Source organism: Brachionichthys hirsutus, chromosome 7 (genome assembly GCF_040956055.1).
Source record: "Brachionichthys hirsutus isolate HB-005 chromosome 7, CSIRO-AGI_Bhir_v1, whole genome shotgun sequence".
Taxonomy (NCBI): domain Eukaryota; kingdom Metazoa; phylum Chordata; class Actinopteri; order Lophiiformes; family Brachionichthyidae; genus Brachionichthys; species Brachionichthys hirsutus.
Genome location: NC_090903.1, coordinates 11,523,785 through 11,578,784, shown reverse-complemented (window position 1 = coordinate 11,578,784; position 55,000 = coordinate 11,523,785). Strand labels below are relative to the sequence as shown.

At 46.1% G+C, this 55,000-nt stretch overlaps 3 protein-coding genes across 3 annotated transcripts in view; 2 read left to right on the top strand and 1 right to left on the bottom strand.

The window, feature by feature from the left end:
- sdccag8 (SHH signaling and ciliogenesis regulator sdccag8) overlaps positions 1-3,006 on the top strand; it is a 30,685-nt gene extending 27,679 nt beyond the window's left edge. Inside the window, exons 17-18 of the mRNA XM_068741703.1 lie at positions 2,379-2,503; positions 2,585-3,006. Of these exons, the coding sequence (XP_068597804.1) occupies positions 2,379-2,503; positions 2,585-2,625 (166 nt within the window). The 3' untranslated portion in view covers positions 2,626-3,006. The remainder of the gene's footprint in view (positions 1-2,378; positions 2,504-2,584) is intronic.
- A 3,011-nt stretch (positions 3,007-6,017) lies between these two features.
- On the bottom strand, positions 6,018-33,643 carry akt3a (v-akt murine thymoma viral oncogene homolog 3a). Its single transcript, XM_068741704.1, has 13 exons — positions 33,598-33,643; positions 19,254-19,379; positions 17,308-17,419; positions 14,978-15,122; positions 14,429-14,560; positions 13,855-13,920; positions 12,818-12,886; positions 10,870-10,992; positions 10,075-10,203; positions 6,830-7,044; positions 6,477-6,564; positions 6,176-6,278; positions 6,018-6,103 (listed from the first exon to the last, which is right to left on the bottom strand). Exons 1-13 carry the CDS (start codon positions 33,641-33,643, stop codon positions 6,018-6,020), a joined length of 1,440 nt encoding a protein of 479 aa, XP_068597805.1.
- A 21,074-nt stretch (positions 33,644-54,717) lies between these two features.
- The window catches only part of zbtb18 (zinc finger and BTB domain containing 18), a 1,881-nt gene continuing 1,598 nt past the window's right edge, over positions 54,718-55,000 (top strand). The window contains 1 exon segment of the mRNA XM_068741485.1: positions 54,718-54,936. Within this exon segment, the coding sequence (XP_068597586.1) occupies positions 54,733-54,936 (204 nt within the window). The 5' untranslated portion in view covers positions 54,718-54,732.

Sequence of the window (55,000 nt, the reverse complement as noted above, 5' to 3'; positions counted from 1 at the left end):
CATATGTTGAGATTTTTCTATATCTTTTAGGGCCGGAGTTGACGTTTACAGTTTTTCGTGTGTGTGTGTGTGTGTGTGTGTGTGTGTGCGCGCGCACACACAGGACCCCGTTGCTCCACATCCATCTCCAGACACATTTTCCTCTCTTCGTTTCCCACACGATCCGTGCTGAGTAGTTCTATTTGGAGGAAAGTCATTTTCTTAATGTATGCACTGTCCAATAAATATTTTCTTTACGCGCCACCGACTGACTTGTTCATAAAATAAATAAAAACACACACATTCATATGTAGCTGTTGAACGACAGACCCGCTTCCGGCTCTTTTCTATTAGCGTCTCTCTGCTTCTCCAACATGACGGCAGCGCTTTCCCTTTGGACCGATGCTTCCACCTGTAAATAAATATGCAAACACAGACGAAGACTTCCACGCTAGCTGTGGGCTACGACTGATGTATACCGCAGAGAGGGAACTGTGTCTGCGTGCGTGTTGTAATTAATCTCCTCGGTAGCAGCAGTCAATAGAGTGTGCTGGTTGGAGGAGCAGAGTTTGATTATCTGCCGTCGGGGGAAATTACTGCAAACTGCCTTCGAGCAAACTTCCTTTTATCGTGTCTGAGAGAGAGAGAGAGACTCACGACTGCTCTGGAAGCAGTTTCAAGTGTTTCTTCTTCTTCTTCAGTGGAAAGGTGTGTGTGTGTGTGTGTGTGTGTGTGCGCGTGTGTGTGTGCGTCAGTAAACCGTGGAGTCCAGCAGGTGGTGTTCTTTCACCGGGTCAACATGGAGGCGTTCTGTCACCGCCACACCTCAGTCAGCTGGGTCGGCAGCAGGCAGGTGAAGCCCACCCCGCGCCCCTCCCTTCGCCTGAGAAAACATTTATCTCTCGTGTCGTCCGTCCGTCCGTCCATCCCTGAATGCTTCCGTCTTTCCTCGCCGCTTCCAGGGGCGGAGCTAGAGGTTGGTCCTCAGCATGAAGCCCTAATTAATGAGTTGATACAGGCCGGTTATTGGATTTGCTGCATTAGCTGTTGGAAGGAGCACTCATGCACACGCACACACACGCACACACACACACACACACACACACGCACACACACACACACACAGTGAGGCAGAGTAAAGTGAAGCCGGGGGTGGATTAGAGAGGGTGTTTTTTGGTTTAAGAGGGCCAGAGGTTGGCAGCTCTGTCGCCGGTCAAACTGAGTGTGTGTGTGTGTGTGTGTTTGTGCATGTGTGTGTGTGCGTGCGCGTGCGTGTGTGTGATTCTGTGTGTGCCACAGTTAAAGCTTCGCTAACAGCATTACATCAACCTTCAGCTTACAACCTGCAGCTGCTCTGAACATCTCAGGTCGCGACCCGATTGGTTCACTGGCTTCCTGTTCGCTCAGAGAGGCTGCTGCTGTTTGTGTGTGTGTGTGTGTGTGTGTGTGTGTGTTTGATGGCGATGGCCACATACGTACGAGAGAGGGAGGAGTCAGAGGAGCGGGCTGCTGGTCAGGACAGCTTGGCAGCCAGCTGTAGTTATGACAGGCGGGTGAGGGAGTCTCACCCGCCGCCTCCAGGTCTCGCCCAGCAGGCCTTCGGTGTGTGTGTGTGTGGGGGGGGGACTGATGATGATGAGGAGGGGATCTCCTGAAGAGGGATCCGCAGGAGCAAAATGAAAGCCTGCAGAGGAAAACCCGGCCGCTCGGGGGGGGGGGGGGGGGGGCAGGGAGCAGCTTGCAGAGGAGAGTTTGGATGTTCGCCTCACCCGTCTGTCGCACACAAGCAGCCGCGCTACTGCCAACATGACCAGAAGGACTCACCCCCCACCCCCCACCCCCAAAGCTAAGATGCTCCGTCTTTGCCCCGTGGCAGAACCTCTCATCCTCTCTGCTCCTCTTCTTCATCGCCGGCCTTCCTCCTACCCTACTTGTCTTGTGAATTTGCTACCGCTTCCCGACGTTCCCGCGCTGCGCTTCTCTCAACGGGCCGAAGGCCGCGTTCCAAACCGAACTTTCACAGCCGACCTTTGACACCAGCTCCATCATTCTTGGAGCCGCTACATACTACATACACTGTCGTTCGAGCGGATTTCACTTCAGACCTTTATCACTGTGCAGGTATTTAATCAAATAGCGAATGAACGAATTGATCGGATCACAAGCAGATTAGCTGATCGTGAAAGTCGTCGTTTGTTGGGCTCAGTGTCGCCTGGAACGGGTCCAGAGCGTCTGTTTCTCTGCCGTCGCTCAAACACGGCTGATCGCTCGATAAACACAAAGTCCGGCTCTCGTTCAATATTTACAACATTTGGTTTTATATCGCACAGGAGGGAACGTTGCTCTCACACAGGTTCAGTCAATATCCCGTGTGTGTGTGTGTGTGTGTGTGTGTGTAGACTGCAGCAGTTGGACCGGCACTGTCAGAACAGCGCCCAGCAGGTGTGTGAGCTACTGGCCAAACAGAACCAGCTGATGCTGGAGAGAAACACACTCACTGAGGAGATGCAGAATCTACAGAGAGGTACAACACACACACACACACACACACACCCACACACACCTCCTGTAGTGTGACCTCTTCTAATCCATGATGTGTGTTTGCAGCTCCCAAACATGAGAAGACTGGACACTTTGTCCATGTGAGATTCGTTTCTTCAGATCTGGATCTGGAATCTCCGGCTGTCTCGCACTAAAAAACAGAATCAGGTTTCTTTTTTTCTGGTTTACATTTGGAAATAAATTGTGAGTTTTCCGGATGCTCTAAAATGCAATTTTTAGAGAATAAAAATAATTCTTGTTTGGTTCACACTGATCTCAGAGCTGAAACCATCCTTCCGTTTGGCAAAGCGCTTTATTGAGGCTGTAAGAAGGAAAATAATGTGCATCAATATCTTATAAATTTAATGTGTAAAAATACCAAAGATGTACAAAGTAAAAAACAAAACCAGCTTCATGTCGGTGATCGTTTGTTTGGATCTCCTCGTCGACCAGCAGCGCTGCATCCTGACAGACAAAACGCTGATCTGATCGATTAGTTTCCCGACTCAGCGATGTCCGCTCCCTCTGACGCTGCAGTAGACGGACGTGGAATTAAATGTTCAGGGCATCCCGTTTAGGAACCCCCCCCCCCCCCGACCTTCAGAATCTCAGTCGGATCTGTAGATGGGATGGATGGAGGAAAGTTTGGAGGCTCAACTGAAGTGAGAAGTTCTCCAAACAGAGGAGCAGAAGGAGTCGGAGTTTCAAACATTTTACTTTCTGAAGGCCGACCGATTCATCCACTGAGCACGGCCCACAGCCCACGGACTCGTCTCTGGCACGCAGGACACCATCACCTCCGGGTTCTGCCAACCACAGACATCAGAGCAACAACAAAGCCAGCGCTGCTAGTTTTTTAATTTTTTGGGTGGGGGTTGCTTTAAAATTCTCATTTTCTTAAAAACATTTAAAAAAAAGAAAGGAAGCTAGAACTCTTCCTTTTAAAAGCGCGCCTGAATCCGATTCCTCTGAACCCTATAAAAAGTGGCAGCGCCGTGTCCAGAGCTACAAAGCGGTATTTTATGAACTCTGCTTTCTAATGATTTTTGGCAGGAGGTGAGGACAGACAGAAGTCCTCGGTCTCCCGGAGGACAGACAGAAGTCCTCCGTCTCCCGCAGACCTGGGTCAAATCAAAGCCGCTTTCCTTCCAGCTATACTTGGGAGCTTTTGCCAGCTGGGTTGGGAAGCGGCCGCTTCGGCCGTGCCAGACAAGCTTAATCGATCACAGAGAAATATTTTTTTTCATGAGAGTTCTGAGCGCCGTTTTGACTCTGGCCCATCAGCGCGGAGCGGACAGAGGAGGAAGAGGAGGAGGAGGAGGAGGAGGAGTTACGTCATCCGCTCATAGATGGACCTAAGAGCGGCGGGGAAACGGGTAAACCGTCATGTAAGAGAAATCTGCAAATAAAAAAAGGAGGCATTTATTTTTTTAGAACAAAGTCTGAAGAGTTCAACTAAAGCACGACTACACCCCCCCCCCCCTCCTTACTGCTAAACACCCCAAACAAAGTGGAAACAAATAAATTAAATACAAAATAAACTCAAGTTATCAATAATAAAAACATTCAAATAAATATACTGGAATGTGTTCGACAGAGTGAATCTCGGGCACGCTTTAAGATCCATGGTGCTCAACATGAGTTGATGTTGGAACATGTCTTGAATACCCCCCCCCCCCCCCCCTCGTGTGTCGGTTGATTTTAATCTCAAGACGAACTGAGGGGCCTTTTTCAATCTCCATCAGACTGGAAGACAAAATGCAGACCATAAAAAACGATGGCACACGTTAAAAGATAGAGAGCGCAAAGGATGCTTTTAGCGGTCGGGGGCCCGACTCTGCTCATCCACAGCGAAATGAAAGTGGCGTTAACTCATCTAATCAACACGGACCGACCGTGAAAGCTCAACCGTCCTCGTCTCCATCTCGACACACTTACAGGAACTCACTGCTGAACCGCTTCACACTCACGCTTCTGCGCTGCGCTCGTTTCTTTCTGCTCAACTTTCACGTCCTTCCTCCCTCATCTTCGCCGGCCTCTCGTTTCATGCCTGTGTCAGCATGATGGGGTTATTTAAACAGAGGATAGTTTAAAAATCATCATCCCTAAATCTGCTTTGAGAGTTCCTAGTGAACTGTCTGTCTTTCATGCGTCCCGTCCTCCGTCACGCTTTGGTTTTACGAAGCGACACAAAAGCATCTTTGAATAAACGCCGCAGCAGGAAGGCTTTCCGCTTCCTCTCCGACATTCTGCGGTATCTTGGGGTCTTTTCTTTTCTCTCTCAACCCGATGAAACTTTTATCTCACAATGTAATCCCCATAGAAAAAAATAGTTAAATATAAAACTGATAAGAAGAACAATAAATAGAACATATATATATATATATATATATATTATAGCCGTTGGTGTAAAGTCATAATTGTGGATGCGTACCTCCTGGCAGAAGCCTCTTTAAAAATACGAAATAAAAACCTTCGAGGGAACCTCTGAAGAAACAGGAAGTCAGTGGCCGTCTCGCTCATCAGTACGTCATGAACGATCACATCATCAGTACTTTGTCTCAGTCTCTGGACGGATCTCTTCTTCGCCGCGGGTTTCCCTTTCCTGCACAATCACACAGAAGGGCAGCCGTGCAGCTCCCAGAGCCGCGTCACAGTAAAAGCAGTCCGTCGGTGGGCCACTCCGCCCCCGCCCCCCCTATCGTGGGTCCAGATGTGAAGCTCGTCGTTTGGGAGCTCTATCCTGCAGAGCTGCTGTGCTTTGAGGTGCGTTCACAAACACAAACATGGCGTCCCTCCATCTCAACTTGACAAGAGATGATGCGAGTAAGCAGGAGAAGTAGTAGCGGCACCCGCTCTGCAGCATGAAGCTAGTGATGTAGCACCGGGTTATAGTAGTAGTATTAGTAGTAGTAATACCTGTAATACCTGCAGTAGTTGTGGTAGTCGTTGAAATAGCAGCAACAATAATGGACTGCACTGTGCAAACCTGAGTCAAATCCTGCTTCACAACACGAGGTGCGTCGGATTCTGCTGAACGTCCCACAGTTATTCACCCGACTGAAACCAGAACCGGCCTCTCCGAGGCCCAGAACCCGCGCAAGACACAAACTGCGAACGGCAGTTTGGGCTTGAAGAACCCAACTTAATGGATCAGCTGATTTCTACCGTTTTGGCGTTTGTCCGGACCGACATGTCAAAGCACAGCAGCCGTCTTTCAAGAGGCGCTCCAGAGTGAACGATCGCAGCACAGTCCGGATCGCCTCAGGCTGCAGTGCAGGATGAGATGGTAACGTCGCCGGGGCGGTTTCTCCAAAAAGGGGCGGGGTTCACCCAAAAAAAAATGTAAAGAAAAAAACCAGAGAAGCAGATTTTAAAGCTGAAAAAGAGGAGGAGGGAAAACTCCTTCAAATAATGTCTCTCTGGGTCGATCCGACGTTTGTCCCACACTGATGACCTCAGAGACCAGCTTTGATGACGCTGCGGCGGTGGGCGGTTCATTCCCGCCCGCTGGCCGAGTAGGAAAACTGCGGGAAGTGCGGTCGTCTCTCGTTGTCCAGACAATCCATCCCGTCCTCGTCAACTACAGGGAAACGTGGATTCAGTGATAGTTAATAAACGCGAGGATTATAATCCCCGATGTGTGGACGCTCACATTTCTCTGGTGGGGTGATCGTGATGGTCTGGGCTGTGAACTCCTCGTCGAAGTATCTGGTGTCCGTCTCCGAAGACACCTGAGGCCTGAAGGGAGGGACCATCTGAGGGAGTGAAGCAGGAGGAAACGTTCCAATCTGAATGATGACGCCGGATTACGTCCTCGCGTGCATGAATGTGTTCCAGAAATTAACCCCGAGCCTCCGCGTGAACACAAAATAACTTTTGAGTCCTACTTTACTCAAGACGGTACAAAACAACGCGGCGCACACGCAGGACGAAACCATCCTGTTGCTCCGCACCTTTTTATCGTAGACATCCTGCCAGTCGACTCCAGAGAAAAAGCTGTGTCTCATTATTTCTTTAGCGTCATCTGGACCTCCACCAAGCCTGCAGGAGAGAGAAGAGGAATAAAACTGGACGGAGACCAAACGGAGCACCGTCTGATTTGAGTGAACAGAAAGTGATCACACCTACGATGTAATCAGAGGAAATGAGGAGATATTTATTACTTCCTTCAGCAAAAGGAGGTAATGAATCAAGTTATGTGCTTCAAATACGGACAAATAATCAACGGGAAACGGGAACGAGGTGATTTTAGGCGAATTATTTTGGGATTATTCGTGTTCCCTCGTGGCCACACGCGGACACGCACCGTTTGTTGGGGTCTTTGATGAGCAGGCCAGACAGCAGAGACTTGGCGTCCGACGACAGCGTCCTCGGGAACTTGATCTCCTCCATGAGGATGAGCTCAAACAGCTTCTCGTGGTCCTGGTTGTAGAACGGCAGCCGGCCGCACATCATCTCGTACGTCACCACGCCCAAACCCCACCAGTCCACCGCCCGTCCGTAGTCGTTGTCCTCCAGGACCTGGGAAGAGCAAAGAAGGAGGAGTAAGCAATCCCCGCTGGGTTTGTTTGTTTTGTTTGTTTTTTAAACGGGGACATTTGTTTTATTGGACATCTGTTTTGTTTTTCTGCATTTTTGCGTTTATTTTATTGGACAATACAGACAGCCCAAGGTAATCAATGAAGAGACAGACGAAGGAAGGACCGCAGGAGAGCGAGTCTGCCATTTCCCTTGAGGGAAGGGGGGGGGGGGGGAACTGGGAAAGCGGCTGCAGAGATAACAAGAACCAGGATGTAGACGCCCCCCCCCCCTCAATACACAGACGCAAACATACAGAGGCAGACATCGTGGAATGGCGGGCCTTCAGAGACCCGTTACAGTGAGGAGGTCTGTGTCCTGGCACGGTCCACCCCTCTGGCTCCTGCCAGCTCTCTCTGGCACACGGATGCTCTCCTGGCAAGGACAGACGGGACCGTCCCTGGACGGGAAAAGGCAAAACAGCCCGCGACACGGGTCAGGGCCCGTCCAGCCGCCGAGCTGGCGAGCACAGGTACTGTACAGCGCCGACCGCGAGCACGAGGAGGGGAACGCGACACCGTGGAAAAATGTCTCTCCTCTATCAAAGTCCAGCACCCGGGGTGCCTTCTGACTCCCATCTCCTGCCCGGCTTGTCCCGGCTTGTCCCTGCTTGTCCCGTCTCCTCCGTCTCGTCTCTCCCTGCCTCCCCTCTCCTTTAATCATGTCTTCCCTCGCTTTCTCTTCCATCCGGTGCATTCCTGCGTTCCTCACCTGTGGAAGAACGCAGAGGAGGGTGGGTTGAGGAAGGGATGGATTTCGGGAAACGTCGAGGCCCTCGTCAGCATAATTACTTATCAACGTGACACGTGCGTGTGTAAAAGCGTGCACGTTGCACGTACATGAGTGTGACTGACTGACTGACATCTTGCCAATAATAATGGAGTCTCACTGCTAATAATGGACAAGCCAGGGTGGACGTGCGTGCGTGCTAACAGACAGATCGGGAGAGAGTTGCTGCTGTTGTCCCTCATAATGTCCCGCTACTAAAGTGTCAATGATGCAGGCGGCTCTGGACAAGTCGCCATGAGCGTGGAAGTGAATACGAGTTGTGTGTGTGTGTGTGTGTGTGTGTGTGTAACACTTCATGGTCACCCGTTTGGCAGCAGCAGATCTGAGCTGAGGGAATGAAGCATGCCGACAGCTCCAGATAGACTATTGATTGGTGCTGCTGAAGGGAACACTGGCTAAGACTGCTGGGAGACTGTCAGGAACAAGCACACACACGCACACACACACAAACAGCAGATGGAATATTTATCCGCCCTCATCAAATTCCTAAAGTTTTGAGAGTCAGACAGATGAGGAGATATTTGGTGCATTACCATCCCGGCACCTTAAGGAGGGACACACACACACACACACACGCACTCACACACACACACTCACACACACACACACACACACACACACACACACACACACCGCTGTATATGAAATGCAGAGCAGCCTACAAGACTTTCGGATGCTGAGCTACACAGGTACGACCGATTCTCTGTACAACGGTGGAGAAATACTAGATGGCCAGCCGGCCATGTTTATGTATGTCAGTATAAAGGTGTGTGTGTGAGTGTGTGTGTGAGAGTGTGTGTGTGTGTGTAGGTGGGTGTGTGTGTCCTGGGACCAAAAAAAGTGGTAGCAGCTCGGTTGCAGGCAGGGAGCAGATTAATCCACACAGAGCCAGAATGCTGCACCAAAGCCCTGGGCATGGAGGCGTGTGTGTGTGTGCGTGTGTGTGTGTGTGTGTGTGTGTGTGTGTGTGCGCGCGTGTGTGGGTGCGTGTGTAAGAGAGCGAAACCTGTGTTTATGTATGTTAAATAAAGAGACACAAAAAATAAATAGCACAAGACAGAGGATGTAGGAAAGGAGAGGAGTTCAGAGTTCATGTCGACTAACATCATTCACTCTGATTGGCTCAGAGCCGACTGTGCTGCTCTGTTTATGGCACATTTACAGTAAAAAAAAAAATCACAATGGCCGACATATAAACCATACTGACAAAACAAAAATAAACATACAAACACATGGAAAGGGCCCAGATCCATCCCAGCTGACACCTAAAAAAAACAACCCAAATAGCCACCGTGAAATGTGTCAAATACAAAATATGAGAAAACATAAAAACACTCTCCATGTGTTTCCTCTGATCCTGCTCCATGCCTATTGTCCGTTAATCACGCATCATTCTTCTTTAGTTGTTGACTATCCTCGAAGCAAACGACGACGGCCGACGCTCGGAACGTCGCGTCACTGAGGTGTTTGTGCAGGAGCTCCTTCAGCAGAAACAAAACCCTCTTCTTCGCTCCTCGTCTGCCCTTCTCAGTGACAGCGAACCCGGGAAGTGTCTGAGTGTCCATCCTGTAACCCTGAAATATCCTTTCCCTTCTCATCCTCCCATGTCTTCAACCCCCACCTCCCCCTTTCTCTTTTTAAGCCCGGCTACTTTGCATCTCGGCAACTTGGCTCAGAGCAAACTGAGTTATTTTTACACGCGGGCGGGCGAGCGGAGCGCGCGGGCGGGTGAGCGGCGGCGGCGGTGTAGATTTCCAGGTTTTTTCCGAGCACCTTCCTCCAACCTCGCCCATCTGCCGCCATCTGCCTCGCTTTAGCCCGCACTTTCTACTGCAATCACACACACACATAAATGCGCACAGACGCACATCCTGTGAAAAAATAACCAACAGCCTCCAATCAGCTTTTGGCACACAAAGGAAGGGACTCTTGGAAAAAAAAAAAAAAAAAAAAAAAGGCACAAAACGCTGCGCCAAATTGTCCTCCATACTTTTTTTTCAAGTGGGATCCACACTATGCCTCTCCCCTCCCGCCTTCATCTCCACATCTACATCGCTCGGTCTGCACCCACCCACAGTCCTGCAACACTCGCCAGGAGATCCGCCGGCCTTCGCTTGACTACCCAGAGGCAAAACCGAAAACCAATTAAAAACAAAACACAATGAGAAGAACCCCAAAGGTCACCTCAGGCGCAAGGTACTCCGGGGTTCCACAGAAGGTCTTCATGGTAGCAGCGTCTGTGATGCCCTCTTTGCACAGGCCGAAGTCCGTGATCTTCATGTGGCCGTCTTTATCCAGCATCAGGTTTTCCAACTGGAATGGGAAAAAATACACACAGAAAATCCCCACGAATCAACTTTGGCACACTGGAATCTCGAAATCCACTGCAGCAAGAAGAGAATTCCGAAAACCTTTTTTTTTTTCTTTTATGATTTATGATTTATAATATTTAAATTTCCTTTCTGAAGGAAAGCGCCTATATTACTTCCTCTGTAATGTGAAATCAAACGTTAACTGCGCTGGTAAAATAAAACTATATTGTATAATACTGTAAGAAGCCGCGTCCTGGCGGGACACAACACTCAGACACACAACTCCAAGCAGAGGAGGGAAATAAACTTCCGGCGTCGAGTGAAGCCACTCAACCTTTTAATTTTAATGGCTGAAGTGTTTTCTTGCTCTCAGTCTGCCCCCCCCCCCCCCCCCCCCCCCCGTTTTCTTGGATACTGCGAGCAGGGCTGGGGCCAAGGCTGCCGGGCAGACGCTCCGACAGAGCCATCTACCTACATCTGTGGCATCAGCACCCCCCCCCCCCCTCCCCTCCCCTCCCTCGGCCTCCAAAGCTTCTTCTCTGCTTTACTTCTGTGTGGGTTTGTCCCCACGGTGGGGCGCCTTTTTTAAATAAAAAAAAAGGTTTCTCTCTCAAATATGTGATAACTTTCATCCATGCCCCCCCCCCCCCTCTCTGTTTCTGTTTACCTTGAGGTCCCGGTACACAATCTTGGCCGAATGCAGGTAGTCGAGAGCCGAGACGATCTCGGCGCCGTAGAAGCGAGTGCGCTCCTCTGAGAACACCCGCTCTCTCGATAAATGGAAAAACAGCTGCAGGAGAAGAAGGAAAAAGAAGAGAGAGCGGGTGAGAGAGGAAGAGAAAGACAGCAGGGACGGGCGAGAGAGGAAGAGAAAGACAGCAGGGACGGCGCAGCAATAATTACTGATTTATTGGAGGAAATTAGCACAACACAAACTGGCTGCCCGCACCGTATTGAGATGATAGATAGTGGAGGGGCGGACGAGTAGGGGGTGTGTGTGCGTGGTTGGGGGGTGTGGGCGTCTCGGAGGAGGGTGGGTAGAGGCACTCGGCAGCTGGCGCCTCATCTAGAAGCCCCCCCCCCAACACACACACACACACACACACATACCTACCTCTTTCCATGTCACCCCCTGGGCTCGGTTGGCATGGAGCTGGCGTTGAGTTTGCCGACGGGGCCAAATCAAGGGTTTAATCAATACACCATTCTAGTTAAAGACGGGCCGACCGCCGCCGCCGCCGCCCCCGCCCCCACCTGCACCCCCCTCTCATCCCAGCAGCCTCCAGTGCGGCCCTCATTAGTGGCCTAACTGGCCTTGCCCCCTTAGCTTTCGTCTGCTCCTCTGTTCATCACTCAAGTAGTTGTATTCCAAGGTGTTCTGACCTCCTGCCCCCCCCTCCCCCCATCCACCCCAGTGTGCCATTTTATCGCTCACCAGTCACTCTCTCTCTCTCCCCCTTCCAGGCTGTCAATTGTCAAGTTATCATTGTCTCACATGTGCCACAGAAATGGCTTCAGCCTGCTGCGGCACACAAGTCAAAGTCATACAAATTACCCACAAGGCCAGGGGGCGCACATCTCCCCATTAATTGTTCAGGGAGGTTTGCATATGGCCGCTGGAGTGATGCTCTAAGACCACCTTGCTCAAATGGTGCTGGCATGTGTGTGTGTGTGTGTGTGTGTGTGTGTGTGTTTGATGGTGGTGTGGTGAGATGTGGTAACACGACAGGTGGGCCTTCATCAATGTACTGGCAGCTGTGAATATAGCAGGTTTGTAATGGGTTGTGTGTGTGTGTGTGTGTGTGTGTGTAGCACATTTGGTCACAAATTGTCGGATGAGGTAAAACTTCACCCTGTGTGTGTGTGTGTGTGTGTGTGCGCGCTCGTCCACGTTCGAGTGTGACAGAGTCTGCAGGTGTGTGTTTGCTGGCTGAACTGCCTAACTAACTGGGAGGGGAGCAGGTGACGGTTACACTGAGGGAATGAACCGAGATTGCAAAAAAAAAAAAAAAAAGAAGTGGGGGAATCCAAACTCATTTTGTCTCCGACTGTCATTCTGGCTCTACCTGCCCCATAGGTGTGTTCACAAATGGATGCGGGACAGGAGAGAGGGTGGAATGAAAAAGAAAGATGAGAAGGCGAGTGAGAGGCCAGTTGGCTGGTAAATTAACGGAGTTAGGATGCAATCAAAGAGTAAAAATGTGCCACTTCAACATTCAAACGTATTAACGGTCCCTTGATGAATTACAGTCACAGAATTGTAAACCTCCAATTTCCTATTAGCCGCTACAAGAAATTAGCATTTATCTGAGGGAGACATTTACAAACCAAGAACACCTCTACTGCAACGGAAAACAACACACGATCATAAAAAATAATAATAATACAAAACCTGCAGGAATGCTGCTGAATGAATCATATTTCAGCTAAATATTTACTGAACAAATCTATAGATCAAAGGTTCGTCTATAAGTCCAGTCCTCTGTAGTTTCAGTTAGAGAGTGGGCGGAGTTGGTGTCTGGCGCTGTGGTTAAACCGTTTAAAGCAATACAGGATGCAAATATCCCCGTATACGCAACAACCACTGTGTGTGTGTGTGTGTGTGTGTGTCTTACCTCTCCGCCATTTACATACTCCATGACGAAACACAGGCGGTCTTTAGTCTGGAATGAATACTTCAATGACTGAAATGAGAATCACACACACACACACTGTGTTAATCACCTCCGCCGAGGGGAGGCGGAGGTTATGTAATCGCCGGCTTTGGTCTGTCTGTCTGTCCGTCTGTTAGCAAGATAACTCGAAAAGGTTCTCGATGAAATTTTCAGGAAATATTGGGAATGTTACCAGGAACAGATGATTACATTTGGGCGACGATCCAGAAGAGATCCTGGATCACTTTGAAACGTTTGTTAACATTGCAGTCAATGGAGCTTCAAAATGTGTTCCTCAATATCTCGGTTGAGGGTTAGGGTTGGTTACTTTCCATGGTTGGTGTATAAAGATACCAAGAACAATTTAGAACCTTTTGACGATGATCTAGATCGCCATGTGGGCGGGGTAAGTTCAAATATGAGGGGAATGAGCTGCTCGGCGGAGGCCTGCGCTCTCTGAGTGGACCAGTAGCACCACAGGAAGCAAGATGACTAAATGGTTTATTTTAGAGTGAATCAGTTCCATTCGAGCTAATGCAACCGGAGCAACAAAACATAATTCTATTGACTTGACTGGTGTCTGTTTGCATCATTTAAAGCCAGTAGTTGTGTGTCTTTTCTTTGGGGCAGGAAGCTGCTAAACAAAAGAAGTGTTGGTTGTCGTCTTGTGGCTGCAGGTGTGATGAGGTTAAACTCCATGTAAACTGTATTTGCTTTCACTACTGTGAGTGTTAACAAGCATTTGCGTGTGTATGTGTGTGTGTGTGTGTGTGTGCACATCAAAAAGAGCGTCAAGCTCACAGATGCGATCGTTAATGCACCACAGTTTGGCGTCTAACTCATAATTAGCCTCAGGAGAGTCAGGTATGTATAGGATCAATATGCTGTGTGTGTGTGTGAGTCAGGCATGCTTACAGATGTCGCCCTATTTGCGTAAACACACACACACACGTGTGTGAATTGAAAGAATTGAGGTTCTGTGCATGTGAGGAACTCACGGTGAGAAAGGGGTGTCTGGTGTTTTTGAGGACTCTGCTCTCCGTGAGTGTGTGAGCCACTTCATCCTGCAGATACGGAAAAATCATTTTCAATGCAGCCAGTTAGGGATGAAGTATTGAGGCACTTTATGAAATACAGGCGGCCCTCATTTAGCGACGACCCGGAGTTAGGACGAGCAGCTGCGTTATGAGTGAGTACGTAGGTATGTACGGTATAAATGGCCTATGTGCATGCAAATATAAACATTCTTTCATTCATCGATTCATTTTCACGTCCGCTTTAGCCGCCTTCCGGGTCACGGGCGTTGCTGGAGCCCATCCCAGCGTTGCTATGGGCGAGAGGCGGGATAAAAACCGGACGCGTCGCCAGCCCATCGCAGAGTAAGAGTTTTTGGCCACATTTGTTTGTTGGTCCAGTTGTCAATCAAACGGGAGTTTTGTTTAGCGACAACATCGTTTCGAGACATAACTCCGTGGTTAAGAGAGGACCACCTGTGCATTTAAAACATCAGGTACTGACGTTTGACATAAATTTATCTCGTAATGATCTCGTAAAATCTGCTACCAGACTGACCTTGGCGATGATGACTTCTTTTTTAAGGATTTTCATGGCGTAGTATTTCCCGCTGGCCTTTTCTCGGACAAGAATCACTTTACCGAAGGTTCCCTTCCCCAGCAGCTTCAGGTAGTCGAAGTCACTCATCGTCTTTGGGAGGGAAACACAGGAGGACGTCGTCCCCATCATCTTGCTCAGTATCAAAAACAGTGACCCTTGATGTTTAGACGGATTATTCATTGGTTTTACGACGCAACACAAACCTTTACCCTGAAACGAGTGAACGGTGTAAATACCCCTGGAGGCTGCGGCCGCTTAGTTTACATCATGTGTCTGGTACACATGTGACCGCCCTCCAGCCACTTTGGGAATAACACTGTGCCATCCTTTTTGTTATGTGGGCTACTTTACGTTTACACAAATCTCTAAGTGGACCATTTGAAAATTGCATGCAGTCAAAGGTAATAAACCCATTACTTGATAATAAACAGCAGGGATCATTTCTGCATTCTGAGTACAGAACGAGCGTTTGTGTGTCTTTGTGTACACCTGTCGTTTGCGTGTTACCTTGCGTTTGTGGTACGTGGTGGAAATGTCCATCTCCTCCTCGACCATGTTGTCGATGTTGGAGGTGGGGCTGCACTGGATCCTCTCTTCTTCTTGTCGCTGCAGCTTGTCAGCCACCATCTGGATGGCCTCTGTCCACTCATCTCTGCGTTTACAACACACAGGATGTAGTTGAGTGTTTGAGGGACGCGCATGAGACTAGTGGACTTCATATTCTAAAGGACTGCATCATCCACAGAACATTCACATGTTAGAAGGCTTCCATTTTGTTTTGTTTGTTCCTTCCATATAATACTACACTTCTGGTTGTGTTATTGCCCCTGTAACTCTGTTTATCTGAGATCATCCCAGGTAACAGTATAAAGGTGTGAATTATAAAACCTACGGATTCTCCCGTAGCATGGATAGTGCACTTACCGGTATTAATCCATGTTTTTAAAGGCGCTAAAAAGTGTTTTCAATTAACACTTGTTCAACAGAGAGGAAACACGGACGGCTTGAGAATCAACAAAATGAGCAATGATCATGGAGCAGAACTAATAGCCACCAGTCTGTGCACGTGTTTAGAGAGAGAGAGAGAGGATGAGCGATTGTGTGCACAAACACACACCAATGCATTAGATGAAACAATGCATTGTTTACTAACGTTGTTCCTCCCCATTGACTTTCCATTAGTGGTGTTGTTCAACATCTGTTGAGAGAAAATGTGAATGAATGAGTGAATTTATATTTGTGTGTGTGCGTGTGTGTGTGTGCTGCCATCATTTACAGCAGGATGTGTAGACATATTAAGGCTGCTTAACGATGATGAATAAAACCGTTTATATTTATATTAACCGGAGATTTTTGTCCACACAACTCTGGTGATTTCATTGAATCACTGGTGATTACAACTAACATTTAAGATTTTAAACATGCTAAAATGAACTTGTTGTGTTACATGCAAGCATCACATGTCAGCAGAAAACGGAGGTGAGGTGCACCAAAGACGATATTCAGATATTCAGAGGGGAGGCTTTTCCAGAAGACGGTAATAATTCAATCTGTTTGACTCCCAAACAATCACCCCCCGTGTCTTTGTTTTGTTTTGAGTTAGATGCACATATGTTTCCTTGAGGGACCCAGAAGAACACTCGGTCTGAACTTAAGCAGCAGAGTGTGTGCTAAGCGTTTGTGTGTGTTTTGGAGATCTGAATCCTTTTCTGCTGCAAAGACTTCTGAGTGTACCCTACATACTCCAAAACAAGGGCAAACTCAAGTTACACTCCATATACGACAATGGAGCACTCAATCTGTGTGTGTGTGTGTGTGTGTGTGTGTGTGTGTGTGTGCGCAGCGACATGAAAAGCAATGGGAACTCTCTCAAGGTCAGGCAACAGATAAATGCTTCCTCTCTTGGATAGAGTGTTTTTTGTATAATGAGTTGTGTTTTTTTTTTGCTAATGAGAGATAATGGGCCTGCCTACATTCGGGCACAACGCCAACACGTGCAACCCTCTCTGTTCACAGCTGGGGCTGCGGTAGCTGGAGCCCTGCCAGCACCGGTACAGTACAAAAAACTAATACACACAAATAAATACCCCAGTTGTGGCGCGCACGCGCGCACACACACAGGGAGCGACACACACACACACATCTGGAGCTCACCGTCGTCCCCTAACGAAATAGATTGGTAATAATCTCATTAAAACATTAAAATAATAGAAAGTTTTATAATGACTCAAAAATATCTATTTGATTATCGGATTACAAAGCGACATATAACAAAGTTGGACAGACAGCTGCAACACTCACACGCATGTACGTTAAACACACACACACACACACACACACACACACACACAAACTCAAAGGATGCACAGAAGCATCTGTGGTCTTCTGGGCAAAGCTGTTCATTTTCTGGAGATAAACACCTCAGCTCCACAGAAAGGAACCGAGCAGCTGGAGAATTTATGCCACCGCTACTTGAAAGGTCTCCTTCCACTCGGTCTCCCTCACATAAACTCTCCACAGCGCCACTGCCCTTTGATGTTACCTTTACCCACATGGTGCATTCGTTTTTAAACTATCTTTAGTCTACGGTTGTGGTCTTTTTGGAAGTTTTTCAGTTTGCGCTGGAATGGAACTAAATGCAGTCCGATGAAGGTGAACATGCACATATATAATAATAATAATGTTTTATAGGCAACATTAACGGTGAGTTCAAGCTGCAGTCGTGAGAGAGTACTCCTTCAATAACCTAAACTCATGAACAAGGTTTATTTCTCTCCTCTGGTATTTACAGGATGGAAAGTTGGAGGAAGCATCCTTTCTTGTTCGTGACAACTGACCTCTCCTCAGGCGAGTCCACGTGGAAAGTCCTCTCGATGACGGTGGTCCACTGGAGGCAGCGTATGATGAAGGTGTTCGGCTTCGGCCTCTCCGTCTTCATCAGCTGGCATTCTGAAAGCGGCAGCCAGAAGTTCAGCGCAGCGAGAGAGAAACGAGCTCCCAACTGTGCCCTCATTTACATTCCCACCGAGTGTATTTTAAATTGTGTGTCATTTGGGTTAGGGTTAGATCAGATAGGGTTAACTAGTCTTCTTAAGACTTGTTAGACGAGAGTATTTGTCTGTAGTGACCAGGTGGGGCTGTGAGATTACTGTGGGAAGGAATGCATCTTCATCAACGCTGAACGCGCCATCCTCTGACCTCTGACCTCTCCGACTCGTCCTTCGTTCTCCATAAATCAGCTTCCATTTTCTCTCTGCCCTCTGTCTCTTGTCATCCTCTCTTTGCACTCTCTCCTTCCCTCTCCCCTCCTCTCCTCTCCATCCTCGGCTATCCCCTTTTTCCAATTCCTTTCTGTTTATGTGTGGCACAACGCAGCGGGTCGCGGCTCATCCCAAATATAAACAGGAAGGTCAATGACGGCATCGCTCAGGTCGAACACGCGGCGGCGTTTCATTGTGAATTTACATGCACACTGACTTGTGAGCTTGGCCTGCTGTGCTGCAGAAAACAAGGTCATGCTATGGTCCGATGCCAAAAACACACCAATACTCACACGCACACACAATAGTGATATTAAGGTTAGAAAGTTAGCCAAAATTGGCTTGTTTACCACAACAGGCCATTATGAAAGCGGTTAGTGGGTGTATGTGAGTGTGTGTGTGTGTGTGTGTGTGTGTGTGTGAGAGAGAGACAGGCTTGTATGCATGAGTCTCCCTGCAGGGAACAGGCCTGTACCATCGCTGCTCCATCTGACCACTTCTGTTGTTTAGACGCACGCACACGCACGCACGCACGCACGCACACACGCACACACGCACACACACACACACACACACACACACACACACACACCACCTGGCCTCCCAGCTTTGGGCAACAGATGTGGCCGTGCCAGCGTTGTGCCAAGCAGCCGAGGCCGGATGTACGGCCTGGCTTGTCCTCCTCGCAAACTCTTTTCTCTCTCCTTTTTCCTCACTCTCCAATCCCGTCTTCATCTCCTCCTCCCTGCCTGTTCAGTTTTGATGATCATCCTCTCCTCCCTTCAGCTCCCCTCATTCTTCCATTTCTGCACTCTCTCCTCCTCACACATTCAGTTTGCGCTTCCTCTGCCCCCTCAGATGGACCACAATCACACATTCCCCTCTTCTTCTACGCTCAGTTGCTGGCGTACACCGTCTGAATCACTGTGTTCAGTACATGTTGATCAGTACAGTAGCCATTGCGTCAGTCTCAGTGTTATACCAGCTTGTGCGTAAAATACATTAGAAGCTGCATTTACTGTATGAACAATGGGAGGTGATGGTAATGAGACATTATAATCATTAATCCCGTTAACTCATTAGCTAGCTGGTTAATTACGAGTCCGTGCAGCTTGCTAACCAGGTATAGACAGTTAATCAGAGCCTTCAGTGAATTGTTTAGAGCACAGTGACGACCGACAGAATGCTTTGACACGCTACGAGCTATTTGTCGACTATTTCACTGTGGCTGTGATGAAATCACAAGAACATTTCACGGCGCACTGCATGGCAGATGTGATTATGGGCATTTAAGGAAAGAAATATACAATGACAAATGAGGAGATATTGGCTATTACAAGTCTGTCAGCTGGAAAACGTGGGTTCTGTCCGCAGGCCAAAGCGGGCCCACGTCCGACCAGCGGCACGGAGCCTGCAGGAGGGAAATCTGCTAGCATGGGATGGACGGGCAGACAAACTGCAGCTCTGTGACTGATCAATGTATGGATAGGGCTGCTCTCATATCGGTGTGGTAGCTGACATACTTGCTACAGAGAAGTTATTTAGAGGGTAGGGCAGGTCAGCATCCTGAGGTTTCTCCTTGTAGCCGATGAAAGAGCCGTCTGTCTTCAGCAGGAAGTATCTCGGTCGCCAGTTCTTTATGTATTCACCTGCAGGACAACATAGAAGAACATATTAACGGCTTCAATCCGCCGGTTGGTGCCATAACAGCTGAAATCATGAGGGCAAAAGTGATGATGATGATGATGATGATGATGGTAAAGGGACTAATGCACTAAAGGGTAATCATCCTCAAATGGGTAATAACGGCAATGATGTTGGGGGTGATGATTTTAATTACAGATTTTATTCCCTAGAAAGATAAAGTCCGTTCAATTCTCATCTGTCCAAAGCACATCACACACACACACACACACACACACCTACACACACACACACACACACACACACACACACACACACACACACACAGTGTCCCTATGACTCCCACAGTGCTTGCCAGATTCAGATGGGATTATCATGTAAAAAATGACAAAAACATGTTTACCAGCACAACAACCAAACCCTCCCTGCCAGGAGCATCATCTGGCTGCTACGCGGGCAGGTGTCGAGGTGACGACCTCTGTAGCACGCACACGCCGCACACACACGCACACACACACACACACACACACACACACGCCGCTCACACATACGCAACGATAGACACGAACTACTGGTCAAAGAGGAGCGAAGAGCGGTGACACGACACGTGACGTGAAACCCTTTTCAGCCTGCAACAACAAACAACAACATCTGCTGAGCATCTGGTGACAGAGTATCACCCAACTGGGGCGGCACCACAGCTTGGTCAGATGACCCCGCTGCAGGATTACGCCAGTGTCAAGTATGTCCACACCACAGAGGCGGATAACAACACTGCAACCTGTGCTGGATGCGCGCATACACACACACACACAGACACACACACACACACAGAAAGTACGGTGCACGCCTGTGGATTCACGCATAGCTAGGGTACAAATACAGGAAATGCAACACCTTCCAAAGCCAGGCACTTTCCCACACACACACACACACACACACACACACGGGCACACACACACACACACACACACACACACACACACACGGGCACAATTATTCCATTCCTTTAAACACACAAGGACATGCACGCACCTTTAATACTAAGAGACTACTAAGGTTAGCACGTAAGGGCCCATAAACACACGGTCACCCCCCCCCCCCCCCCCGTCACACACACACCCTTTTTAAGCTAATTCACTGGGAATGGGAAACAGACAGTGTGTTTATGCGTGTGTGTTAAATTTGTGACATCCATTTAAAGCGGTAATGACAGCAGGCTGCGCTCGTTAACACGTTGCAGAAAAACACCTGCTCCGCTGAAGGGACCGTCGGTACCTCTGAGTGGTGCCGTGTGCGTGTGTGTGTGTGTGCGTGTGTGCGTGTGTGTGTGTGTGTGTGGTGCTGCCGGTGGTTAACGGCTGATTTGAACCGCCACACAGAGACACAGAGAGACACGGATAACAAAACGCTGCTGGGCGCCAGTGCATCATCAGAATTACCACATCACACCTCGCCCTCCTCTCAGACTCTCTCTCTCTCTCTCCTCACAAAACCCACCCACTCGCCCCTCCCTCTGCCGTTCCCTTCTCCTGTCCTTTCAGAGATGAGCATCTCCTTTGAATCACTTGCCTACTGTGAGAGGGGCTGAATGGGAAGATGCGGGAGGAGGAATGGAGAGACGCATCAGGAAAAAGAAAAGAAAAGGAATTTGATGTTGCGCGTGAGCGAAAGGAGAAAACCAAGGATGCGCGTGACGCGTTGCTCTCAGCATCCGCGTACTTTGTGAACAAATGCGAGTGAACTCAACAGTTGTGTTATCAATGTGTAGTATTTGTTTTATTTGGGATGCACAAGTGTGAGATCAAAATCGATACAACACAATGCAAGCAGGAAGATCGTGTGAAACGGCCCCGATTGCACCTCATGGGAACTTCTGAGGTCTTAATTGTGATGTTGGTGAAAGTTCAGAGCCACGCGTGTGAGTGAATGACGCAGGAAAGCGATAATGTGGACGAGACAACCCAGTTAATAACTTGGAGGCAGGAGAAAGACGTACTGACGGACAAAACGGACAAAACGGACGCGGATAAAGAGAACCGATAAAACTATTACAAACTGGCAGAGATGACGGGCTGCTGGTTCAGGTCCAGTCAGTTCTCTGAATCCGTTTCTAGTTGAAGTGTCCAACCAATGGAAGTCTGTGGCTGCCCCCCCCCCCCCCCCCCCCAAATCACTCAGCAGTCCAGTATAACTGAAAACATTTAAGCAATTCTTCTGGCCAGGCCGAGACAGCATACGTGTGTGGTGTGCGTGTGTGTGTGTGTGCGTGTGTGTGTGGGGGGGGGGGGGGGTACACGTCCACTGGGGTGTAGGTGAGGGGGCAGCCAGGGGTGGCACAGACGGAGAGAGGAGATGGACAGTTGTCTGCACATGCCGCTCCAAACAAACACACAAACCAACACAATTCAGTTTCTACTGCTCCAATTCTCCGACTGATCCAATGGTGTTCTGTCAAGCTATCCCATCTTGGCCCTGCCTGTAATGAGTCCAGCAAGCTCTCCCACTCTGGACAGCTTGTCTGGGGAGCCACATGTCTCTAGTTTGGACTGCTGGAAAAAAACTGAACAGCCGGTCTCCTTCCCACACCATCTCTCTCAAACTCCTCACTTCAGTTTCATTTAGTTTTCTGCACAAGTTTACTTTTCCCTTAAGGCCAATTAGTAAAAACGACACAATTCGGTGCTTAAGACAACAGGAGTCTCTTGTTTCTTGTTAGAACAACAGGATATCAGTAACACAGGACAACGTGGGTGATCTGGAAGATCCAAGAGCAGATATTTAAAAGGAGAAGATAAAACATTTGAAGTGTATTTTAATTCCGGGCCCATTTTGTGGAGCCGTTCCAAAGGATTCTTTTTGGATGCTCTGAATCTTCCTGTAACATTTTAATACAATATTTAAACAAATGAAAACATCTGAAGCTATAAACATAAATCACAAACTACATCCATACCACACTTTGTATGATTTATATGCAGCGTTGGAAAACTCCTCCAAGCCTTGTATGTTTGCTTTCAGCTTTAAGGAGTAAAAAAAAAAAAAAAAAAAAACTGGACTTTTTAAAAACTTATTTAAGTATTTTGAGGAGAAACATCTTGCTGGCACATCCTCCAGTTGCAGCTTGTGGATTTAGAAGTAAGAGACGGAAATGAATCAGCTGTGACAGTTTCTGTTCCAAGCTTTCTGATTGGACAATTACAACGACGCACTGACTAACCGTCACTCAATTAGCAGGTTGATTAAATATTCATTTCAGGACAGAGTTGGGGGGAAACAAGAGAGAGAATCAGAGAGTGAGAAAATATGAGACAGGTAAAAAAAAAAAAAAAAAAGAAGAAAAAGACAGGTACAACTGAAACTCAGCCAGGAAAACAGAGACACAAGTTTTGTGTCTTCGTCTCACTCCTCCGGGACACCGACACACTCCTCAGCTCGGGTCGCCATGTTTTTCCGCTGAAATCAAGACAGGAACGCAGGAAAACCTTGATGACAATAAAATAAATAACTGCGTGACTATGCGAGCGCACCAGCCATTTGTTAATCAACCCAAACAGGGATTTAATTTAATGCTTTGGCGAGGCTGCTGCTGCTATGCAGATGGCGTAGGGACGGGGCTGTGTGACTGGCACTCTGGGAGCTGGAGGGGTGGTGTATGGAGGAAGGGGGGAGGCGGATGGAGGGGAAGAATCTGCCACGTTCCAGCACATACACAGCAGCTCACCGGCAAGGGGAGGAACACGCCGTCTGGCCACATGAAAACACAGCCCAACACACACACACACACACACACACATTCAGTGCGCTGCTAAAAGAGGACAGAATAAATAGCAAGTTTACTAAATAAAACTGACAAGTTGGTCTCTTTAATGGATCACTGGAGTCGCAGAGAAGAGACTTTCCCCAACCTCACAGGCAGCTCGCTCCGAGTGGCAGATAATCTACTACTGTGCCACGCTCTGATGCTGAAATTATTAAATGAACTGCTAAATTGATCTGCTGACATTAAATCAAACCGTTTTGGCGATAGACTAATCATTCAGATCATTAAGGGTGCAGGATGTTGTTATTTCAGCGGGGATTTTTTATTTATTTATTTATTTACTTCTTATTTTCTAAAATCAATTTTATCAACCAGAATTTTGTAACCCAATCATGTCCGGACAGCGTTAATTTACAAATCTCAAATTTGTTATATCTATGATAAACGTCTGTTTTTGGTCCCGATCATCTTGAATGTTACGGTTCTCGCTTTGGCAATCTCCTGATAGACAAAGGTCAGCAGGGTGCACCTTAGTGGCTGATGATAAATATATATATATATGATAAATATATATATATATATATATATATATACACGGTTTTTTTGTTTGGAAGGGAGGAAAGAAACGCTGGATAAACAAATGAGGGAAACAAGTCAGGCAAATAAGGAGGTGACTGTGTGCAGCAAAGAGTGCAGTTCAAGTGTGTGGTAAGATGCTCGTCTCAGAGTCTGTCCTACAGGAGAGGAGGTCGGATCCAGAGGAGAATTACGGTACCCGTGTTGCAGCGCCACACAGACTTAACACAAAACACTTAAAATAAGAAGACAAAAGACAAATAAAGACACTTGTGGTACATAGAGGACAGACTTTTTCATCACACGTCTTTGTGTGGCTACTACTAGTCGACTAACACCCAACCCCAGTAGTTCTAAGTTCGGCATGCTCAGACATCTTAAGACCAATCTAGGCTCTAAGCAAATCCACTTAAAGTGAATTAGTCTGTTTACCACAGTGGGCCTGGACTAGCGCTGGGTGTGTATGTGCATGCATGCTTTAAATACAGTGATCATCAATGACGCCACACAAGTGGTACTTTGTGCTACTTGTAAAGGTTCGGAGGACCTGTCTGGAAGTAGAAAAGGGAGCGGGTGGAATGAAGAGACCCATCGTATGTGATTAAGTCGTCGACAATTACAGATTGGTCGTGGGACAGGCCATTCTCAGAGCGGCCAGAGTGAGTGCATGCCCATGGGAGAGTAGCCGTCCCGAGGGGGCTCTAAGAGATTTCATCCAGCCAGCTGTACACAGCCAGATCATCCTGGTAGACTGTGCTGGATACGCACGCACACACACACACACACACACACAAAGCTGATAAAGAAGGGCACACATGAACATATAAACACTCACATCTACACACTGTGGCAGATTCATACTGCTGCACACACAAACAGAAAATGACTCCCCTATTTGTAATGAAAACAATTCCTGCACGTTCTTGTAGTCCTCTGCTTCTCTATCACCTTGCAGTACCATCATAGTCCAGTAGATGGCGGTGGCTCCTTGGAGCATGGAGGCCGCCACTGTCATCCTGACAGAGCTGCAGTGACAAGCAGCAGTCAAGATGCCTCACATCCATGTGTACGCATTTCTACATGTGGGAAATCGGTTGGCTTAAATCTCTAAGTGCATGGATTACATTGTAGTTAGCATATTAGCATCTTAGCTGGGGACCGGCTCAACACCAGCTGTCCCTGCGGCCACCAGGTCTGTACATCGCCCCCACCCTGCTACCCTGGTCAATCCTGGACCCCACAAACGCTCACAATTACTACAACACATATACAGACCCACCAGAACCCGGCTGTCTCAAAAAGAGTCACATTAATATATTTAAATACATTTCAACATACTAAATTTTACTTTGAAACTTTTTCCACAAAAAGGAAGAGATGGCAATGGACTTGTAGAAGGATACACCCATCATCACCATCATCACCATCATCACCATCATCACCATCATCCGAACAGCAGAAATAAAGACCGTTAGGATGCCTTCTAGATGTCAAGACGGTAAAAACACAACCTGAGCTCACCTATGAAAAGCCTGCATTCAAAGAACCAATGACATTAGGAATCCCGCGCTGCTTCCGTTCAGAATGCAGCGAATCCAATGTGATTAGGAAATGGAACGCTAATCACATTGTGCTGATTGCTGGTACACTGCTCGCCTCCGCTCAGTCAGACGACATTCTGTGGTGGCATAACTGATTTCTTCCTTTATTTTACACCAAAGAATTTGACATTAAATACAATATATTTATATCCAAAACACGGATACGCATTTCTAAATGTACATTCGAGTAGAAATGACATTAAATATCTATGGAAAAGGAGTGGAAGCTGTCAATCCAATCATCCTAACCCTGTCCAGCTCAGCAGTGGTGAACAGGTGTGAAGCATTATGCACGTGTGTGTGCACATGTGTGTGTGTGTGTGTGTGTGTGTGTGTGTGTGTGTTTGTGTCTAAGACTCACTTTTATTCTAGAGTGCTTGGCTTTGTATTATTAATTCATCAATGCTGGGTTGGGAGCGGCAGCTGACATTATGTATGAGTGTGTGTGTGTGTGTGTCCCCTGTAACCCCCCCCCCCACACACACACCAAGGACACATACATGCGTGGACACACTTACACACACACACACACACACCAGTCCTGCCTTATTATAAAGGTTCCATTCATGTTTTTGCACTGAAGGATCTACAAGTGCTCTCCACCTCACTAACTGCTGCTCTCCCCCCCCCCCCCCCCCCCCCCTCTACTCTACCTGTCCGTCTGTCTGTCTATTCACCTGCCCCAGAGCGCGTCCATCTGTCCATCACGTCTGGAGACCAACCCCGACTTTTCTTTGTGCGGCCAGGTGAGCGCGACGCCGACGTGCAATCACGGCGCGACACCGCCAGCCTGCTCGTGGCTCCTGGTGATTGACCAGCCGGTCTGAGCGGAGAGATTTGATCGCGGTACAAAGCTCCAGGTGAGTCACGGTTTTACAAACATAAGGAGTTCTGTGATAAGCTGCAGTTCATTCATGCTTGTAAAGGCTAAGAGACTTAATCCTTTGCCCTCACAATCACGCTCCATCACACATTTGGTTCATCTGCTGCCATAAAGACAGTTACCTAAACCACTATCCAATGAGAGAGCTCCGTGTCAGCTTATCTGACATCCATTTACAAGATGTTATTGCTCTCCTGCAGAGTTTGGAACAATAAAATCATAAAGTGATTGTAACGTGTGACTGCTGCGTGCGCGTCTGTCACACAGCAAGGTGACACGCTGACGGAAAACCACGTCTCTCCTTCAGAGCTGCTGTTTGTCATGTTGCAACTCCAGTTCAGCTAAGAGGCTGCTTCTGACAACGCGTCCACATCGGCTGGCTGACATCAGGCACTTCACGTGCACAAAGGATGTCTTTGTGCACGTGAAGAAGTTTGTTATCAAGAAAGAAGGAAAGAAAAAGTAGGAAAGAATGAAAGAAAGGCAAGAAAGAATGATTGATAGAAAGATGTCGATATGTAATATTTTGTTGTAATCAGAAGTAAGGAAATAAAATAAAATGTTTAAATGATTACATTTTTTTTGTATAAAACAAGTCCAACAACCTGTTTTAAATTAAAATACTCGACTTACGACGATAATTGGTCCCGAGGGTTTTGTCTTATGCCGCCGCCTCGGTCATAAATCATGGAGTTTTGTTTATTAAAATGATAAATAATAATATACCAAAAGAAAAAGGCTTTCTTCATGCTCAGAGGCTAACCAGTACATTATACCAGCTAAAGATAAGAGAGAAAAAATACAACTTTTGCTGGCATCTGATTATTATTATTAAATGGAAGTATGAATACTTCCTGAACTTGCCCAACTAGCCTTCAAGATGTTTAGCGGGTTCCCCTGTTCATTCGAACATAAGAACCAGAACAATATTTGAATCTAGCAGACGTTTGTCCTAATTTCTTCTCTGTTCTCCCCCCTCAGCTCTTCCCATCCAGCAGTTTGTAATTGAACCTCACGTTCTAGGCTCTGTGCTGCGAGACATCTGCACTCCATTCATTGTTTCTGGCCTTCCTTTCCGTCTCATCTTTCCTCTGCGTACACACACACAAACACACAAACACGCGCACACATTCACACACTTTTTTTTTTGAAGACAGATGGCAAGTCAACAATTGCACAGCATCAGTCTCTCAAAACACACACACACACACACACACACACACCACCCCCTTGTTGTCCTGTCCCTTTGTGCCCAATCCCCCGTCAGATGTCTTGGTTTGCTTACAGCTGAGTGTGTGCATTAGCTGCGTCCCTCTTTTCCTTGCTATATTAAGCACAAGTTTAACGGCAGCTTGGTGAGGTGCAGGTCGCGGCCAGTGGACCATACGGGGGACATTTAGCCCCTTCAGAACATTGAGCCAAGCTTCCCTGACACGATTACCACTGCCGTCCGCTTCCCTACACCAGTGCTCGATTGGGACTGGGGACTTTTGCCACGGACGGCTAATTAATGACTGGAGATTGGCAACCAGCGATGGAGGATGACAAATTCTCTTCATGTTTGTCTTCATCCTGTGTTTTTAAATCAGGCTAACTCACCGAGACTCTGAATGTTGCACACGTGTACTATGGTGTCACACTTATCCTTTTATTAGAATGTTCCAAAGTTGTGCATTTATTCACGTCTCGTATTTTCAGTGTTTCCGTGTGGCACAGCAGAAGGAAGCTGGTGGTTTAGTTAATCCTGTCAGAGACAGATTACAGGTTATAAATAGACCGACTGTCCCTTTAACTTGGCCACTGTGACAACAGGAAGAAATTCTAACCAATCCCACCAGAATATTAGCCCTTGCATATATATATATATATATATATATATATATATATTTGAGGTGCACAATTGTGATTCTGAAATCTCGGCCGCATCTTTTATCAACAATGAATGAACGACACTGCTTTACGTCATAAATATCTCTCATCCGACCATGTGGTCAAACTGTCTGCAGCTTGAACCAGATGGTACCATCGGGGTGTCCACATCGGTTCCTGTTCCAGAGGTTGTTCTCTCTGATGCAACGTGTAGCTGAGCCAGAGCGTAATAAGGAGTAGAACATGCATCAGTAGACTACCTCATGTTTCAGAGGTCTACAGCCGGTTGCAAAGGGATAATTAAAATAAGGAATCATTCAAAAACATGCAATCCAATTCACAGAATAAACTTTGGACCAATTGTTTTATATTAATTCCAAACTATTTCCTTTTCAGCTTTTGTACAGCCTTACACAGAAATCTCTAATAGTTTTAAAGGTAGAATGAATATTATAGAAGCAGCGGTAAGGTCACACTCTGGGGTCACGCCAGTTAACACCTACACTAGCTGTTAGTCACTGAGGTCGATTCAGTCACCTTTAATAAGCCAAACCACACCCCACTCCAACCCGCTTCCTCTACTGAGCCCACAACACACTCTGTCCGGGTCACAATACCTCAAGGTGTTAAACTACAGACGGCCCGGGTCTCTTCTAAACGTAGAATCTGGCTCCAATGTAAACTCAAATTGATCCGTTAGATGAGAGCCGAACCGCCGGATCGGTACTGGAACCTGCTGGAGACTAAATTGAAGTTGGCCGTTTAACAGCCTCCAACAAGCTTCTTAAGCAACGACAGCAACTGTCATCATGGGTTTGAGTACAGCCAGAGCATGGGTTTGCTCTAAAACATGAAACAGCACACTGAATATACGGTATCTGGACGACCCTGCAAGTTGAAGAAAAGTTAAAAGCAGCAATGTTCCAAACAGCCATGAGGAAACTAATGAGCACAATGAAAATGCAGTCTGGTTGAAGTCATTTATAAAACAGGAATAAAAACAGAGCACCGACTCGAGCTTCTCTTTAATTGAGGGACTGCTCCATTGCAGCTTAGCTTTGCGCAGCTTACTTTTCATTCATCGCAGTGTGAACTCTCTTCCGTATTGGTGGTGTCTCTGTACCACAAACGTTCTCACTGCCCATCGTTCCCGCTGTTTGTCAGTGAAACCTCCACAGACTGGTCTGAATGTGCCGGCGGCCTGCTCGACTGGCTGGCTGGCTGCCATTCCCTGCAGTGTAGAGTGACTCATTCTTAGGACAATGGAGACAGTTTGTAAAGCCACACTGGAACGTACACTTCCTCCGGATGTGCAAGAGGATGCCGTTCATGACAAAGGCTGCACTGTCTGCCGCCGCCCTGCGTGGCACATGTGGGCTCGAGAAACCGAGTGGACGGCAACAACATGGATAGACTGGAATAAATGGCGAATAACAATAAAAGGCTCTACAACAGAAGAGGGTGGAGGAGGAGGAGGAGGAGGAGGAGAGGAGAGAAGAAGGCCGTCACGGCAGACAGTGGCGGCGGCAGCAGAGGCTGGTGATTGATATCAGAGATCTGGCAATGCCACCTGATCCAGCCAGCCAGCCTCGAGCAAAGCAAAGAACTCACTGAACCCACTGAGCAAAGATGGCTGCCTCGCTGCACTGCACTCAACGAACCCCACAGCAGCCTGATGCATACGGCACGGCACAATGAGCTCCTAATCGCTGCGGAGAGGACGGCTTCAGACAAAGATTTCATAATCATCCAAAGAGAAAATTAAAAGAAAGCATGACAAAGTGTCACATACGGCTGTTAGCCACGGATCTCGAGGATCAGTCTCGTCCCGAGGTTGCGGTGCCATTGACCCTCAGTGATGGTAAGACACATCATTGGTGTCAATGTATTCCACCTTAGAATAGGCATTAGCATGCATTATGAAATTATGGGTCGAGGTCCAATGCATGGTCTCTGGGGAAAGGAGGAAGGGCATGATCCACCAAACTCTGAAGACAGTAAAGTGGTTTTCCTGCCTCAGCTGGTCGGAGAAAGGGGATATCCCTCATTCTTTATCCCTCTGCTTCCGTCATCCACCTCGACCGCTGGTTTTTCCTTGGGCTTGTTGCGTAACAGGAGTCCATTGAGTGAACCACAGGTGGAGCAGCCTGTTAGCGGTCAGAGGTGACGCATGCTAATCAGTCAGTGTCTCCACAAAGAGCTGCAGAGCTGATGCAACAGTGAGAGTGCTGTGTTTTCATGTTAGCATATCAAATTGAAACCGTGCTGTTTCTATGCCTCTAACAGTATTATTACGTTGTATCATTTGATGGAGTCCGATAGCAGAATCCTTTTGCCTCTCTAACAAATTATTTTATTGTGCAGATAAAATCTTCCATAAAATCCTCCATGCTGATAATCAAAAAGACGTCACAACATTTGGGTCCTCGTGCTTTCCAGTGCAATTAAATTCTCTGTTCCTCTTGTCGAATGTCACTCCTACCGCTCCTCTTCCTTTGTCTATTTAAACAAATTCCTCGCAGTAAATGTCACCCAGTTTCACTTAAAGTGACACATTTGTTTCCAGGTTCCAAAGAGCTGATGGACATGTTCTTGCTATTCATTTCACCTTGATGTCTTTCATACAGTCACATGACAACAGGCTAGGACGGATAAACTGATTTTCATATGGAGAAATGATTAGTGACCGTCTCAAGGAAGACCGGAATCATTCTGTGATCACAATTCTGCGTATTGTACACGTAGTCTTGCAAACAGTTAATGAGGAGAAGGAACAGAAACACAGTGGCCCTTAAGTGCAAATCCCAATAACAATGAGGAAAACACAACAAACTAAAAAAACACAATGGAAAATTCAAAAAATGCCACAAAAGGTCGCTAAACCAGCAACAAATGTACAAATAAACCAAAATAAACTAAACCAATTCTTTAATAATTAGGCTAAAGTAAGTCTTAGTTATAAGTTCTCTGCAGGTCAGGGAACAAAGACTCGCATTAGTACATTAATACGTGCAACGGGGGAATGTGAGCCTCATGACTTCATCACACAGGCTTGATGTTTAATGTTCTTGTCAAGGAGATGAAATTCCTTAAATTGCATGACTAATCTGATTAATCTGAAATGCCACTGTAAAAGGAAGGGTATGTACAACTCCACCTTAAACCGGTCTGAGCTTAACACGTGTGCTTGCATCTACCAGACAAAGAGGAATGGATTCATTCATTCATTCATTCATGCCACTTTGACATAACCGCATCTTATCTTATTAGTGACTTGGCAGAATACTTCTGGGGGACAGAAATTGACAGAGAGATGATGATGGTGTTCTCCCCTCTCTCCCTCAGTGTTTTCCCATCCTTCCGGGCCATCTGCTGTGCTGATGTGTGGGCTAATGCCGGTGGAGGTAACAGTATCCTTGACGACAGTGGCTGTCTGTGACCTCTGTGGCCTCACATGGGCCGACAGAAGGTAAACTGGTCTTGGATGACATGAATGAGAGCTCACGTTAGATTTAAATGTTTAAAGCACGATGAAGCGGCGCCGTTCAACTCGATACCATGAAGACAGAAACACATCAAAACTGGTGACGTTCTACTCGCAAGAATCCCTTACTGACTGCTTTACTTTATTATATTGGGATGATCTTTTTTTCATGTTTTATCTTCAACAACTCTTTCATAAAATTTAAAAACTTTAAGCATTCTAAGTTGGACTGACTGACTAACATTTTCCATTCCGTGCCGCAGATGCCTGCTGGCGATCCGCATCTGTGTGCGTATGTTAATTGGTTTGTGTGTCATGTTTGACCAATTATTCTAATGGTTATCAAGCAGAATTAACACACGCCCAAAAAACACACTGTATTTTCATCAAAGGAGTGAACGTTCCCATGCGGTTGAATGAGTGAGGATTCATCACCTACTTTGTGCTACGAATGGGGAAAACGCTTTCTTCCAAAGCCATCATTCCAGTTTACTGTCGGATCCACGAGAAACCACAAATGCCAAACGCAACAAGCATTTAAAGGAAGTACAAAAAGAACCTCTCAGAGCAATCTAGTCATGAAATCATCATCATTATCTAAAACCTACGGAGTTCACACTATGGTCAAATACTGTAGCTCTAGTGTAAGTGCATGATGCGCTACTGAGAGTCGTGTCACGAACCTTTTCATGATTGATTTTAACCTGTAGCCTTAAAAACATCAACAAAAAGCACGTGGAGTTCTGCTACTCTGCTCTCTTCCCAGTAGTTTTACTAAAATGTTTAACTCATTTTAGTCACTGTGCCGTCAACTTCACTAATTGCAGGAGACTTTAAAAGTACACGCCTCTCTACAAATTGTTCCTGTGGGGAGGTTTCATTACCTTCCCGGCTCTCTCTTGGGGCTTTGCTTCCGTAAAGGCTGCAGCCTTTGCTGCGTCGCGGCCTGTACGGCGATCACCACCCCGACCCCGCGCTTTTCCATAAAAACGGACAATAATCTCACTTATGATGCAGATAAACATTCGTATTCCTGACACAAACAAACACCCCCTTCCCCAACAACCGCTTTCACCTCCTCTCTCACGCTCTGACTGGTAGCGCTGCTTCGTGACTGGGGGCGATGAGTTCCTCTTAATATGCAGACGACTGTCTGAGGACTGCGCTGGCACGCCGGCACACACAGACCAAGATTCGCCCTTTTCCCTCGGCACTAGAGTGTGTGTAAAACGTTGCTTTATATGCGTGCGACACCTTGCAAGAGAGCATCCACTCCCTGTAGTGGTCGTAAAGTTAGCCTACATTACCCAGAAGCCCTTTCTCTATTATTTGTCCATATCACTTCCTGTTCGGTAGTTTGTTTTACACATTCCTGGACTCCATCACAAAAATTCATGGGAATGTTGCTCTTTGGTCCAACAGTCTGATATGCATACATGACAGAATCATGAAATATCATGAAATGTGGGTTTTGAAGAAGATGTATGGAATAACATGTCCTGTCCTGAAGTGCCTTGCAGTGACTTCTGCAGTCATTCTGGTGCTCCTGTGTTCCTTTATGACTTTCTGCACTTCCATTTGGTCACCGAGCCAAATGACGTTTCACGTGTTGCAATAATCACTCACTGGAACGTGCGCTGCATTTGTTTCAGAAAAGGGAAGTACTGAATGTGACTGCAGGCCTGTGCTAGTGAGCGAGATGCTAGTAGGTGCACACAGACACACAAATACAAGCACATGCAGGCAGTCATTCACGGGCACAACTTGATTCAAGCACAAACAGGCTGAGCAAACAAGCAGCCAGCCGAGCTTATACTAAAAAGACATAACACTAAGTGTGTGTGTGTGTGTGTGTTTGTGTGTGGTGGGAGTGCTCAAATTCTAGATAGACATCCATGTGATCACACACACACACACACACACACACATATCCTGCCACCTGCACGTGTGGACAGGCATGGCCAGGCTCTCCGTCTAGACAAGAAGAAGAGGAGGCTGAAGAGGAGGGAGAGCGATGGGGAGGAAGTGAGGCGCTGCTTGTACTCACCGCGTTTCTGGAGCCATCCCTCTCTAACGACGGTGACATCGCTCATGGTTTCTTCACGCCGAGTCCGATGCCGCTACACGCCTGCTTCACAGAGAGAGGGAGGGAGGGAGGAGGGGAGGGGGGCGGCTCTCCCAGCCTCTGCGTCACTCTCCCACCCTTCCTTTCCCGTTCACCCTCTCTCTCTCTCGCGCAGTCTCCCTCCCAGACGCAGGCACACACGCACACGCGTCGTCTGCGTACGTGTGTGCGTGTCGCTTTGCTTCCTGTTGTGGCTTATCTCCCAGCCTCGCTCCCTTCTTCGTCTTCTCTCCCCCCCCCTCCTCCTCCTCTCTCGTTCTCTCTCCAGACCTTCCTCCTCACCAGCAGTGACTCAGCCTGGAAGGAAGTGAAAGGAGAGAAGAAAATAAATAAAGAAATAGAAGGCCTGGATGTATTATTCTTCCTCCTCCTCCTTGTCTTCTCCCTTTCTCCCCTATTTCCCTCAAAGGCCCTTTCATGCAGTCTGTCAAGACAAACAATGAGATATTGTGAGGATAAATGCCCCCCCCCTCCCAAACCCAATTCATCCTTCTATTGCTGGCATTCACTTGATAAAAAGCATTAATGATAGCAGAGCTCCTAATGGAGCAAAGACTGACCTTGAGTGTCAAAGAAACATCCCTGAGCTCGACCCCTCATTCATTCACGGCTCTTTTTCGTTCTGGCGAGGAAGCTTTGCTGTGTGCAAAGTCTTTCTGTACTCCATTGTATCCCCGCATGTCAAATTATTTCGTCAATGCGCGAGTATGTGTAGGCGGGTTTGTATGTGGGCGGCGGCAGAGCATCTCAGGACTGTGGGAGTGAGGCTGGGCTATAAATAGCATCGGCAGCAGTTAGGGATGCTCCCACACTCGCTTTCTCTCTGCCCAAATCTCCGCACCTCTCCGTCTTCTCCCTCCCGCCTCTTTCTGCAGAGCTGCCGTGTTCACCTCAAATGCACTCTACTCCACCGTGTTACGCAACAACACGACGCTGCTGCTCCTGAATGAGATCAGCGCCACAGCAACTAAGGGGGGGGGGGGGGGGGGGGGAGAGACATACACACTCCTCCATCAACTCAGTCGTATCAAATATAAATGAAAGAAAGGCAATTTTCATCAAAGCCCAAATGTAGTTTAGAAGATGAGATATTCCTTTATTAGTCCCACAAGGGGAAATTCCAGAATAATAGAGAGAAAACTAATTCCTTTAGGTAGATTTACTCCAACATTAAACGGCTTCTTCTACCAAGTCTGATGAACATCCGTCTCTAATAATCAGAAATTATTCTACGATGAACACCGATAGTTTTATTCTTTGCAGTATATTCTGGCCCAACATTATCATCCCCATCGCCATGACAACGGGCACCATCCCTCTCTGATCAATTGTTCATTCACAAATCAAGCTCCTTTGGTGTCGCGCGCACACACACACACACACGAGCAGCCATTGTGCTCCTCCGCCGCCGGGAATGAACGTGAACGCGAACGGCGGGTGCACATTTTCCAGCACCGCATCATCTACGTCACGACCCGAACTCGTGACGCGTGTTGCGTGGCGCACGGGAGAGAAGCAGGACGTGTGCACGGAACAAATAAAACATCACTTCGTGCGGTTATTAAAATTGGCGTGAGAGGTTTTTTTTTCCGAGACTGGGGCGATTCCCAGTTTGAGGCTGAACCTCGACGGGAGCCATTAAGGGCCAAACATCAGTGACGTGCGACACGCGGCCCCGCCCCCCTCTTTGAGGGTACAACAACATAAACACACGCTAACCAGCTAGCTTTAGCATGGTTTATGTCAGCCACAGCGGTGACACCAAACGACATTTACCTGTCGCCGCAGGTGCCGTGGAATCCCCGTGCACCTGCTGTTCACGCGCACACGCAAAGCTAAGTCAGCGTGTGCTAACAACGTTTCGAGCCGGGGCAGAAAGGGCCGATTCGGGCCAAATTAAACGGATTTCCCGAGCCAACCGGTGCTTTGACTTTCAGAATTACTCGTGACGTCACCCAAATATACGGTAACCCCATTATTCCCTACCACCACGCCCAGCCACACACACACACACGCACACAGAAGTGCGCGAGCGCGCGCGCACACACACACCTCCTGTCTCACCTCGTCCTCCCGTTTTCGGTCTTAAATGTTTCAGGCCGGTATCCAGTTCTCCTCCGCTGTGAAGCTCTCGCATCATCCCATTCCAACATCTCGTCGTGTCTTTGCCGGCGATAAAACCAAACCTCGCGAGATTCAGAAGGCTGCTTCTCTCTGGGAGCCAAACGGGAAGACAGCTGTACCGATAGTGTCTGATTCTACACGAAAAAACACTGCAGTCATGTTTGTAATGTTAGTGAGAGACAGTTGTGAAACTGTTCGATTACTTTTACTTTGAAACGTTGTGGGTATATCAGATTATAATTCCATATTACTAAGCAGGAACGCTGCTGAACATATAACTGTACAGGGGCCCAGAATGTACAGACACTAATAATTAATACTTAATTAAGAATACTTAATTTTTTTAATATATATCATGACGAGTCTCAATTCAAAAATCACATCCTGTATGTGAAATAATGCTAACGTATATAATATATTGCAAAATTGTGTTCTTGTGCCATGTAAAATACAACCCCATTTCCAAAAATGTTGCATAAATTGCAATTAAAATAAGATATAAATATTCAATAAGGGGTTTATGAGGTGTGCACAATTTTTTTATTTTTTATTTATTTTAGTCTCCGTACTTAACATATTTTAAGTCTGTTGGTTCTAGCTATATTGTCACTTCCGAGCATCTGAGCAGACAGTTAAGTGCGAGTCAGCTGGGTCAGCAATCCCTGCAGCCTCTTAAATTTAGTCCAGTGCAGCATCTTTAAAGCTGTTGAGGACCAGGACACAACAGCACAGAAGGCTGAATGATCTGCCTTCCATCTGATCAGCTTGGTGCAAACCAGAACATTCCGTGAACATTTAAGTCTCAGATTGTAAATACAATTGCATTCCTGTGCAGGGTGATTGAAAATTAATACACTTCAACTTCAAAGGTAATGATGAGTATGGGCATCCGAGCAAATGTATTCTGTGTTTTTTTCCTAGTCCTGTCAGCCTCTCCAGATGGTGTTGAGTGTCGAGTTGGACAGCAGTGGAAAAGGGTATAGGTATGGGGCCCTGACTGGGCACAGAATGTAGACACAGGTGTATGTGAGTCAGATTATGAGTGTGTGTGTGTGTGTGTACTGTCCTGTCTTCCCTGAACACACATATTGTCATCAGCTGGCCTTTTCTCTCACAGCCCTGTGTGCAGAGGGGTATGGGCAAAAACCAGCTAACAGGGAAGGTGTGTGTGTGTGTGTGTGTGTGTGTGTGGAGGTTTGGGGTCACATAGCTGGGGGTAAACAGACAGCTTGAAAAAGAAAAAGGCAACACAGGGGAGTCCTTCTGTTGCCATTGATGAAGCCAGACGAGTCCCGATGACACAAATACACACATGCGCATAGAAACAGCAACTTCAATCACTTCAGAATCAGAATCAGAATCAGTTTATTGCCATTGTCAGTGAGGGTTCACAGACTAGGAATTTGTCTTGGTGAATTTGTGCAACATGTAACAGTAATGACTAAGATACAAAAAACATAGAACAAGTACAGAACACATCACAAGACAGCAGCATCAGGAGTAATATAAGTACTGAACTGTTTGAAAATACAGCACCAAGAAAACAGAAAATATTAATATCACTGGTCTTATATATATGACATGGATAAATAAGGTAATGTAAAGAAAGAAAGAAAAAGGAAAAAAATGCAACTGAAGATGACCTTCAATTAAGGTTTTGACATATAAGAGCAATATTCAATATGCTGATTTGGGTTGTAATCTAATTAGATTGATGGGGATGCCATCATTTCCGTCATTTCAGTTCAGTCATAAATAATGCATTGAAGAAATTCTGATCTGAAGATTTCAATTTCCCTCATAATCAAGAATGTCAATTTTATTATTCCGCTGCAGAAAATCAAATGGACGTCACTAATTTCATCAGAATTCCCCCACTTTCCATGTGAATACTTATTCTCAGTAGATTTTTTAGTTTTCAGTTTTAGTTTTCATGCATAATCACATCCCCTCCTTTCCTTCTCCCATCCTTCTCTTCTTTTCTATTTTTTACCATATCTTTTCTAAGTTCTTTGCCGAAAAGCACAAGACGGTCAGTTTATTTACTTATTTTATTTCCTTCAGAATCTATTTCCTACATCTAATTCAGAATTATAAAACACTCTTGCATGATATTTGATGAGTGTTTTCCTTCCGTTTTTGTGTGTGGCCGGTAATCAATTTTTTCCACCGAGACTCCTAAGTATGTTGCCCCCCCCGGGGGGGGGGGGGGGCCAGTGGCATCAGATCTCACCAAGCTGTACGTGTTCCTCTGAGTGAATCACAAACACATGCATACACTCTTGACATTTTGCTATAACACCAGAGCACAGGAGGTCTGTCCAGGTTCAACTACGAGTACACACACACACACAAAGAACCCACAGCGTTCCACTAAAGCAGTACCCCCCCCCCCCCCCCCCCCTCCTCCTCCCCTCATCCTCCTTCCACGACTCCTGTCTCCGTCCTCCTGTCACAAACATATACCCCTGCGACTCCTTTCACGTCCGGCATCACACCCAACGGCATCGCACCCAGCCGCCCTCCCATGTTAAACCCAGACCCGGTTCCCCCCCAGCTCCCAAAGCCCATGGACGCAGCAGCCGCGTTGGCCAGCTTTGCGCCCCCCCCCGTACCTCTTCGGCCCATCCCCGGTCCCTTTGAAGTGGCTTCAGGAGAGAGAGGTCAGCCCTGCCCAGGAGACCCACATAGAGGTATAGGGACAGCTGCGGTCAGACAGACCCTGTGCAGAAAATACTTACACACAATGACAAGCACACACACACACACACATAAACATGCACACGTGCACAGGACAGAGCAGCTGCAGCCGTGGTGTTTAAGATGTGCTGTTCTGCAGTACAGCTTGGGAGTCAGTACGGTCCACCATGTTCTGTTCTGGGTCACCTACTTTGCACTCAGGTGTAAAATGTAGTCTGCAGAGTACCAGATGACCAAATACACGCTTCGAGCCAGTAAACTTAATTTTGTAGCTTTTTTTTTTTTGCTTTGACTTCTATTTTATGTCGATGTATTTTGGAGAAGTTAGATTCATTCATGCCTCTTAGACGCCGTGTCAACAAACTGAACATTACAGCTCTGACACACACTTAAAAGGGTGCTGAGTTTTGCAGGACTTTTGTAAAGTGTTTAACCGGCGTTGTCCTTCCACATTGTGACATCAAAACGCTTCCATAAGCGGTTTTGTGCATATTGTGGAGAAGTGGGAGGATGAGGGTTATTTTCCAAGCAGACAATTAGTTTAGTTTTAGAGAACGTGTTTTGGGGTGTGTATGTGTTTATCTGTGCATACATGTCTACATGTGTCTGTTTGCCAGCCTGTTTATTTACTTTATGCATATGTTCACATATTTTATGTGTGTGCCTGCACCTGCGTGTACATGGATACCTTCTGCTCATGTGTATCCAGGTTGTACTGCCCCAAAAATAATCCTGTCCCCTGACCCTCCATCATTCACACACACACACACACACACAGAGTAAATGATGCCGCAGCTGTAAGTTCATAGTCAATATGTAGATTGCTGTACATTACAATGTTATGGGATGTGCTAACAGTTTAATTATTCAAATACTTTTATTCACAATAACAATCCTGAAACCTCCTCAGCCCTGCTACATTAACCCAAAGACTTTAATATATATATAAATTAAGCACATCCAATAATTAATAGTTAATTACAGCCTTTTGTTCAGATAATATGCTGATGATAAAGTCCACCATGTCCACAGCTGGAATATATGTTCATCAAAGCTAGTTTCAAAGCCCCAACAGCCCAAGCAGATGTTCCTATCCTTTGTCTCCGACGGCAAGTTGTATTTCCAATATATCTGTGAGGACTTGAGGCTGCAGGATTATTTACGAGTGAGGGTAAAAGCAATTATGTGATTGACCGCTGCTTAGCAGCAGCTGCTGCAGTAATGTAGGAGTCATTCTGCACCGTGGTGATAAAGAGAGCTGAGCCACGAAGCAAAGACTCTTGATTTACTGCTCAGATTGCTTTTGTTGAGTTCTAACATCGCTGTTCTTGGCAGTGACTGTGAGAATGAGACTGCAGTTTGTAGGCTGAGGTTGCGTTTCTCTACAGGGTGAAGTGAGAGGAGTCTGTTTAGGTGGTTTGTCCTCTCTCCTATAATGTTAAGTTGTATGTGGGAACTTGAAGGCAGCTGCCGCTGCTCTTCCACCTATATACTGAAGTTATGTTGAATGCCATCAGTGGAAATTGTGTTCAGTGGAAGAATCAACGAAGCAGTGGGAGGATAACACAGAGGGGAGGACTTTCATCCATTTTTATTCCACCTGAGGCCTGCTATTCCGGATTAGAATCCATCTATCTATCTGTCTGCCTGTCTGTCTGTCTGTCTGTCTAAATGATAGGCTAGGATGGGATTTACATTACTGTAATAGAATAAGAACGGACAGGAAGAAGATAGGAAAGAATGCGATGTGATACTATAGGAGAGGATGCAATAAGAATTTGATGGGATGCAGGAGGAGATGGTGGGAAAGGAGGGGATCTGAAAGGAGAGAGAGGCTGGGATGGGATGAATAACAGAGGATAGGACAGAATAGCTGCTAAGATATAACGTGAAGAGAATATGATTCGGTAAGGATGCATTTGGATGAGGCAGACCAAAATAGTTAACAGGATATAACTATAAGATAAATCTCCAGTCTCCTACGTCCTCACTTCATGCCCCGCTGCCTGTGTGCAACTACCTTTCCAGGCCACAAGGGAGCGCTGCATTTGTTCACCATCTACTGAGGGCTCCAGCTGCTTGTCTATCTGTCCTTCTGCATCTCCATCTCTACCTGTCATTACATTTTCTAAAGCAGTCAAGCCATGCTTTCAGTGTGTTTTAGTTACATATGGAACATCTGGAGCAGTGCAGCGAACCTTCGCATAGCAACTCAAAGCAAAGACTGAGATTGGTTTGGGGAAGCAGAGTGGTGTTGGTGCAAGCCAAGAAGACCGTCTCTGGAGGGGCATGGGGACAACATGTGCTGCTATCATGCTTGTGTGTGTGTGTGTGTGTGTGTGTGTGTGTTATTGTGCATTTGAGTTTCAGAGGAAGTTGTGTTGTACAAATCACATCTGTCAACATCTGGGGGTACAGCCTGTGTTTGGTTTTCCTGCGTGAGATTAACACCTAAAAACACACACACAGTTTGAGAAAAGCCAGAGGATAGAGCAGCAGCAGCAGCAGCCATCCGGACACGCACGCATGCAAGCACGCACACACGCATGCACACACACACACACACACACATGCACTTCTAAAGACTCTGAGGGCCCCCAGTTTCCAGTTCTAACATTTCCTATTTCTGGTTTGTGCCTTCACTTTTTTGTAATTCTCTCTCTCTCGCTCTCTCTCTCTCTCTTTCTCTCTCTCCCTCTCTCTCTGTTCTCTTTCTCTTTTGTCTTCACACATTAGCACTTTATGTGTAAATGTGATTTTCCCAAGGCTACTCCATCCCATGGGAGCTGCAGGAGGAGTTCTCTTCTTCTTCTTCTTCTTCAAACAAGCTGCTGTGTAACATCTGTGTGGAGGAAGAGAGAGGGACAGATATAAGATAACAGTCATCGGAGAAGACGTCTCTCCGTCACATCTTTCTCTCTGCAATATGCCACACTTGATAGAACGCTATCAGTGCAGACTTATATTGAGCATCTAAGACTTGTTCACACCTGATTAATTGGATGTTTTTTTATTTTTTATTTTAGATTCTGCCAAACTCAAAATAGATCAAGTATCATTGTCTTTATTATCCATGTTTAACCAGCTCAGTCATGTTTGGAAGTTTTTATCTCAGTGAAATTTCTAAGAAGTGAAATTTCTTTTTTTTAGGGTGTTTTCCAAAACAAGATTAACAGATAGGAGGATATTTCTGAGGCATAAATGAGACTGTGCAAAATAGGGTTAGGGTTAGATTATTCGTATGTCATCTGTGGCTTGTCATCACAGGTTTAGGTGAGAATAACCCAGCACCCCATGTCCAGTTGTTGTTTACTCAGTCTATCTGTTGGCCGGCTGGAGGTCCCACACAGGGGGAGGGCTGCTTCGCATTGCCCCAGTGACAGCTCAGCATATGGGGGAGCACACATTCTTTAAGCCCTGTGGAGGTCCACACACATGGACCTCACAAACAGAGCAAGAGCACCATGGCAGATGCCACCTCTGTGGTTATTATAGTATACAAAACACAGCACAGAGAGAGAGAGAGAGAGAGAGAGCATCTCCCACTGGCTCTATCAAGTGTTTTAGCACCATTCAGCTGATTGTTTTGGTTTGGCCACATTAGTGTAATGTAATGACCCTAACCCTAAACCCATCAGCAACATTTTCAGCTGCATCAGGTAGCTGTTTTTAGCCCTACAAGCCCCACTGTGCTAACTTTTCAGAGATAGAAGGCTAGTAAAGTGGGTGAATAGCTGGTGACCAAAGAGTTGGGCTCACATTCATCCTGAGGCTTTCATCAGACCCATTCTAATGTTGCTCCATGTCTAATGGATGTGTAGATCCGCATCCGTTTCTAACATGGCCGTAGAAGCTGAAGTTAATGCTGTTGAAACAGGCGACCCCAAGAGGTCAAAGAGGTATAAATGAATGCATTTAAATGATCAGATGATTGCGATTTCCTCGTCTAAATGAAAAATGTATAATGACTGAATGTCCAAAGCATGTCATAAAGATTTACATTAATCTTCTACATTCTTGGGAGACACTCAAAGTACAAATCTACTCAAAGAAGTCTTAAATCTAACTTTTCTATGAATCATTTGAGCCTTTTGATCCTTATTCTCATCTCTCTCTTTCCATGCCTGAATCATTTTTTTCTTTCTTCCAGCAAATTATCTTAAAAAACAAAACACAATTCTCTCCTTCTGAAAAAGTAGAGCGCACCTTCCTCCATTTAGCCTGAGGCTCACAGAGCTAACATCTGGGGTGTTTGGCAGGCTTGTTGGAGAGCCTCTTCAATGCTGCTCCAGATGTAGGCGAGGAAGGCCCAGCACACACAGATGGAGTTAACACACACACACATGCACCCACACATATACAACACACACAACATCAGGAATATCCATACATGACTTGGCACTGTGTACACAACATATTTGAGAAGGGCAGTGTTTTCATGCATACTAATGAGAGAGTGCAAATACAGATGTGGTAAGAGTTGCAGTAAGACAAACAAATGCACACACATTCACTCTAGGGCCCAGATGGAGACGGAGCGGCAGCTGATGTAGTGGTCAGAGCTGGCGCATTGTTGGCACAGGTAGCATGTTCCCAACAGCTGGCGCAGGTTAGGCATTCCAGGGAATTGAAGCCACGAGGCAAATGTTCCCGCTGGCTCAAAGGCTGCCGCTGTATCTGGCAGGACGGTCGACTGCTGCTGGTTCAATTTGTACAAAACGGATTAATTCGGAGAAAAAATCGTGTTTTATAACGTCACGGATATTCAAAAATATTAAATTACAGGGAAAGGTTTATAGTGCAGAGTCCACAAACACAGCATGACGGAGCAACATGGTCATGGAGATGCTCGGTTACAAACAGAAAGAATTCGATTTAGTCTCTCTATCATCTGCTTCTTTTCTTCTGTGTGTGTGTGTGTGTGTGTGTGTGTGTGGATGGGTATTAGCCTTTTCAGTGCCTTGGGGCTCATTTCCTGCCGCAGCTGTTGGCTAGTTCCTCTGACATCTGGACTGAGCAGAGACAGACAGGCAGGCAGACAGAACAGTGGCACTTTCAACATGATCTCTAGGATCTCACAATAAAAGATTTGAGGAGATCACAGCGATTTTGGGGAATTCTTGGCCAGGACTCTGCGGTTATGCATTTGCAATGGCTGATCTGTCCATCGTCGTGTTTCCTACTGTCTGTGTGGCTCATTGTTTGTGCGTACTCAGCCTGGACAGATCTGACAGACAGCTGCAACAAGCCCGACTATTTCCATCTCTGGCTTTTAGCGGCGATGCAAGAAAACTCAGCGTGGCGTGCATTTTCCAAAAACAAATAAACAACATATTTTATTCTTTCCGAGAACTGGGCATTATTACAAGACAGTACAGCAGCAGTTTGGCTCTGCAATCATCAAGGACCTCCTCATAGGGCTGTGGAGCTATTCAGTCTGTAGGTAATTTCCTGCTCCCATAAAGCACTGCTCGTCATGTTTCACTGGTTGCTATGGCAACTCATGTGGTATTCAGCTACCTACAGAGCTTTTCTTCTGCTGTGATTTATATTTGTATTATCACCAACAGGTTTTTCCTATCATAAGTATGCAGACACCATAATAACAAACAAGGCACTCTTTGACAGTGACTGTGGGCAACTTGTAAAGCTGTTGCATCCGATCACGGTGTCGCTGCACGCATTCCTGACTGATGGTGGATGTGTGTCCTGTCTGGGTTTTAAAGGTCATATATCTTTATCCTCTATAGCGTGCTAAAGGAAATTCTGATGTCCGAGTTCAACTGTGCATCCTCACAGAACAGCTGGTATTATGGTATTTGTTTTTTTCAGTTTATGATTGCTTATACTTATAGAATAAATAAATAGAGAATTCGTGTGTGTGGGGGGGGGGGGGGGGGGGTATGTGTTTTTCTGAGCGCATCAGGATGCAGTAAAACTATCCCTCGAAGTCAGTCAGTCATGTAAACAACCAGCGCCAAGTGTGTTGCTGCTTTTTATGGTCTCAGATTCATCAGTTTGTCCGTGTGAGAACAACAAATTTGATTTTGTTAGGAATGTAACCACACAAAATAAATGATTTGGAATGGGGAAAGCCCTTTAATGTCTGGCAGGGGCATTTATCTCTACTGTAGTAGGATAGATGACCAGATGCATACCCCCCCCCCCCCCCACTGCACTCAAACACACACACACACACCCTCTCTCAGCTCAGCGAGGGGATGGACGGCTGGCTGTTGGCTTGGAGGTGCCATTAACCAATTTAGCTTCCAGATGTCCATCATGCAACCATAGCCAAAGCTGCACATCCTCTGTTAGCTTCACACACATGGGTGTGAACAGCCCACACACACACTCACACACACACACACACACTCACTGCTGAGCTGTGATGAGCTGATGTTGAGACACAGACAGATACATATACGTACAATGGCAGAGAAGGTACATTCACTTTAACACACCACAGAGACAACAAATCTACTAGCACTGCTCTACTTTTGTGTGTGTGTGTGAGTGTGTGTGTGTGTGTGTGCGTGTGTGCGTGTAGGGACACAGTGAGGTGATATTTGATTGACAAGCACAGAGCCTGATAGATGAGACGCGCTTTCTGATCATTTCTAAAATGATCATCGACCATCTGGAGAAAATCAGTGAAATAGTGAAATACAACTTTGTCCCTCCCGATGTCCCCCTGGGACACGAGCACACGTACATAAACCAGAATGTGTGGTCTCAAACACAAAAGGCATGTCTAGACAGACTTGTATGCACCTTCACACACATGAACTTTACCATGCACTCACAAACGCCACGCACTTTCCTCAAATGGACAGATGCTGCACCTCTAGAGGCGCAGAGATCCAGCAGCTGTTCCCCAGTCAGTCAGATGGGGTATCATTGATAGTTCATGAATATTTTACACTAAGTCAAAATGGCTGCATTCCAGACTCCTAACAGCAGCCACACTGGACCAAATGATCATTAAATCAGATCATTAAACTGTGTGGACAGACGTCCGCCTACTGTCAGATGGAAAAATTGTGTTTCCTGGAAGTGCAAAGTTGGTTTGGCTCTGTGATGTGCTCTGAGTTTTTAGACAAAGTGCAGTTTATGTAATGTTTCCCCAAACCATCTTTTCTTGTCACTGGATTTCCCTCGATGGTGTATTAAATTCATTCACTTGCATCGATTAGCCCATGGGAGGGGTTGGAGGCTGCAGGACTGGAATGCCCTTAGATCAGGGGTGCGAGGTAACCTTTAAGGGGGTGCCAAACCTTGGATGATGCAATTTAGCAAAACTAATAACTGAATACCACATTTATTATTTTTGCTAATGCCTTTCAACACTTGGCTTAAATAAATGTGCCGTTCAAATTTAGTATAAGTTCTATTCTTCATCTTCATGTGAGGTATTACTTTAGTAGGAGGTGCGAAAACATGTTAAAGGTTTTCTCGGGGCACGAGGCATGAAAAACGTTGGGAACCCCTGCCTTGGATGGCCGATCGATGGCCATGCCAGCGACCTCAAACCTCCTGACCAGTGCAGGTAATTCATTCCAGGCTGAAGGATTCCTTTTTCAAACTTTAAATGTTACATACATTCTCATTGTTAATATTAACATAAATTAATTTTATGAATCAATCATCTCCATCTAATCATTAAACCAATGCAATTTAAGTTTTATGCACAAATCAAAACCAGAAATCACAATGACGATGCTGTGTTTTTCCGCTGTCCTTGTTGCTCTTTATAAGTTTATAAAATGATTTTAGTCCCTTTTAAGTTAATAATTCCAAAGCAATGCAAGTGTTCTTAAAAATCTTGATCTTTAAATTTACTATTAAAATATACACCAGAATCTCATACTTGTATGCAACATGCAATATTGCTATGCCAGAAAATGTATAGTATAGAATAGTATAGTAGTATATAGTATATATATATATAGTATAGTTTTTAATGTAATATCATAACTGTGTTTCCATGCATTCTATCTGTAAAAAAAAGACCATTGTGTATTAAAAATGTTTCACTACATGTGTTTCCAATGAAGTCCTATGAAACATTCTGAGATGCCAGCTGCATTTTGCTGAGAAAAATAAGCATCATCATCAGAATCCCTTTTCAGAGTTGCTTTCAAACAGCTGTCTGTGTTGAAAACCTTTGAATATTAAAAACCCGTCGACAAGCAAAATATAATTAATGCTGGCAGAGAAAGGCAGAATCTGTGAAGCATACAGTCGTGATGTCTCAGGGATGGCCAGAGGTTTTCACTGAATCACTTCCTTTGCCAGATTCATGAAAGGATTTTTTTTTCTTTGCTTCAGAATTTCTTTGCTTTATTTGAGCCTCAACCTGCATTCAGGGCTTTTTGCTTCAGGAGGACTCAAATTAAAAGCCGAATATCAATACACTTTCGTGTGAAATAGACACAACAAACACTGTAAATAGACACAGAAAACACAAAAGGCACCAATGTTACACTCAGTTAAGAGGATTATTTTTAAATTTCATAATGTTTTCACATTTATATGGAGCCAACGGTGATTTTCTTTTTCTTTTCTTTTTTTTTAGATAGCTGTCAAATTATTTTGCCTACTCTATGCCTAGGATAATGCTACTTTTTAATATGTTCATTGTATATATATATATTATTTATTTTATTATATGTTCATGCTTTGAAAATATATTTGGTTTTAAAAAGGTCATGCCAAAATAGATCACAGAGAATAAGGGCGTAAAACATGGGATCTACAGCGACCTCCAGAGGTAAGAAGTGAAACATCAGCTGAATGCATTGCAGTGTTTTCATCGGGCCAGCAGACGTGAATGAATAAAGCTCTTCTTTGATGTGTACTGTTAAACAAATCACGTGGAGAACGCGAGAAGAGTGTGACTTTTCATCAAAATATACGAGACTTTTTTTTTGGGTTGAGTGCATTTCATTTCCTTTCGGGTTTTTTTCTAGGAGAGAAAGAAACCCATAAACTTCTGCGCCGCACATGTGAGTACAAACCCCGCTTTGAATATTGATCTTTCTGCCTTCCTCTGCTTCGTTTATAGTTTTCAGCTGGAGGGAAGGATAGAATTTTCGTACAGATAATTTCAAACATCAGGCTGGCTCTGTTTTTCCCGGCTCACGCGCGCAGCGCACGCGCGTCAGGCCTGTATTCTGGCATCTGTCAGTGGCGAAAACAATACGCGGATCAAAGAGGGGAACGTGGAACGTTATAAAATTGCGCAGGAATCTCTTGAGGCATTCAGAGAGGGGCGCACGCAGAGCAGATTGCAACGTGTACGAGGTCTCAGTACCTTTCTGTCTCCATTATCATCGACACGGAGTTAAACGAGACTGTCTGACAGGTGGGTAAATCTTCCACACCTTTACACCGACAGAAAATTACCCCCCAAAAAAATAGTGAAATCAGAAATTAAACCCAGATGATGATGATCAGACACTTTTTTCTTCTGTTTTTCCCCCCAACATAGGTTTTCTGTTCAGGCCTCATGCTGAACTGTTCCTGCCTGCAGGTTCTAGATTTTTGTTCAAGAACAAGGGGCTCATTGTAACGCGCCGGTGAGGTGCAGGCTCCCCAGATTGATGGACACACAACAGGGCCATCATTCATTAGCATTTTAACAATTCCTTCAGCGGTGACACCGGATCGTGTGAATTCATTACTACACAGGGCTGCAGTTCATCCTGCCATCTATTAGTAACGCCAATTAGTTTACTGGGACAGGTTTAGAAGATGCAAATGAACAGGCAACCAAAGATGCTCGAAATATTTCATGTAGACTTTTTTTTGTAATTTGCTTGATACGATTTTACTGCAACAGAGTTAAATAATTTACTATTCTAAATTGTTCTTGGATTTATTGCTCGTTGAAGCTTGTTATAACACGGTAAGTGTGTTTCTCATTTGCACTCTGGTTTGCGTGTTTCAATGTCCAATTATCCAGCAAAACAGACTCCTTTCTTCTTTTTACTGGACAAGGAGAAACAGATTCTGACGCTACTCCGTGTCCTAGATTTGCTCTTCTCTACTCTTGGATGACATGGAGGAAACTATAAAAGCGAAAATGTCTCCAGCTTTGCAGCACAACACACTACAAAACCCATATTCTTCCTAAAAGGTGTGAAAATCAACCTCAGACAGTGGTGAGCGAATCAGGCAAGTCCTCTCACTCTCAGAGAAGTCCTTTGTGCAAATGAAACAACCTGTTATTGTTAACAACTCAGAGGCCTTGCTGCATAAAAACTGTTTCTTTCGTCACGCACACAAAGCTTTTCTTGTTGTTTTTCTTCTCAGGAGTGTCAAAGAGCCGCTGAGACTTCACAGCTTACATTATTCACTTGTGGAAGACTTCTGTTACTTTCAGTATTTCTCCTTTCATTCAGTTCTTTTTCTAATTGTTCCAATAATCTGTCTTTGTTATAATTATGATTTTCAATAACATGCGCCAAATTAAACACTTGCAACTATTTTGGCATACAGAAACCTGGTTTATACACCGATACTTTTTTCTCGACATGTAAAGTCTTTGTTACTGAGGGTTTGTTCTCTCCTCTCATACACCTTAAGACATCACAAACGGAAGGCTTCCACGTTTCGTAAACTTTAATCAACACCAAAAATGCTTGACAGACACTTATGATATACGGGATAAAGGAACAGAATTGGAGATCACGCTCATTATGTGGGGTGTGTTAATGTCATTTAATGTCACAGATCGGCTGTATCTATTTTTGGTTGGTTACAGATGGTTACAATTACTTATTGTCAAGTTATGTGAAAAACTGGTTTCAAAAAAATACTGTGAAAACAAACAAATAAACAAACAATAAGGACAGTCAAAAAAGACTGTAGGTTGCAGCCTTTTGGGGACAATGTCTTTCTTGTTTTTATTTTACCCCTGGGAGTAGTGCACTCCTCCCATGTCCTTAATGAGTATATTTAACAGAATAATCGAATGAAAAGATGATTTTATTATTTCATTGTGGCAGACGATAATATGTGGAGGATATAGAAATGTTTCCATCTCTTTAATTTACCAATAAACATATAGCAGGTATCAATCTGTCTGTCTGTCAGGTTAGTAATCAATAACTATATTTGACAACTTAAATCGCTTCTATCTGTCTCTATCCAGCCGTGGCGGGCTATCCGGAGTATTTCACGCTGGAAACCAACGGGGTATTTCCCTGTCAAGGTGGCGCACCTGCTCACATCGGCTCCGCCCACCCGCCTTTGACTACACTACCCAGGCCGCACCGCGCGCTCCGCTCCGCTCTCGCGCTCCGCTGCGCCAGTCCGCCTCGCTGTCTCACAGAACCGGTTGGGTTGGCCCAGCTCCTTCTTCCCTGCCTTCTCGCTGCTGCTGCTGCTGTTTTCCTGTTGCCTGGTGTCAACCTCCGCCGCCTAGAGAAGAAGGAGAAGACGTATCCCTCCTCCCTCCGTCCGCTCAGAGGGCCGCTTCACTTTCCTCTCGTCGGCACCATTGGCTTCTGCGCCGTGCCAGTCAAGAGTCCGTCTCCTTTTTTCCTCCCAGCCCGAGTTGAGCAGCAACAGCTTCGGGAAACATCTGGCCGCCGCCGCCGCCGCCGCAGAGTGCTGAGACTCCCCCCCCCCCCCCCCCCCCGTCCCTCCGCCTTGCTCGCCCCGGCAGCCTGTTATGGAAATTAGTCCAAAGTCAACCTAGTTTAAAAGGGGAGGAAAAGGAGGTTTGACGGAGGACGCCGGGAGAACGTTGGACCGTGTCTGTAAGTGCTGCTTCTATTACCGGACGCTCGGGAGAGGGGGAAAGTAGCTAAAGCTCCCTTAGCATGACTGGTTGCTATGTTAGCTCCGCGGTGTTTTAGCAGCTGTTGTCATAGCAGCCGGGCCTTCCGAAAGCTGCAAATGGCTTAATATCGGCTCTTCGTTCTTTTACTTTTGTTAGCCGTGATCGGGCTATAGCTAGCTGCGTGGGTCGGTCTGGTCCTCGCTCTCTCTTTATTGTCTTTTTATATAGATTTTTTTTTTTTTAACTGAGGAATTAATTTGCAATCTTCCTGTGTCCGACAGTCACGCAGCCAAGATTTCCTTTGGCCGAACAAAAGCTTCCAGTCGTTGTCGTGTTCGATCTGTGGCTGTTTGGGTTGAAAGCGTGTTAATACAAACTTATCGATCACATCATTACTGAGTTCTGGGATATTAAAATGTGCTAAAGTCAAGCAGAAGTTAATTAAAGTTTAAGTGCAGGGCTGATTTTAATTTTTTTTTTTTTATTTAAGCTTTTAAATTATTGTGAAAGTTGGAATTGAAATTTCCCCAAACCTATTTTCAAGTGATTTGAGCGACCGGTCTTATTAGTAAACTTTGATTAAATGTTACTTACATCATTAGAGAAATATTAATAATTTGTGAAAATGTGCATATTATAAGACAAAGAAAGGAAACATAAGTAATAATTTTATAATCAACCCCCACATTTTAGCGCATCTGTGATAAAAACCAATGAAGTTCATATTTACGGTAGTTATTTTTGCCTTGGAACATAAATACAGTGTAGCGATGCTAACGTGTGTGTACGACAGGATTTATGGGATTCGGGTAAATTAAATGTAGGATTGAAAGTTTCTTCTGGCCCTGAAGCGAAAGTGAATCGATAAGTTTCTCGCTGGTTTATTAAAGGCTTGTGTGCCGATTGTTCAGGACGTACTCTCATTAGGCGCTTTCTTTATGAATTGTTTCCATTGTTTCCTCAATTAATTTTCATTCCTGTCAGTTGTCAAAAGGAGGAGGAGGGGGGATGGATGGATGGATGGATGGATGGATGGATGAATGAATGAATGAATGAATGCGAGACAAGGCAGCAGCGGTGAACCGTAAAGAAGGGGGAAACAATATCGTCTGCATGTCTGTCAGTTGCGAATGTGCCGTTCTGGCCTTTGTTTGTGGCGACGATGTGGAGAGAAAAAGACGTAGTATTAAAAAAAAAAAAACACGTGAAAAAGGTTAGAATAAAGTTTTAATTCAGAAGCATTATATAACCGAGTGTACGCGTTCTGTTTTACGCGTAGTTTTGAAAGCAGCGGGTCAGTTACTGCTGCGTGATCTGGTTAGCGAAAACCAACTCAGCATCCTGTTTAGTAGAACCGGCGAGAGAGAGAGAGAGAGAGAGAGAAGGGGATGGAAGGAGAGACGGAGAGACAAAGTTGCGTGGTGTTGGGAGAATGAAAGAGGAGTCTGGTGGCAGGAGTGTAGAGGAGGCAGCATATGGCTGCAGAAAGAGCACAGCTGGAGGTAGCATCTCCATCTGAGGATGATGTCAGAGCAGCTGACAGGCTGCCATCCACCCCCCCCCCCCCCCCCCCCCCTCCCCTCCCCTCCCACCTCCCCTCCCCAGTCCTTTATTGTGAGTCTCAGCGGCAGCCTTGGAGAGTTAGTGCTCTCTGTATGTGTGTGTGTGCGTGCATGCTGTGCGTGTGTGTGGCTGCCGATCAGCGCCGGTTAGGAGGAGGAGGAGGAGGAGGAGGAGGAGGGAGGTGGTATCTCGTTCCCCCTCCAACATCTCCTTCACTTTGCATCTGTCCCTTGCAGTTTGAACAGCGTGGTTGTGTTGTGTTTTTTTTTTTTGCCTGCCTGCCTCCTCCTCCTCCTCCTCCTTCTTCTTCTTCTTCTTCTTCTTCTCCTCTCTGCTTCTACCCACTCATTGATTCAGAGAGAGCAAGGAAGGGAAAGAGCAAGAAAGAAAGAGAGAGAGAGAGAGAGAGACATTCACAGCCATTACCAGCCAGAGAGCCCAGATATTCTGCTACAGTGGAGTTAATCAAGTTGATGCGTACCGCTGCAGGTATTGTGTGTGTGTGTGTGTGTGTGTGTGTGTGTGTGTGTGTGTGTAACGGTGTACCGGTAGTTATTTTGTTTTGTCGTGGGGATCTCAGGTGTCGACGCATCGGCACTAAAGTCGCGTTGATGCCGCCTGTTGGGGGTGAGTTGTAGTCCGGCAGCGCTCTGCCGTGTCCTGTAGTTGTAGTCCGGAATCCTGCATTTAAAACGTAGCGATTGCGTTTTGTTATCAAATGTGTTCTTATCGGCATCCTGTCATGCTCGCGTGTTTAAACCGTCTATTCTTAAGTTACGGTGAGTTGTTCTTTCAGAATACGGGGATTAACGTTTCAGTATTTTGACTTCCATGTTCATTAAAAAAGAAAATCAAAGCAATTTTTTTTTTTATTAGTTGAGAAAAGTGAATTTGTGAAGTAAAAAAAAAAAAAAAATCTAAATCATCCCGATTATTCTTCCCTTCCGGTTAAATGGAGTTTGGCGTAGAATGGCTCGAGAGCGTCTCCGCCTGACCCTCGCTTTGCTGCTCCCGTCTGCTGGAGGAGAGGAGACTAATTTAGAAGTTGCCGATTTGAGCTGCCTGAATTGGCTAGACAGCTGTAATCGCACTCCCTCCTAGTCTTAATCTCTTTATCTGGCTAGCAGCTGCCATATGGCCCCCGTCAGCTGGATCAGATGTGGGTAAGCCTCCCTCCCTGGCCGTCCCAGCCGCTCCCTCTCCCTCTCTCCCTCTCTCCCCCCTGCGTCTCCCTCGGACCCCTTCCCGGGCCGGGCCGGGTGACGGGCTGCTGTACTTCTGAGCCTCCGCTGACGGCTCCCTCCCCGTAGCCGCCAACGGCGTCTTTATTTTTAGCCATCTTTAAGGATTAGGATTGATGCTGTGACGAGCAGGGCACTTACAGTGATTGTACTGTAAATCTTCTCTTCTGTGTTGTGGGCGGAGGGTTGGGGGGGGGGGGGGGGCAGTTTCTACTATTGGGTGGATGTGTGTGTGTGTGTTTTCTTCTGAGGTTCAGATGGAAAGGTGTGTGTGAGTGACGGATGGTGTGTGTGTGTGTGTGTGGAGGGTTTGGCTGGACAGAGGAGGGGGTGGATTGGGGGGGGGGGGGGGGTGCTAGGAGGTGGTACACCCTTGTCCCCGTAAGCCCCCTCATTAAAAGCAGTCTGAACGAGCACACACACACACACACACAACACACACACACACACTGACATTCTTGGTTTAGCGTCATTCTAATGAGCCGATTTAACTGCTTTGGTTAACAGAGGGCCGAGGTTCCCTCTCAGGCAAAATCTACTTGGTTGGCAGGTTTTAAAGATTTTATTCTCATCATCAGCTGATATTTTTTCCTAATTAGTTATTTTTTAAATTACTTTTATCTTTATCAACTCGGTAATTCTATTTCTACGGACACTAGGAGAGTCTACTGTGCGAGCGTTTCTTTTAACCGTCTCTTGTTTGCTCTTACACCTCAACGAAGGAGAAGCTGTTTTTTTAAAAACATTTTATTTCCAACGCGGCCGGTTCTCCTGCTCGACTTGGCCTGTGGAGGTGTTTGGTAGGTAGGCTGCTGTTGCAGAGTGCATGTGTCGTGCACGTGAGGACAGTGTGTGCAGCTGAAAGCCGGTTACCTAAAAGGACTGAGCCAGGCCAGGCCAAAGTGGGTTAATAAAAATAACCAGCGTAGGAGCAGCGGCAATCCAGGAGTGAGAGATGCAGAGTGAGAATGGAGAGAGAGAGAGAGAGAGAGAGAGAGAGAGAGAGAGACGCTGCCGCTGGCGGCTCACCTGACATTACAGCGGTTCAAACTAATCGTTAATATTCATTATATTCAGGTTTTCTTTTGCTTCTGATGATGATGATGATGAAGTAAATAATTCCACGACCAGCGATTTGAATCGTCGTATGAATGCGTGACTTTATGGTGAACTGAATTTAAGTGTGGACATTTTTTTTTTATCCGCGGGAATCGTTACATAGAAGAAATTAAAATGTTTAAATGTCGGAGGTTAAATATATATATGTCAGTATAATTTTAAATACTACGCATGTCTTTTTTACTTCTCGATCTTTTTGTTTGTCTCATGTTGCCTTCCCGGTGATAACTTCAAAAGCTAAAGCAATGATTTAATTTTTATTTTAACTGTGTTACATATATATATTTGTATTTAAATGAAGCCGCCTTTTTGTAGAATCTCTTTCCCTCTGTGGTCTAAGTATGAATTTTTTTTTTTTTGTTGGTTTTGCTTTTGACCGACTGTTATTTATTTGTCATAACAAATATATTATTTAAAACGCAAACGCTTCGTTAAAACCAGAAATACACACTCTGAATACTTCTGAACCGGGTACCTGTAACGTGGATATTTGTGGCTGCAGGTTATGAGGACGGCAGGATGGAGTTCCCCGACCACAGCAGACATTTACTCCAGTGTCTGAGCGAGCAGCGGCACCAGGGCTTCCTGTGCGACTCCACGGTGCTGGTGGGCGACGCCCAGTTCCGGGCCCACCGCGCCGTGCTGGCGTCCTGCAGCATGTACTTCCACCTCTTCTACAAGGACCAGCTGGACAAGAGGGACGTGGTGCACCTCAACAGCGACATCGTCACGGCGCCGGCCTTCTCCCTGCTGCTGGAGTTCATGTACGAGGGCAAGCTGCAGCTCC

What these genes read in the sequence shown, in the direction of transcription:
- akt3a (XM_068741704.1), bottom strand. Translation starts at nt 33,643, where the DNA reads ATGAGCGATGTCACCGTCGTTAGAGAGGGATGGCTCCAGAAACGCG. An exon ending in CCAGACACCCCTTTCTCACC is followed by an intron (nt 12,887 to 13,854) that starts GTGAGTTCCTCA and finishes TTCTCATTTCAG; the next exon opens with TCATTGAAGTATTCATTCCA. An exon ending in TTGTGTACCGGGACCTCAAG is followed by an intron (nt 10,204 to 10,869) that starts GTAAACAGAAAC and finishes TTCCCATTCCAG; the next exon opens with TTGGAAAACCTGATGCTGGA.